The sequence below is a fragment of the Medicago sativa genome, chromosome 4 (genome assembly GCF_051527215.1).
Source record: "Medicago sativa cultivar Bolivia chromosome 4, Bolivia_mono, whole genome shotgun sequence".
NCBI classification, from domain to species: domain Eukaryota; kingdom Viridiplantae; phylum Streptophyta; class Magnoliopsida; order Fabales; family Fabaceae; genus Medicago; species Medicago sativa.
The window spans coordinates 33,940,072-33,992,083 of NC_140752.1; the positions used below are offsets into that span (position 1 = coordinate 33,940,072).

General features: G+C 38.0%; 3 protein-coding genes and 3 pseudogenes across 4 annotated transcripts; 2 read left to right on the forward strand and 4 right to left on the reverse strand.

Annotated features, from left to right (window-relative positions):
* Positions 1-10,978: 10,978 nt before the first annotated feature.
* On the forward strand, positions 10,979-11,889 carry LOC146928922 (uncharacterized; annotated as a pseudogene).
* A 1,061-nt stretch (positions 11,890-12,950) lies between these two features.
* LOC146928923 (uncharacterized) lies at positions 12,951-13,316 on the reverse strand. The gene has a single exon (XM_085707166.1). It carries the CDS (start codon positions 13,314-13,316, stop codon positions 12,951-12,953), a length of 366 nt encoding a protein of 121 aa, XP_085563292.1.
* A 3,499-nt stretch (positions 13,317-16,815) lies between these two features.
* LOC146928924 (uncharacterized) lies at positions 16,816-17,757 on the reverse strand. Its single transcript, XM_085707167.1, has one exon. It carries the CDS (start codon positions 17,755-17,757, stop codon positions 16,816-16,818), a length of 942 nt encoding a protein of 313 aa, XP_085563293.1.
* Positions 17,758-19,993: 2,236 nt separating this feature from the next.
* Positions 19,994-32,137, forward strand: LOC146928925 (CAX-interacting protein 4-like; annotated as a pseudogene). The gene is made up of 2 exons (XR_015005900.1): positions 19,994-20,122; positions 30,965-32,137. The product of XR_015005900.1 is annotated as a CAX-interacting protein 4-like (transcript).
* LOC146928926 (uncharacterized) lies at positions 30,176-30,892 on the reverse strand (annotated as a pseudogene).
* Positions 32,138-34,929: 2,792 nt separating the features above from the next.
* Positions 34,930-35,961, reverse strand: LOC146928927 (zinc finger protein ZAT9-like). Its single transcript, XM_085701084.1, has one exon. The coding sequence runs from the start codon at positions 35,879-35,881 to the stop codon at positions 35,150-35,152; it is 732 nt and encodes a 243-aa protein (XP_085557210.1). The 5' UTR covers positions 35,882-35,961; the 3' UTR covers positions 34,930-35,149.
* Positions 35,962-52,012: the final 16,051 nt, after the last annotated feature.

Below are 52,012 nucleotides of genomic sequence, written 5' to 3' on the forward strand. Positions count from 1 at the left end.
AATACTTGCTTCCAAGTTTGCCCATCCAAAAAAGGCTATCGCCTACATGGACACAGGTGCCCAAGTTACCATGATGAATCCCAGTGTTCTTCCTCCAGAAGCATGGACTACCCATGCTGCATTCTTCATGGCTGCTGATGGAAAAATCTTCAGAACAGACTTGATAACAAAAGAAAAAATAGGTATCAAGTTTTTTCAAGAATGCGTAGTCTGGACTAAAGTAATTGGAAGCAGGCTCCCTAATAAAGACATTGTCATCGGGTTTGATGTTTATTCTGCGGCTGACAGACTTCAGATACTCCCCAGAGGAGTAAAATTCAAAAGGGAATTCAGGCCATACTCCACTACAGTGAAAATGTACTCTCTCTCCAAAGCTCCTGTTGAATATGAAGAAGTAAAGGCCAAGTTGCTCAAACTTTGTGCAAACTCTCATGAAGAATTCCAGCATCCTAACCCTCTATGGAAAAACAAAGACTTCTTTGTGGAACTTCCATTCAAATTAAATGAAGATATAAATCCTACCAAAGCCACCTTGAATACTTTCATAAAGGATGCCCAAATTTTCTCAAAGTTTGATCTCAAGTCAGGATTTTGGCAATTAGGCATTAATCCAAAAGATCGCTACAAAACAGCCTTCTGCATTCCAAATGCTCAGTATCAATGGACCGTTGTACCTTTTGGACTAAAAGTTGCTCCATCCCTTTTCCAAAAGGCCATGATCCGAATTTTTGAACCTATCCTTGACAGTGCTATTGTATACATTGATGATATCCTTCTTTTCTCAAAGGATGAGACAACCCACAAAGCCTTATTAGCCCAATTCCACCAGATAGCTCAAGACCATGGTATCATGTTATCCGAAAAGAAGAGTCAAATAGCCCAATCTGAGATAGACTTCTTAGGGATGCATTTTTCTCAAGGAAAGTACCAACCTCAACCTCACATTGTACAGGAACTCCTCAACTTTCCAGATGAAAATCTCACAATCAAACAGATCCAGCAATTTCTAGGAATTATCAACTATATCAGAGACTTTATACCCAAACTTGCCAAATACACCAGCCAACTATCCTTATTACTCAAGAAAAATCCTCCACCATGGGGTAACAAACAGACTGAAGCAGTCAGAGCTTTGAAAAGGATTGCACAAAACCCTCCTGCTTTAAAAATACCTGGTGAGGGAAAAAGAATTCTTCAAACAGATGCCAGTGATCATTACTGGGGAGCTGTTTTGATAGAAGAAATTAACAACACCAAGTATTACTGTGGCCATGCCAGTGGACAGTTCAAAGAGGCAGAAAAACACTACCATACCACATACAAGGAAGCTTTGGCGGTAAAACTTGGAATACAAAAGTTTGATTTTCATCTCAGAGGCCATCATTTTGAGGTTCATATGGACAACTCCTCTTTTCCTAAAATCCTAGAGTTCAAAAACAAGATGCCACCAGACCCTCAAACCCTTCGCCTCAAAGATTGGTTTTCCAGATATGATTTTACAGTAAAACACATCAAAGGAAAACAAAATCTTATCCCAGATCTTTTATCCAGACCTAACAAGCCAATCCAACTTTTCACCCATAACCATTCCTTCCCTCTGATTATGATGATCAGATCCTTACCATCCGGAGCCACTACCTTCAAAGACTTTCCTCCAGGATTAAATCCATCCTGTCCACTCTCCACAATTCAAGATTATGCCAGAAGAAACATTTTTTATTACATGGCAAAAATCATGAGAACCATTAAAACCATACCAGACCTTTCTCCAGTCCATCCAGACACCCCATTTTATTTACCCTTTTTAATAAATCCAAAGGTCCAATTCACTGAAGATCATTTATGGTATTTATGGTGCACCACATGTCTGTATGTTATGCCGGTCCTCATTCCTACTGAAGCAATGTACCATTATTTGATGGAACCAAACAATCATGGATCATTAATTTGGACAGCCCTTCAATGGTATTCTCCCCTTGAAAAGTGGAGAAAAGAACTTGAAAAGGCCTTGCATGAACTATATAAATTCAAATTCAAAGGAGATTTGTTCAAATTCAAAACAGTTTTCATTTTGCACAAACCATATGAGACAGATCCAAGAACAAATTTCTTGATCAGCAAACCTCAATGTACATTATGGGAAACTGTTAATGATTGTCCATTAGATCCAAGGATAAGTCAGGAATTAAGAAGTTTCATGGGACTTATGAATTTTCATAATCCTAAGAAAACTACAATTGGTACTACTTGCATTAGCCATGGGAATCTCCCTCCACAATTCCAACCAGTTGAATTAGGAGAAAGTTCTACTCCAGCAGCAGAAGATCAGATGGTGATTGATGAATATGAAGCCCAGTGGATTAAAGACCATCCTCATCAGCCAGAAGGTAACTCAAGCAATCCAACGGTAGGCAATCGAGAATATGAAGCACTATTCCCTTGTGAAGAAGAAGATTCTCCAGACCAAAACATGTCACCAAGTCATGAGCCCATCAAAAAGCATTACTAACGTGGCAAGAAGATTAGAAAGCCTACAATTTCGTTCAAAGATTCTATCCGGATTTTTAGGCTTTAATTATAAATATCTACTCTATAATTTCCTTGTCGGCCATTTGTAAAAAGTGTGGGCCACTCTTCTGTATGCCTGTATTTGTTTGCTTGTGTCGGCAGCCGTGTTTTAGCTGTCCTTTAGATAAGAAGGAATCCTTTCTTTTTTGACTCATGACGATGGGGCCCAATGAGCACCCGGTGATCAAATTATTGAGGTTCTCTTCCTTGCTTGGTTCTTCTATAAAAGGACCATTTGTATATCTTAAAGAGGCATCGAAAAATAAATAAAACCTCTTATGTTTTCTATAATCATGTTCTTCTAAATTTCTCTTTCCTTCTGAAAATCTTAGCTAATATATAATGAACTCTATGATCAATGATCCATGCTACGGTCCTCGATACCTGGAGACTTGTAAGTCCACAGGGGTTGGCAGTCTGTCTAAGGGTATGAGGCTCCCGGCTTTTATGCAAATATATATTAAGTCTTTATTCTTTCAAAAAAAAATATATTTAGTCTATATTTGTTTGTTTTCCTTTGTGGTATTTTGGCGATCTAGCTCTACCTTTATTCTTTAATATTCATAGGGTCCACACTCCACAGCACGGAGACCTCGACTTCTTTTTTTTTTGGTCAACATGATAGAGACCTCATCTTTTTATTGTACTATTTTTTTACTATATCGATAAAGAAAGAAAAAACATTTATTTTGTACCCGCATACATATTTTAGGTTAGAGAAATGATATTTTGACAACCATTTTTTGACAACTTTTGGACAACTTTCTCTCTCATACTCACATGATATTGTTATCATCTCTTTTCCTTTTTCTCTTTCCATTGTTTTTGACCAATAAGAAGTGAGAAAAACAAGGTTGTCAACAAAGTTGTCATCAAATGGATGTCAAAATATCATTACTCTTTAGGTTAATACCCATTTACATTTTTTTGGGTGTACACTGATTTCTTCGAATGAAATTTTTGCAGATAAATTGGATTTAACAAATTTAGAATGTATGTGGTACATCCGTTTTGTTTAAGCAAAGTTCACACATGAATCTCCAGCCAAATCTGCAAAATGCAGTCACAAGAAAAAAGGATAAAAAAAAATAAAGCACAAATATTGAAAGTATGAATGAAATAACGATGTATCCAAGAAAACAATAGTACAACACAAAATGTGAGAGAAATTATAGATGGATGGAGCCATAGAAGGTGTATAAATTGTATAAGGTTGATTGGAGATTGTGACTCCCAACAATACAACATCTAACTTGGCCAAAATAAAATTTCCTTTGTCATCTTAATACCTCGCAAAGTCATTGAAATTGCAATTTCAAATTCAGCTAATGGTATCAAAGTTTCAATGAGTAAGCCATCATAATCACCTCCTCATGCATGCTATAGCTCATTAAAAAAGCTAGTGCATCTGGATACACCTCAGTGACCTCACATTACTGCCAAAAAAGATTTAAAAATGGACGGATTACAAGCCTAACAACGCTAAGAAATCCGTTGCACGATGCCTACCGCGCACCAGAATCACAGTCTGCCGCCACATAACAAACCACACCTACAGACAACACCACTCCTCCAACCCCATCTAATACAAGACCACAAAAGGCGATGGGATACTCCATAGAATTAAGGAGAAGAACTAGTAAGGGTAGTTTTTGAGGAGGGAAAAATAGTATTTTCGTTGTTTGTTGATTTCATTAGGGGCAATTTTATCCATTGAAGTCTTTTTTATTTGAGACTAGATTTTTGACCCGTGCGACGCATGGGTCTTATCGACTGTAATAGTACATGATAAGTTCACCCATATTAAATTTATATCCAAGTAATATGGATGTAAGACTGAAAATGAGTCGAACTCTTCTGATCATGACTTGACTCAATAGGAATTGATACTGCTCAAAACTTGATTCAAGTTCGATATGAACATTTTTTTTGTCTCGAGTTTGGTTTGTTTAAAGTTCATGAACAACTTAGTTTGACTCCATAGATTTATTCCGTTAGCACTAACCACATAATTACGTGTTTTCTTTGGGCAAAAACAATGATAATAATATTTTGGGTTAATTAAGTTTTTAGTCCCTATAAATATTCACAGTTTTGTTTTTAGTCCCTACAAAATAAAATCACACTTTTTAGTCCCTGTGACATTTTCCTTAAGCATTTTAGGGACAAAAAATGTTTATGGAATTTTTTTACAGGACTAAAATGCTGATGGAAAAATTTTATAGGGACTAAAAATGTTGATGGAAAATTTTATAGGGACTAAAAAGTGCGATTTTATTTTGTAGGGACTAAAAACAAAATTCTGAATATTTATAGGGACTAAAAACTTAATTAACCCTAATATTTTTTTTTTTTATCTTTTGATTGTTTATATCATGAACAACTCGGTTCAGCTCATTACATCTCGCTTTGAAAAACTTCAAATAACTATATAAATACAATACTTAGATTAAAATTTCATAATATGCACCTTGAAGTATTTGCTCTTACCAAAGCCAATGTGGTCTTCATCCTATACAAACATGAAATTTTCAACGTTCATTTGTCTTTAAAATTTTTGGAAGTTACTTTTTTTTTTTAAACATTTAAAGTAAGTTAAATCCTTACATTTTTTTTTATCAATCAGTTTAAATCCTTACATACATTAATAGTGAACAATATTTTTAACCCACTAATATAACTCGATTTCAATAACAATTAGAAGACGGATAGTTTTCACACTTTCAATTCTCTAAACCATTCGGTTCTAAAAATCAATCCATTCAAGAAAACAATTGTCTTTAAAAATAATGGAAAACAAATTTGTATTACAACTTGGAAATTGAATTGCAAGCCGTTAGAATGATGGAAATCAATGGTTGTCCTAAACATACCCAAAAGGGCAGTTCTAAAAATGCTTAAAATAAATACAAAAAGGAGTTAAATATCATTGTGGGTTACAAAAGCAAAGTAACACCAGTCCTCGTGAGCTTAGCTCAGTTGGTATGGACAGTGCATAATATATGCAAGGTCCGGGGTTCAAACCCCGGTCACCACCAAAAAAAAAAAAGCAAAGTAACACCAGACACCAACAAAGAGTTTTATTTTCTTGGTTGAGCTTGGACTACCTATACAAATATCTTCAAGTTTTATTTTCTTGGTTGAGCTTGGACTACCTATACAAATATCTTCACAATGTTAAACATGATTACAATAAGCAAAGTAACACCAGACACCAACAAAGAGTTTTATTTTCTTGGTTGAGCTTGGACTACCTATACAAATATCTTCAAGTTTTATTTTCTTGGTTGAGCTTGGACTACCTATACAAATATCTTCACAATGTTAAACATGATTACAATACTTTCTAAAACTGAAATTTTGTAGGAACTAGCATCAGAGGTTGGTCTAATAGAATCCATGATTACACCTCGATGTTTCCATGCATGATAAAAAATTGAAGACCTTTTTGCTCCTTAACCTGGTTAGAATCACCAACACAGCCAAAATTGTGCTTAATTTAAGGTCACTTAATGATTTCAAGCTAATTTTTAAAGCTGCAATATAAGGATCAAAGAGCAAAAAAGAAACTTGTACCATAGACTATATGTCAATAAAAAATGAACTCAACAAACGTAGGTAAAATGACTTCCAATGTGATTAACTTATGAGCAAAAAACTGATTTTACTGATTTTGAATAAGCAAGTTTGCAGTAGAATATTATACTGATTTTGAATAAGGATCGAAATTTAATAGCATTTTTGCAGTAGAATATATTAATCCTCAATTCAATCTATCCTATAGTAGGAATAATATTATGAGTAGAGTCTTACATAAGAGAAGAAAGTTAACGCCGGAGGTGGAAGTCTCAATCTAAATAATGAATGTAAAAAACTGATCAATCTACTACAACTTTCAAAGATGCACTGTGCATGAACAAAAGAGAAAGATACACACATGAATTCAAGCCTCACAATAAAGTCGTGTGTTGAAATCAGAAATCACATGAATTTTCAAATCAAGGTTTCTAAAATATAGGTTTTTATATTATTTCAAATCACATGAGTTTTTAAATCAAGGTTTCAAATCAAGTATAAGAAATGAGGAATATAAAAGCTGAAAATAACAATTAATTAACCTTGCAAAATAAAAAGAGTCGTGGTCAACGACGGTGGTGCAACTCCAATGTGGTGGAAAGCGAATGGGTTTTGTAGAGGATGAAGAGATGAAGACAATGATGTTTTTATTTTATTTGGAGAAGGCGGAAAAATGATCGAAATGAATGTAGAAGAAGAAGGGTTTGTGTGTGGAGAAACTCTTCTGTGACACAGGACCAAGAAATTTGGTTTGGTCACACATAGAGTTTTTGCCTTCTCTCTATCTTTACAAATAAACAAATACTTTTCATTTTCTCTCTCTTCTCTCTTCTCTCTTCTCTCTCTTCTTTCTTTGGTTGTGACCAAAGAAAATTTCTTGGTCCTAGACCACCTAAAAATTTCTCGTGTGTGTTACGTGAGTGGAGAGATAGAGTGGTGGTAAGTTTGTATGAGAGAGAAAGTGAAGAGGATACTGATTAGAGAGAAAGCATATAGGAGGGCTTTGAAAATATCATTTGCTCAAAGAATAAAAAAAGTCTACACAAACAATAGATATATACAAACGATACGATGACATAACAGGATAGGAATGAAAAGTTCATCAGTGAGGAGAAATATTAGGGATTGTTGCATTTTAGAGGGAATTTGTTAGGTTAAATTGGTGCGTTGCATTTTAATGGAATTTGTTAGGTTAAATTGTTGCTAACCTAGTGGAGCATTTTAGAGAGAAATTATTAGGTTAAGTTGCTGCAGACCTAATAAAATTAATAAATAAGGATATCAGTCTTGTTTCACAATCAGCAGCAGCCACGTCAGTAATCGCATGTCACGTCAGCACGAAAACGTGATGAGGACCAAAACTCAAATGATTAATTTTCTTTGAAAGGATTAGTTAGTTCAGGGACGAAAACTCAAATTACGTATATTTCCGAGAACAAATTACATATTTAAGCCATTTTTTATAGTAATTGTAACTAGTGTGTTTCTCATTCTTTTTATGGTTCTATTGCATAGACTTCTTTTAAATTTTTTGGATTTAATTTTTGTTTTGATTGATAAATTTAGACGTTTTTATGAGAGTATCAAAGCTCCAAATCAAGTGTCGACGGTGGTGGATTACAAACATCCATAGTTGCTTTTCACTATTTCGTTGCCACATCGCTATCAATCTTCATTCTTTTATCATAATCTTTCTCCACTAGCACCAGTCTCCCTTATCGGAACCCCAACGATAGTTGTTGACTGGAAAGAGCAAACCAAACTCCATTGGCTCTTCAAGTTAACAAATACAAAGAATTAGGATGTGCTTGTTTCTAAGGAAAGATTGTGAGGAAGAGAAAGTTGAGGGAAAGAAGCACTTTCCATTGTTTGGAACTCAATTAAAACGGCTAAAGAAAGAAAGAATTCAGTGGGACCCACACTAGAAACCTTTCCCCTCATAAATGGACGGAAAAGTGGAGAAGCACACATATTTTGTATGAAAAGTCCAAAACACCCTCTTTATTCCTTTTATTCATTTTTGGGTATATAATTCCTTTATTCATTTTACTGTTCACCCGTATTCTCTCTTTTTATTTTTCAATTCATTGCCTCATTTTTTGCCATGTCTCTATGGCGTGCAATTGAATTATATTCACAATCTATAGCCCCACTTTCTTTGTTTAGACACGTTTTTATATTCAAGGATATTTATGTTTGATCGTACCTGATCAGAAGGTGACTACCGGTGCTTTGAATATGATGGTTGCTACGGTGGTAGAATGTGTTGGAATGCTTCCTGGAGCGGATGGGGGGTGTGTACCTGCAGGCACTCCGACGCTCAAGTCAATAGAGATTCAGAGAGTGAGGGTTTGAGAGGAAGAAAGAGTTCTACCTTGGGGACTGCATTGAGTCCCCTATTTATAGAGGTGGAGGGCTGCAGAGCCGTTGTGGTGGCACACCTGGCTCTGGCGGTTACGAAATCGTGGGAAGTGTAACCGCCAGAGAGTTTATTACGGGAACATGCAGAATGTGCAAAGAGATGTTGGAGTTCTTTTGAACCGGTCTCGTTTGCTTTGTGCACCCCCCCTCGCGGGGAGGAGGTATGTTGCAAGCAATCAATGTTGTCAAACGTGGAGTTTGGGCTTTAGAAGATATTGGGCCTAAGTTAATGGGCCAAAGATCTTTTGGGTCGGTCTAGAACAGTAGCCCCCCAAGTCGTTGCTCTTGACTAAGAGTGATGACTTAAGTGCGGGCGTCTGATCATTGGTGACCGACCGCATGAGGATATTTTTTTGTCGAGCATCTTTCTTGTTGGAGGGTAAAGAGAGTCTTGCTCGCCAGACTTGGAGACTTCTTTGATTCAGAGGGTAGTTTGTGAGGGCGGTCCAGAGCGTTAAAAGGGTTAGGCGAGCGGACTCGTGTTTCCCTAGCCCCGTTCGCCTTGTACTTGAATGAATTCGCCAGTTTCGATGAGTCATGCTCGACATCTTGATGTTCGGAACGGAGGATCGGACGGAAAGATTCCATCGCTAGAGAGTTTGGTCGAATGTCATTCCGCAATTAATGCTCCCGTTTCGAGGGAAAAATTGAAGAGACATGACCTTTGACTTCTGTATGACACGTGTAAAGGCTATTGTAGTACTTGAGTACCTATAGTCTGTAGAGTGTTCTCGGTTTGTGTTTCTGAGGTATCGTCATAACCATTGATTCAATCCTGACGTTTCATGAACCGCTACCAAAAATCAGGGCCCTTGGATGAATGGTTTGATCAGATTTGGACCGTAGGAATGCTACAGGGAAGTAGAGTTGTATGTGAAGGGCTGTATTGGATAGAAAGTCGCGACTTTTGAGTGGTTTATGAAACGAGTATAAATAGCCCAAACGTTGTTTGGAATATTACTTTGTTTCATTTTCTCAGAGAGTTAGAAGTTTTCTCCGGAGTTTCTCAAAGGCGAAATATTTCCAGTCTTTCAACTTTCTACTTCAAGTCCAAACCATCCATCGTAACAGGTAATATTCCGATGACTTCATCTCTTTGCTTTTGTGTTTGTAATTTCTTTAGTTTCTGTTCTTTTTTAGAAACTATAGGGATGCATGCCCTTAAGGCAAAAGTGTTTCTGACTCAGTGGTTACCGTCATTGGTTACGATGGTTTCCACCGTGCATCAGAAAGACTTTGAAAATATTTGATGTCTGTTTTCTACTAGTGTTTAGAAGAAACTTTGGCGACAGGCTTAGGCTTCATCCATAAGCTTTAGGGTCTGTTCGCCGGGAGTAGGTCTCCCCGATGTGTGAGTCGAGCCTGTACTTCCTCTTGTTTTCTAGTGGTAGCGTTTTGATCCCTTCCTTGCCGTGACCGACCTGATGGGTGAAGGAAGGGTGGATCTGACTGTTGGATTCACTTTTTCCCTTGCTTTTTCAGGTCTATCATGGCAAACGAGGGAGTTTCCGCGTCCGCTGCTTCGCGGCCCGGAGAGGAGCCCTTAGAAACGGAGTCTGTTTTTGCTACTGATGGAGTGGGTGAAGCCCCCTTTGGTACCATCAGATAAGTGGGAGATTGGGAGCTGGTTCTACCGAGCACGTCTGACAGGGTGTGTTCGGAGTATGAAAACTATGTCTTTCCCATGTATGAAGTTGTTTTCAAGGACATGGGTTTCCGGCTCCCTTTCTCTAACTTCCAGCGGGACGTGCTTCGTTGGACAAAACTATCTCCCACCCAGATCCATCCCAACTCCTACGCCTTTATGCGGGCCTTTGAGTTGTTATGCGATTATCTTCGCATCCCTGCCTCCAAAAATGTCTTCTTCTCCTTCTTCACCGTGCAACGGGGCGCGGATTGGGTTTCTTTTCGTCAGACCCAGAAGATGTTTGAGATTTTTGCCGGAAAGGTTCGTAGTTTCAAAGAACGCTTCTTTCTGGTTCGACCAAAGAGTGTGGCTGCTCTGGATAACCTTTGGGAGGTCGTGAAGGATGATGTTCATGAGCGTCGTCCTTTCTTTCATTTATGCTGGTCTCAGGACCATTTTATCTACGAACCGAGGGATTTTGGTCGTACTGTTGCCAATCTGATTGATGAAGAGAAAAGCCTGCGTCAACAACATTGGGCTTTTATTGAGTCTCTTCCACAGAGGGTTAAGACTGATAGACGGGGGAACCCTTTGATGAGTGCGGATGGGACTTCAGTAACAGAGCCCCGCCTCATCAACACCCATGAGTTGTTGACTTCTGAGGATTTCGAAGCCTGCCTTGGTAGTTTACTTTCTTTCTGTCTTTCTGCTGATTTCCTTATTGCCACACTCTTGTTTTGTTCCCCCAAACTGACAAAATTCCCTTTTCTTTGTGTTGCAGGAAAAATGAAAGATTTGGGGGCTCTCGTGAATGCGGCGAGTAAGAAGATCTCGGCCAAGAAGAAACGGAAAAATGTTCAATCTCTGGAGCATCTTATTGCTGGTTCTGCTCCTGGCTAGTCCTCTGGTTCTTTGGTGGACTTGGAAGGTGAGGAGCCTTCTGAGGAGTAAGTGCAGGATTCTGCGAAGAGGCAGAAGGTGAGGGTGCCCTCTGAGGACCCAATCACGCCGATCAGGGCCATCCCCGTCCGTTCTGAAAAAGGGGACTTCCTCCAGCTTCCCAAAGTGTGGTCCGAGCCAGAGCTGTGCGGCCCCCAGTCGACCCTTTTCTTGGATGACCCTGAGCTGAAAATCATCCAGGACCTAAGTCCAGCTGACCGGAGGTCGCTGCCACCCTTAACAACGCTTCGCTGGAGAGTGAAGTCCAGGTTGATGCTTTGGTGCGGGAGAGGGATGCTTTGACTGCCAAGGTTACTGCTCTTGAGGAGGATAAAAGGAGCAAGAGGTTTGTCGCGGAAGAGCGTGACCGTCAGCTGGCTTCTTTGAAGGAGCAGTTATCTTGGGCTCAGGCTGCTCTTGAGCAAGCAACCGATTCCTCCCGGAAGCTGGCCGAGGAGAAGGTGTCTTTGGAGGAAGCTCTGAAGAAGGCAGACCTCCCTGGAGAGGATGAGGCGAAAAACCTTGGTGTCCTACGGCGTGCTGGTCTTGTGGACAGGATTGGTGAGCTGGAAGGAAGCTTGGTGGACGCCGTCAAGCTTGGTTTCGACTGGGCGGTGGCTCAGCTGAAGGTGGTGAACCTGGGTATCGAGCTGAACGTCGAAGAAATTCATCCCCTCAGTGAAGTGGAAGATGGGGTGATCACTCCTCCCCCCGACCCCGAGGAAGATAATGGGCATGTTGATGAAGCCCAGGCCTGATGAGGCCTTGTAATTAATTTCTTCAACAATTATGCTTGTAATGATATTGTGTGCCCTTCGTGGTTTTAGCACTTTTATAATATAACTGCTTTATTCTCAATTACACTTGTCTAAAATGTATGTTTTACTTTCAAGTATAATGTTTTGAATTTGATTGCTCGTTGTGTGAGACTTTTTGATACTGTTTGAAGTGCTTATTGAGAGCGAATTATCTATCTTGTGTGTTTCACAGACTGCAATAATTCGTATGCTCTTAACTGTTCGACTTGTATTGTTGTTCGCTTTTGAAATGCGAAGCTTTTAAGCCGAGATTCGTTTTGTTGTGGTGGGATGGACTACCCACCGCAGTCATTATTTCGACGAAGTGATTTAATGAATGGAGAGTTTAGCATGCTCGCCTGGATTTTTGCTGCTTTGACTCGATGAAATCAAAGTTTTGCCCCTTTCTTCCCAGTAGCTAGTTACTTTGTGTGAAAAGTTTTACATTTGCGTTGTTTTGCAAGGAAGAGTTTGGGGCAGGAGGTTTCTAACTATTTACGCAGAGTATTAGTTAGAAATATTGCACATCCAAGATATCGTTTATCTGAATGTGTGTCCAAAGTTATGGACGTGTAACAGCGGATGAACGAAAAAACCATTCTAAGTTCAACGCACTGAGGCGTGAATCACCCATCGCGAGCTGGGTTCTACCTAACATGCCAAGCAGTGATGTCGCAGTGGTAAGCGTACATACTGAGGAGTAAGAGAATTTGTTGTGTAAATTTCTCTCATCCTTTTTCTTTTTGGATTTGGAGTGGCACGACTTTCCTCCTCTGTTTATTTGCTCGTTTGAGAGCGAAGAGTTCGTTGTATAGAACTGAGTATGTACACTAGAGTAAATTGGCGTTGTCTGCCATCTAAGTGTAATACTTTTTGAGTTTTTCTGCATTCCAAGTCCTTGGAATTGTGTTTTGGTGGAGATCTTCGAGTCTGTAAGCCCCCGTCCCGGTCTTCATCCGGATCCTGTAGGGGTCGTCCCAGTTGGCGGCGAGTTTCCCTTCTTCAGAATCCTTATGATTTCGTCAGAGGACGAGGTCGCCGACTTCGAATTCTCTTTTTATGACCTTCTTGTTGTGGCGAGCGGCTATCTTCTGTTTCAGCGCTGCCTCATGCAAGGTTGCTCCGATCCTGACTTCGTCAACAAATTCGAGCTCTTCACGTAGATTTGTCGTGTTGGCAGGGAAGTCAGTGTTGGCGTCGGTACGCCATGTAAGTTCGGTTAGCTCAATGGGTAAGACTGCCTCTGTCTCGTACGTGGGTCGAAAAGGTGGCTCGCCAGTCGTGGAATGGGGAGTAGTTCTGTAGGCCCAAATAACCGCATGTAACTCTTCAGCCCACTGAGTTTTGGCCGTGTCTAGCCTTCTTCGTATCCCCCGTAAAATGACCATATTTGCAGCCTAGGCGAGGCCGTTGGCTTGAGGGTGTTCGACGGAGGTGAAGCTTTGTTAGATGTCGATATTCCTTAGGTAGTCCTGGAACCTTTGGTCCGTGAACTGTGTACTATTGTCGGATATGACCAGAGCTGGTACTCCGAACCTTGCTAGGATGTTTCTCTTGAAGAAACGGAGTACGTTTTTAGCTGTGATTTTTGTCAGTGGTTCGGCTTCGATCCACTTTGTTGAGTAGTCGATGGCGACTACGAGGTATTTCAGCTGTCCGGCGGCTTTAGGGAATGGTCCCAGAAGGTCGATGCCCCACCATGCAAAAGGCCAAGGAGAAACCAAAGATGTTAGCTCAGCGGGAGGTGCTAGATGCATGTCCCCATGTCGCTGGCATTTATCGCAGAGGTTTACATAATCTTGGGCGTCTTTTAACATGGTGGGCCAATAGTACCCTGCTCGTAGGACCTTTTTTGCGAGAGCTTTGGCGCCAAGGTGTTGTCCGCATATGCCGTCATGATCATCGGCAAGGACTTCTTGGGTCTCGTTAGGTCCTAAAAACTTGATTAGTGGAATGATGAAGCCTCTTTTGTATAAGGTTCCTTCCACCAAAGTGAATGAGCAGGCCCTTCGCTTCAACCTTGTCTTTTCTTGCGGGTTAGAAGGGAGTTCCCCGTTCTCTATGTATCGAGAGATGGGTCCCCTCCAATCTTCCATTCCGATGATCGCATTGATCTCTTGAGGTAGAGTTCCTTTATCCTGGATGCTTGGTTCACTGAGAACCTCCTGTATTACTGTTTTGTTTACGTTCGCAGTTCGTGTACTTGCGAGTTTTGAAAGAATGTCCGCCCGAGTATTCTGTTCGCGAGGAACGTGAGTTACTTCGACGGTTTCAAACTCTTTCATTTTCTCTAGTACCAACTGGACGTACTTTTGGAGGTGGTCCTCTTTTACCTGGAACTCTCCGGTGACTTGGGAAGCCACTAGTTGTGAGTCGGTAAAGATTTTCACCTTTCTGGCCCCCATGTCTTTGGCGGTTCGCAAGCCAGCCAAGAAGGCCTCATACTCTGCAGTGTTATTGGTAACAGGAATAGATAAAGCGAGGGAGATTTCGACAACGATACCTTTGTTATTTTCTACGATTATCCCGGTTCCGCTTCCCTTGAAGTTGGATGATCCATCTATGAAGACAGTCCATTCCTCAGAGCTATCCTCAGCTGGGAAAGTCATCTCGGCGAGAAAGTCCGCAAACACTTGTGCCTTCAGTGCCTTTCTGGATTCGTAATGTATGTCGAACTCGGATAATTTGAGTGACCATTTCATCATCCGATCGGCTACATCTGGGCGGCCCAAGATTTGTCTGATGGGTTGGTCCGTCCAGACCACCACTGTGTGAGCTAGAAAGAACTGCCTCAGTCTTCGGGCCACTGTGAGGAGTGCGAGAGCTACCTTTTCGATTCTCTGGTACCTCGTCTCTGGACCCAGCAGTGCTTTGCTGGTGAAGTAGACTGGCTTTTGTCCTTCCGTCGTTTCTCTAATGAGCACAGTGCTTACCGCGTCAGAAGAGACGGATAGGTACAAGTACAACGTTTCACCTTGGTCGGGTTGCGAGAGTACGGTTGGTGCTGATAGGGTGTCTTTGAGGTGCCTCAGAGCATTCTCGCATTCCTCTGTCCAATCGAACTTCGTTTCTTTCCTCAAGAATTTGAAGAAGGGAAGTGCATGCTGAGCAGACTTAGCCACGAATCTGGAGAGGGCAGTTAGCATTCCTTTGAGTGTTTGGATGCACTTCTTGGAGTGGGGTGTTGGAAGCTCAGTAAATGCACGACATTTGTCTGGATTCTCCTCGATTCCCCTTTCTGTCAGATAGAAACCAAGGAATTTACCCGCTTGGACTCCAAAGGTGCATTTTTCTAGGTTGAGTCGCATGTTGTACTTCCGAGTTTGCTCGAACACTCTTTTGAGATGGGCGGCATGATCCACCTCTTGTTAGGATTTTACGATCATGTCATCCATGTAAACCTCGAGAATGTCTCCCATAAGTGTCTTGTCATAGACTTTGTTCATCATACGTTGATAAGTAGCCCCCGCATTTCGCAGACCGAAGGGCATTACATTGTAGTAATAGTTCCCTGATTCAGTCATGAAGGTTGTTTTCATTTTATCCTCTTCAGCCATGGGTATCTGGTTGTACCCAGAATAGGCGTCCATGAAGGATAAAAGTTTGTAGCCGGAGGAATTATCTACGAGTTTATCGATGTTAGGAAGAGGATATGCGTCTTTAGGGCAGGCCCTATTAAGATCGGTATAGTCAACACACATACGCCATTTTCCATTAGATTTCTTGACAAGTACAACATTGGAGAGCCAGGTAATGTATTTGGCCTCAGAAATAAAGTTTGCCTTTAGGAGGTCTTTCACAGCTTTTTCAGCAGCCTCTGATTTTTCAGGAAACTATTTTCTATGTCGTTGGGCTACAGCGCTAACTCCGGGATCTACTGTCAGCTGGTGACAAGCGACGCTAGGGTCGATTCCGGGCATGTCGACCACGCTCCATGCGAATAGGTCGGCGTTCTCCCTGAGGCAGGCGATCAGCTGGTTCTTGACAAATTCGGGAAGATCCTTGCCAATTTTGAAATTTTTCGAGGGGTCGCTTCCGAAAGGGACCATCTCGAACTCCCCATCAGGAATAGATCTAAGAAGTTTTGCATTGAGCGGATCCTTTTTCTCCCGTTTTTGTTCCTTCAGGTCTTCCTTGGTGAACCTGGGGTCAAATTCGACCAAGTTGGCTTCCAGAGTGCTCGCAGCAGCTTTCCCCTTGTCTTCAGCAGGTTTGCTGGATTGGGAAACCGAGCTCTGGGATTTGTTGGCTAAAACGAAACATCTTCTTGCAGTTTCGATGTCTCCGTTGAGAGAGGCGATGATGCCCTCCTTCACATGGTACTTCAACTTCAGGTGAGCGGTTGAACATGCAGCCCCAAGTTGGGCAAGCCCGGTTCTCCCTATAATGCAATTGTAGAGAGAAGGGCAGTCGATCACCAAGAATGGGACTTTTATTGTTTTCTTGACCTCCTTTTCGCCGAAGGTGACCAGTAGTTCCACGTACCCCCATGGCTGAGTAGATGAGCCGTTGAAGCCGTAGAGTTCGTCCCCAACGTAGGGAGAAAGGTTTTTCTCCGTTAGTTGAAGAGTTTTAAACAGACTGGTGTACATGATGTCGCACGAGGCCCCTGTGTCAATCAGGACTCGTCGGACGTCTGCATTGGCCATCGATGCTCGCACGAGCAAAGGAATGGCGGAATTTAAAGCCCCACCAGGTAGTTCGGAATCATAGAACTCCAAAGGTGGTCTTCCTCCGCGATAGGAGGGAGCCATGGTATTGACGCTCATGAGCTCCTCGAATTTCCTCTTCATGTTTCCCATGGAAATGATCAGCGCCCCTCCAGTGATGACATTGGCGGTGGGAAACTGTTCCCATGTGTATAAGTAGGGGGTGATTTCAACATTGTTAGGGAAATCTCCGAGATGTTCCACGGACATGGCGATGGTTTTTGCCCGGTTCAGAACTGTCATCGATGAGTTCGACGGTCTTTCTTTCTGCCTCCGAGTTCTTGATGAACTGTTTGAGCCTACCTCTCTGAATGAGTAGCTCAATGGCATCCTTCAGATGGATGCATTCATTGGTGGTGTGGCCGTGGTATTTGTGGAATCGGCAGTACTTCGTCTTATCGATCCCCTTCCTCTCTTGAGATGGAGCCTTTGGTGGCTTGATGCCAACTTTTGTCAGATCAGCTACGGCGATCTCGGCGAGGATTTTCTCCCTTGACATGGCCAAAGGAGTGTACTCGGTGAAGTGACCGTTGTGCCTCTTGCTTTCCCGAGCAGCTTTGCCTTCCTTCTTTTTCTCATGGAAGGGCTTTTTGGAGGATTCAGCAGCAGGCTCCTCCTTTCGGTATTTATTGAGGCGGTCCGCATACAGCTCCTCCTCATAGGCGATGTAGATCTTGGCGATTGCTAGGAACTCGTTGAGAGTCCTTGGGCGATCCAGGCGGACATCCTTTTTGACGTCGGTGTCCTCGCGCAGACCCTTGGCGATGAGGTACAGTTTCATTGTCTCATTGGCACCTCGTACATGGACAGCATCTTTGTTGAACCTCTCGATGTAGTCTCGGAGGGGTTCGCTCCTTCCTTGAACAATGGCTTCTAGGGACGCGACCGTTTTTGGTTGCGTCCTTGAAGCTGTGAAGTGGGTTGTGAACTCGTTGCAGAGGTTGCCCCATGAGTCGATGGAGTTTCTCCTTAAGTTCTTAAACCATGTAACCGCTCCTCGTCTCAGAGTGGTGACGAAGAGCTTACATTTGACGGCGCCTCGCACCGACCTGTAAGTGAGAACCACCTCGATGTTCTCGATGTGCTCGTTTGGATCAATCGTCCCATCGTATGAGTCCATTTGCGGAGGTTTCTCCAGTCCGCGAGGGATATGAGCTTCTTGGATGCGTCGTGTGAACGGACCATAAGCTTTACGGTCGTAACAAGCATCGCGAGTGTCCTCGGACCCGAAGGGAGATCAAGAGTACCTGTTTCGTCTAGGCGGGGATCTTCTCGGAGGAGATCTCCTCGGGGGATATCGTCTGGATGGAGATCGCCTGGGATGAGATCGTCTTGGCGACCTCCTTGATGACCTCCTGGTGTAGCTCGGAGATCTGATGTTGATGGAACGCCGAGGGGATCTAGAACGGGGCCTGTGAGGGCTCGTTCCCCTTCTGCTATATGATGGGGAAGGAGTCCGCCTGGTGGAGACGATGTGACGCGCTTGCTCTAGATCCATCAAGCGCCGGTTCTGTTCCTCGATTAACGACGTATGTCGTTGAACCGTGCGGATCAAGTTACCGACTAGGACACCGGTTGGTGTGGCATCCTCGGGTGTCTTCGTAGGTCGTGGGGGACCTTGTAAAGGCCTTTGTTGGAGAGGAATAATGTGAGTTGGTTCTTCCCTGTTTGTCTCCACAGGTGAAGGTGTAGATGTCATGCCATCCTGTTGAAGGACGTGCACCTCACTTCGTAACTGGGAATGAGCACCGTTGGTAGTCATGGTAGTTTTTTACGAAAAGCTTTGGTTTTTAGTAGTGTAAAAACGGGGGAGCTTATGTCTTTCCCACAGACGGCGCCACTGATCGTACTTGATCAGAAGGTGACTACCGGTGCTTTGAATATGGTGGTTGCTACGGTGGTAGAATGTGTTGGAATGCTTCCTGGAGCGGATGGGGGTGTGTACCTGCAGGCACTCCGACGCTCAAGTTAGTAGAGATTCAGAGAGTGAGGGTTTGAGAGGAAGAAAGAGTTCTACCTTGGGGACTGCATTGAGTCCCCTATTTATAGAGGTGGAGGGCTGCAGAGCCATTGTGGTGGCACACCTGGCTCTGGCGGTTACGAAATCGTGGGAAGTGTAACCGCCAGAGAGTTTATTGTGGGAACGTGCAGAATGTGCAAAGAGACGTTGGAGTTCTTTTGAACCGGTCTCGTTTGCTTCGTGCACCCCCCTCGCGGGGAGGAGGTATGTTGCAAGCAATGTTGCCAAACGTGGAGTTTGGGCTTTAGAAGATATTGGGCCTAAGTTAATGGGCCAAAGGTCTTTTGGGTCGGTCCAGAACAATGTTAATGTATCTTTTATATATCATTCTTTCTTCCAACTTTCCATTCTACTTTCTCTTATACCAAACAATCAAAATAATCCCTTCAATTTCTATTCTCTTTCTTTCCTCATACAATATTTCCTATCTCTTTGTTTCCTTTTACTTTCATTCTTCAACCAAACAAAGCCTTAGAGCAGTTGCTTTCTCATACGAACAACCGGCACAACTCGTGCATTACAACACATCACAGAACTAAAATTTATACCAATCCAAACATATATAAATGAAGGAACATGAAGAATAAAAGCACTGGGAGAATCAAGTGCTAGGAGCCTAGCAATAGCCTCCATTAGGTACCGAATGATCAGGGTTATAAGGTAAATGAGGAGCCACTGAACATCCTACGAACATAATTAATACTCACATCATTTGTGTTTGTTGATGCAAAAGACGAAGCAGTGAAAGCAACGACTGAGGTTTGTTATTCGCCACCGTCAGCAGTGGTGGTTTTTGTTTGACGGTGAACGGAAAATTCATGAAATGGATAGTGAAAGAAAAAAAAAATTAACGAAATTATTTATCAACTCAGCATATTTTGGTTTGTCAGTATATAAAATAAAAAAAAAACAATTATTTTCTTATTGATTACATGTCACATATATTTGATCTAGTTTGTTACACTTTTTAAAAATAAAGAAAAAAATTTGGACATATACTCATATCGTGTTTGTTACATTTTTGTTTTTTAATATGGTAGCAAAAAGTATATTTTAATATGGTAGCAAAAAGTATATTTTGTTTTTTACATTTTTTAATATTTGAATTCACTCCCATCGATTATTTTCTTTTAAACGATAAGAAAAATAAATCAAAAATATACAATTTGTTACATTTTGTTTTAGTATTTGATTTTACTTTTATCTATTTATTACGTGATATCCATATTGAAATTGGAGGTAATTTTGAAAGGAGAAAAACCCAATCAAAAAGAGTTAGAAGGGGATTTTCTTTGTATACAGTATTCTCTCATATCTAATTTTAGTTCCAGAGTCTCTTGAAATAAAGATAAGAAGCTCGCTCCGAAACAAAACAACACTTGGTCGTCGGGTTTTCTTTTCCCTCTCCTCTCCTCTCCTCTCCTGCAGCGCATAGCCGCGATTCTGAGAACCGTTGATTTATTTGGTAACTACAAAATTTTATTGAAATTAAGATTTCCTCATTCGCATTATTTATTTTGTTTTGTTTCACAATTAATTAACTGATAACACTTGTAATTATGTTGAAGCTTCAATAAGTACATAATAACAAATTTTATTTATGATTGTTGTTCAACAAGTTATATATGATGTGTGTTACTCTATGAAGCACGGACACTCCAGATTAGGCATGTGTGCATGACACCGGCACGACACCGCCAACTCTTGTAATTACACTGAATTATGTGATTTTTTCAAATTATTAGCTGTGTCGTCGTGTCTGGTGTGCGTGTCCGTGCTACAAAGGTGTTACTTCTTTACATACAAGATGTGAGTCCATTTGTCTAAGCCATAATGTGGGGAGTCATACATCATAAGCGGTGCTGTCGTTGGTGGAAGGCCACCTCCTGGCACAACAATCTCTTATCTTACATTCCCAGAGGACCTATACTTCTACAACCTAGTTCACCGTCCACCTCCTGGCACAACAATCTCTTACTAATCTTCCTCCCGGGTCCTTACCTTTCAAGGCAACTTCATCTCTTACTTCATTCCTCCTGGGTCCTATTCAGCTCTCAGGCATCCGTTCTAACCGTCGAGTGTTAAATTGAGTTGATCAGGCTCAACTAACATCAACAAGTAAAACATTTACCTGGAACCCAATGGTCCCACTACCTTAGTTGTAATTTAATGACCCAAGGCACGGTCTGAATCGACCTGCTCTGATACCAAATGTAACACCCATACTAAACGTATCTAGAAAGTTTAGCACGTGCATTATTTTTAGTATTGGATACATTAAAAATACAACATAAAAACTTCGAATGAATATTATACATCAATACACGTTCGTATAAAACGATACAAAACCTTTTGTCTAACATAATAACAAATGCATCCTTTAAATCCATATCCATTCCTCAGCGTGTACGAACGAGCACTTGATGAAATATCCATCTGGCAACTAACTTGACGTCCGACCTGTTTATCTGAAACAAAATAGGATTGGGATGAGACATAATGTCTCAGTGAGTTCCACCTAATCCTAGGCTATAGGCAACCTCAAGGGAAACCTACGGTCGCCACGTGTCTACTTTACAACCTGACGGTTGATTATACGTGTGTGGGGACTTGCTTTCTTAGACGGTTGTGCATGCTAGGACCATCATAATTGCATCATACTTGTTATAGGCTTACTATCAAAAGTGTCATGGCGGTCAAGGGGACCTAAGACCACTATGCCAAGATACGGTAAACGCATCGAGGTCTTCATGTAACATGCTCATGACACCAACCTAAGCCGGACGATTAGGGAAACCTAAGTACGTCTTCGGCATCACATTCTCTACTTAGCTTATACCTAACATAATCATATCATAAAACATGCATGAATGTATTCATTGATTCTTTATGTTAGCGTTGAACAATCAAACATATCTTGGTTCATTTTACGGAGAGTCCCGGGTGGAGTAACCCCGAGTACACTCCCATACATGACCGATGTACGTACATCGGACTCCCTCAGTGTCGTGCGATCCCCTTACGGAGCCTTCCCCGTTTCCTAATGGAAACCCCTCGAATCCATACCTTCATGGATTGCAAGAGACACGAACACCTACGGCTTAATTACTCAGTACCATGTGATCCCCTTACGGAGCCTTCCCCGTTTCCTAATGGAAACCCCTTGAATCCATACCTTCATGGATTACAAGAGACATGGCACCTACACATTCATTAATCATAATCTTATGCATACATGAATGGTTAATCTATAACCTCTTGAGTTAATTCCCTTAACTCGGATCCTTAATCGATCCCTTGGGTAATAACATATAAGTTCATGAGCGTAGAAGAATATTCATCGCACTTTATCATACATATCAATTCCTGTTTAACATACTAAATCTCAACTTCTACGTCGAGGTTCTAATTCCATTCCCTTCCTTAGTTAATGCTTGCTACCCATTCGATTCACGTACTAAACTCTTGTATGCCATGCTTATTTATACGTTATGAATACTTGCTTAACTATCAAGAAACATTTTTAAAAGTCCAAGCCTTGGAGTCATGTATTGAGGGGTTTAGTACTGTAAAAGAATGCTCGAAGAAACTGGACCAAAGTGCATTTAAAAAGGACCTGAAGCAAGCAAACAGGGAGCTGGCACCCTGTCACTCGCCACTGCGAGTGCTTTACTCGCCACTGCGAGTAATCCTTACTCGCCACTGCGAGTAATCCTTACTCGCCACTGCGAGTTGTATGCGAGCTGGGGGCGAGTAACACCCCTCCTTCGACTTCCAGCTCGCCACTGCGAGTAGTTTACTCGCCACTGTGAGCTAGGACAGTCCAGACATCCAAAAATAGAGTTTTTGACCCAAAAACCTCAATACAAGTATCCCAATGCATGGCAAGTTGCTAAAGATCATATAGAACCTGTAAAATAGTCTCAAAACAAGTATTCACATGTACATTTATGCATGACACAAAAAGGGGTAACATATACATATAAAAACCCTAGAAAAGTTCATGGTTATCATACAATCATATATCACATAATCCCAAGGGTGGGAGCTATCTAAGGAACTCACCTAATCATAATATGAAATTGATTCCCATGTTTCCAAGCTCAAGCCACAAAATCCCAACTTGTCTCTTTTGCAATCTTAGCCTATACCTTTCCATCTTGTTGTTTTCTTGAACTCTAAGACACCATAATCTTTGTTGGTTCAACAAATCTTCAATTTCCTATCCCATATCAAACTCCTCTTCAAAACCCTAGCTCTTGTTTCTTGCTTTTCTACCAAACCAACCCAACTTTCTTGTACTTATGTTCTCATGAAAAAGCATTGCTTTACTTAAACCAAACTTGAAACCATATCATAAACAACCCAAGCTTCCATTTACCAAAACCCTAGTTTCCATAATCAACATCTTTAAGAACCATATGTGAAGGAAGAGTTCAACCCAAACCCTAATAACTTCTTGTTTGTTAAGTTGCTAACAATCCTGGCTTGGTTCACTTCTAACAACTTGGGAAGATTTGCTTCAAAGGAGAAGAGATGAGATGAACTTCATAGGAGATGGAGAAGAGAAATCAAACCTTCTACAAGTTCAAGAGACCATGAGGGAGCAATATTATTATTTCACTTGCCATGGAGAGTGAAAAGATTTGATGGAGAGGAAGAGGAAAGGGGACGTGAGGGAGAAGAGGAAAGGGAGAGGAAAAAGTTTTCCAACCAAGAGAGAGAAAGAAGATAAGAAAATGGGATATTTTTGGCCAATCCAAAATAAATATCTCCTTTTAATGCACAATTACCAAATTGCCCTTGGCTTAAACGTACTTTATCCGACACTGATACTTTATCCGTATTAGGCTGACATCTCATAATAAATATTCTCCATTAAACTTTCTTTCGAAATATTAATCCTCTGACACACTCGACTGATAATATTCCGATACTGACAGGCGGGATATTACATTCTACCCCCCTTAAAAGAATTTCGTCCTCGAAATTCGAAAACCATCTACCAATTCCTGAGATTAAACTCGTCTTCTTCAGTTTTCAGTTAAACAAAGTCCGCTCATACTCACTCCAACGAGTTCAAGGCATACTTCCCTCATCAAAACGTGTAATTTATTCTCTTCCTTAATCCGCACAATGAACATAACCTCTTTATCAAATCCCAAAACTATCTTAGAACATCATGATTGATTCTTATCTTGCTTCTTATGGATTAATTGTTTCAAGTCTACATCTTAACTACTTAGCTTAACCATCAAATAAGTAACTTATAACCAGCTGAAACACTCAGAATTTGCCTTGTAGTGCTTCCATGCATCTAACTCATGTTATCTTGCATACGTTTTTCCTTGCATACATAATCTTTCTTATCGCTCTTGGCGACTTATTCTTCTTGCTTAGTTTACTTACCTTGATGGTTCCGCACATTTCTTTCAAACTCTTCAGAACTTTTCTATCTTCCTACGATTTTCTCACACCCGAAACCATGGGTAGCTCGTCTATCTTGACATGGGAAAATGAAATCAATTACTCCGATTCTCTAGACAATTAATAACCAAATCTATGGTTTGCTCACTTTAAAACTTTCCGCTAGGTCCATTTGCAATTGCACTGAACACTTTAGCACGAAACCGTGCATCCCGTATGATATGGATATCGCACGAACACGCCATCTCCTCTTTAAAACCTTCTCCTCTTTATACTTGCATACTTCCGAATACCGCCTCTTGTTAGTTAATAACGATACTCAATCTAGTACTTTACTACAAGAAATTTCTAAACTTTGGTACATAGGTTCTTGGAACGAACAGCTACTTGAATAAAGAAAATCTCATTTTGAAACCAAATTTGTAATGGTACCTCAGAACCACAGGACGAGTCTTTAAATTTATTAAAAAGGTTTTTCAACTCGCCCTTAACTTGTCTATATCAAGTTGGTCCTGAAATCCATACGTCTTAAGTGAACTTGCTCACTTATGGCGTACCTTATTGGTTTCATCAATATTTAATATTATATTTTTAAAACAATGTCGTTTCCAAGTTCCTTAATACCAATCTTAACTTTAAGAAAAATTACAATCATATCTCGTCATTACTCTAGCAAGTATCGTTATCATTTAACAAGTTTGGTATAGAAGGGTATGTACTTCATCATGTAATTCTCGTGAACCTTATTCCATCATTATAACTTATGCTCTTCTACATATTCAACAACGACAATTAGACAACCCGACTACTTCCTCTGCGGCAACTCTAATCTTCTCTGTCGTACTTAAGTAAAGATACACTTCTCATCCTTTTACCTTAATCATCACTGACCACATAAACATCCATACTTACTTGCTACACCGAGAATTCCTTGTTTGTCTCATAGTACTTCTTATTAAAACTTATATTACTTTTCCAACATACTTCATGAAGATTCTTACAACCAAAGTTTCATGTTCCATGGTCACGTTTACAACTTTGCCAATTAATTTCCGCGGCGCTACTCTGTTTCCCACCGGTTGGCTTTGACTAGTTCTCTAATCCGTTGAGACGAGCGATCTTCACCCTTCTTTTATCATTGAATAATATCCTCGTGAACTTTTCTCAAACTTTCTATGTTGCAACTATCTCTGCTATCTTGCTCTACCCTTGGCTTGTAAGATCAAACTCAAGATGACCTTTTCTCTTGACATACACATACCTTACTCAACTTATTCTCGGGTAATCTGAATTCATAGTATACATCTTTGATATTACATACTTACTATTTCCATGATTCATCCTTCCAACTTCCCAGGGTAGACTCATCTTGCACTCTTACGTACCTTCCTTATGAATCTAACATTACAACTTGACATTCTTTCATGCTACGTTTTGCTCAATCTTACCGTTGCTTGCTCGTTAGTTTTTCTTTTAAAGAAAATTTCATAAACTAGCATACGGGCCATTGACGTTGATGATTTCCCCATTGTTTGTATATAAAACTATACTGAATCTAGGCCCCAGTCGTTACTCTAAATTCACAGAACGAGTTGACAACACAACCGTGCTTTCAAATCTTAGTTCCGGTGAATTTAGTCTACTCTACCCGAGTCGTAACAACCGGTACCTACAAAATTTCTTTGAATTTCCAAAAGCATCAACTCCAATCACCCATATGCATATTTCTTTCTAAAATCTTGTAAACTTATAATTCAACATCCTAACGAGCCCTTGCAAGTTAATTAAGCAAAACGTAGGTGCGAGAAATACTCATAACTCCACAGAACCCAGAACCTTGTGATTTCTTATAGCTCCGCACCACTTTAATTCGTAATTCATGTCTTCAATTCCGTGACATCCATTCTAAACACCAGAACCTCTAGACTCTTGATCTGAACTCCTTCTCGACCCTTGACACATTAACTTCCAAAGTTACCTTGAATCGAATCAATTCCGTTGATAGTTGCTCCGGCCTTCTTCTTTGAAAATCTTAGGGTGTGATATGCATTCGTCACTTGTTGTCATAAAGGTTTTCATTACTTAAAATATTATTGCGAAAATAACTCTCCAATAGTTACTGCAAACCTTTGAGACGAACTGACCATTTTCGGAAAAACAGAAACTTCGCCCACGTTCGCTATTGGTGAGCTTCTTCAGTTCAACATTCTTTTCAAAAACTACTTTGCATAAAATCCTTATTTCTCAAGTAACCCAATGCATATCATTCATTCCTACCATCGTAAAATGTTCTTTAATATGTGCACGGCAACCATCAACCTATATCGATACAATTCTCGGCACGTCGGAAATTAACGTCTTAGCTCTGACAATCATAAACCTTCGCTTAAATCCTTATCTTCATCTACTATGAGTAGCTTTCCTAGTTACGTCGACGCTTATTGTACCTTCCGTATACTAGAACCTTGTCCACCCTGATCTCTCAAATCCATCAACTCATCTACATAACGCTATCCCTGCGAGCCTACTAATTCCGTCAACAACATCGACTTCTTCCTGTACAATAAATCTGTTCCACAACAGCTCTTACTAAAACTTCAGATCATACATAAACATTTCCAACTCTTACTTACGGGTATGCGAAGTATCTCCCGCATCTTACTCAATACTTCCAGAACGTTCCTTCTTAACCTTATCTTACATTCCCAGAGGACCTATACTTCTACAACCTAGTTCACCGTCCACCTCCTGGAACAACAATCTCTTACTAATCTTCCTCCCGGGTCCTTACCTTTCAAGGCAACTTCATCTCTTACTTCATTCCTCCTAGGTCCTATTCAGCTCTCAAGCATCCGTTCTAACCGTCGAGTGTTAAATTGAGTTGATCAGGCTCAACTAACATCAACAAGTAAAACATTTACCTGGAACCCAATGGTCCCACTACCTTAGTTGTAATTTAATGACCCAAGGCACGGTCTGAATCGACCTGCTCTGATACCAAATGTAACACCCATACTAAACGTATCTAGAAAGTTTAGCACGTGCATTATTTTTAGTATTGGATACATTAAAAATACAACATAAAAACTTCGAATGAATATTATACATCAATACACGTTCGTATAAAACGATACAAAACCTTTTGTCTAACATAATAACAAATGCATCCTTTAAATCCATATCCATTCCTCAGCGTGTACGAACGAGCACTTGATGAAATATCCATCTGGCAACTAACTTGACGTCCGACCTGTTTATCTGAAACAAAATAGGATTGGGATGAGACATAATGTCTCAGTGAGTTCCACCTAATCCTAGGCTATAGGCAACCTCAAGGGAAACCTACGGTCGCCACGTGTCTACTTTACAACCTGACGGTTGATTATACGTGTGTGGGGACTTGCTTTCTTAGACGGTTGTGCATGCTAGGACCATCATAATTGCATCATACTTGTTATAGGCTTACTATCAAAAGTGTCATGGCGGTCAAGGGGACCTAAGACCACTATGCCAAGATACGGTAAACGCATCGAGGTCTTCATGTAACATGCTCATGACACCAACCTAAGCCGGACGATTAGGGAAACCTAAGTACGTCTTCGGCATCACATTCTCTACTTAGCTTATACCTAACATAATCATATCATAAAACATGCATGAATGTATTCATTGATTCTTTATGTTAGCGTTGAACAATCAAACATATCTTGGTTCATTTTACGGAGAGTCCCGGGTGGAGTAACCCCGAGTACACTCCCATACATGACCGATGTACGTACATCGGACTCCCTCAGTGTCGTGCGATCCCCTTACGGAGCCTTCCCCGTTTCCTAATGGAAACCCCTCGAATCCATACCTTCATGGATTGCAAGAGACACGAACACCTACGGCTTAATTACTCAGTACCATGTGATCCCCTTACGGAGCCTTCCCCGTTTCCTAATGGAAACCCCTTGAATCCATACCTTCATGGATTACAAGAGACATGGCACCTACACATTCATTAATCATAATCTTATGCATACATGAATGGTTAATCTATAACCTCTTGAGTTAATTCCCTTAACTCGGATCCTTAATCGATCCCTTGGGTAATAACATATAAGTTCATGAGCGTAGAAGAATATTCATCGCACTTTATCATACATATCAATTCCTGTTTAACATACTAAATCTCAACTTCTACGTCGAGGTTCTAATTCCATTCCCTTCCTTAGTTAATGCTTGCTACCCATTCGATTCACGTACTAAACTCTTGTATGCCATGCTTATTTATACGTTATGAATACTTGCTTAACTATCAAGAAACATTTTTAAAAGTCCAAGCCTTGGAGTCATGTATTGAGGGGTTTAGTACTGTAAAAGAATGCTCGAAGAAACTGGACCAAAGTGCATTTAAAAAGGACCTGAAGCAAGCAAACAGGGAGCTGGCACCCTGTCACTCGCCACTGCGAGTGCTTTGCTCGCCACTGCGAGTAATCCTTACTCGCCACTGCGAGTAATCCTTACTCGCCACTGCGAGTTGTATGCGAGCTGGGGGCGAGTAACACCCCTCCTTCGACTTCCAGCTCGCCACTGCGAGTAGTTTACTCGCCACTGCGAGCTAGGACAGTCCAGACATCCAAAAATAGAGTTTTTGACCCAAAAACCTCAATACAAGTATCCCAATGCATGGCAAGTTGCTAAAGATCATATAGAACCTGTAAAATAGTCTCAAAACAAGTATTCACATGTACATTTATGCATGACACAAAAAGGGGTAACATATACATATAAAAACCCTAGAAAAGTTCATGGTTATCATACAATCATATATCACATAATCCCAAGGGTGGGAGCTATCTAAGGAACTCACCTAATCATAATATGAAATTGATTCCCATGTTTCCAAGCTCAAGCCACAAAATCCCAACTTGTCTCTTTTGCAATCTTAGCCTATACCTTTCCATCTTGTTGTTTTCTTGAACTCTAAGACACCATAATCTTTGTTGGTTCAACAAATCTTCAATTTCCTATCCCATATCAAACTCCTCTTCAAAACCCTAGCTCTTGTTTCTTGCTTTTCTACCAAACCAACCCAACTTTCTTGTACTTATGTTCTCATGAAAAAGCATTGCTTTACTTGAACCAAACTTGAAACCATATCATAAACAACCCAAGCTTCCATTTACCAAAACCCTAGTTTCCATAATCAACATCTTTGAGAACCATATGTGAAGGAAGAGTTCAACCCAAACCCTAATAACTTCTTGTTTGTTAAGTTGCTAACAATCCTGGCTTGGTTCACTTCTAACAACTTGGGAAGATTTGCTTCAAAGGAGAAGAGATGAGATGAACTTCATAGGAGATGGAGAAGAGAAATCAAACCTTCTACAAGTTCAAGAGACCATGAGGGAGCAATATTATTATTTCACTTGCCATGGAGAGTGAAAAGATTTGATGGAGAGGAAGAGGAAAGGGGACGTGAGGGAGAAGAGGAAAGGGAGAGGAAAAAGTTTTCCAACCAAGAGAGAGAAAGAAGATAAGAAAATGGGATATTTTTGGCCAATCCAAAATAAATATCTCCTTTTAATGCACAATTACCAAATTGCCCTTGGCTTAAACGTACTTTATCCGACACTGATACTTTATCCGTATTAGGCTGACATCTCATAATAAATATTCTCCATTAAACTTTCTTTCGAAATATTAATCCTCTGACACACTCGACTGATAATATTCCGATACTGACAGGCGGGATATTACAATAGCGGCGTTATAGCACAATTGCGTTACAAAATTTGAACAGACCATTATTTTCCACGATCTGCGAATAATAACACTGAACAACATGAATGAACATGCAAAGAAGATAGAAACTACTAGCACAGACTCTGGAATGATAATCAAAACAAAGATCCCCCTTACACAAATATAAAACCACCCTGTCAAATTGTTAAAACTTGAAATGATTGAAATCAAATATTGTTCATAACATTCAGAACAGAACGCAGTTAAAAAATGTGTTCAGAATCACAAATCAAGTCTGTAAATTCCTGTCTATACAATTGCTTTGTGAGAATTAGAGGATCATCACTGGGGACTTGAAATTTCAATACGGGTGTGGCACACTTCGAAATTCATTAGCACTGGAAAAGTGTGCCCTCTTGTGTCCGCCGAGTGCTTGAGCAGACTTGAACACTGTTGCAATATGGGCACGGAAAAGGTTTCTGATCTGTTAAATCACCATTGTTTTCACTTTCGAAGTATGCTTTGTGCCCAGGTCGGAACATTTTTCCCCATCTCTCACTTGAACCTGGCTTGAGAGTCTGCTTGAGCAAGCAAGTGACCTCTATGCTTTCGCCGTCTTTTGTCTTTATTTTTCGTTCCTTGATCCTTTCCCTTTTTGCGCATCTTTCTAAAACCCCATACCATCATAATACCTGGATCTCTTTACAGATCTTTTGTATCAGCCGCTGCATTAAGTTTGTGGCGGCAATTGGATCTCTTTGCGGGTTGGGTTTTTCGTGTAGGACACATATTCATTTGCTCTGTTTGAGTTTGCAGAGAAGGCAGAGATGCTTTGTTTCATTGATAGGAAATTCTGTATTGTTGTTTTTTCGGGATGGCAAGTCTGTGGGGAAGCAGATTGATTTCGACATGGGTTAAATCGGCCGAATTGTCTACAGCTTGATTATTAGTTTCAGACTTTGGAGGAATCGGCAATTTGACCCATGTAGTTGCCCCACTTAATGGGATTTTGCTAGGTTGTTGTTGTTGTTGTTGTATTATGGTTGTGTGAATTTTAGGTTAAGATCATATACTTCATTCTACACATAATGATATTTTACCGGGTTGTGTTTTTGTTCCTGATAGTTGTCTATTTATTTTTTCTTCCCAGGTTCTGGAATTACATTGAAATCTTAAGATGCCGGCTACAGCAGGTAGGGTTCGCATGCCTGCGAACAATAGGGTTCACAGTAGTGCAGCCCCCCAAACCCATGGCGTATGGCAGAGTGCCATTGGCTATGACCCTTATGCACCCAATAAGGATGACAAGGATACTTCGCAAAGTCAGCCAAATGCAGACCCTGATGCAGATAATGCATATGCCAGCTTCCAAGGGTTTCTACAGCTCGCTAAGAAAACCAATGCTGACGTGGATGTGTCCCGTGGAGCTTGCAAGAAGTGCGGCCGTGTTGGGCACCTCAAGTTTCAATGCAAGAACACTGTGAAAATCAAAGATGACAAGGAGGAGAAGGATCTTGAAGCAATGCGGTCACTGGGGTTTGTTGGAATGGATAAGTTGAAGGGATAGGCTGACGTGGATAAGAGAAGCAATGTTGAGAGCTCAGAAGAGGAGGAAGAGGATAGTGAGAGTTCAGATTCTGAGATTGATTCAGAGATTGAGAGAGCTATTGCTAAAGGGGGAAGTTAGTGAGAAGAGAGGTTCTTATAGAAAGAAGGATGACTAAGATGATGACGAGTCAGACAAAGATGCTGACCGAAAGAGGAAAAAGAGAGGTAGAGAAAAGAGAAGGAGTGTTTAAGACTAACAGGGAAGCTAGTGATTCAGATGGTTCCGGTGAAAGGAGGAGGAGGGAGCACAGGAGAAGCATGAGGGACGAGTCTCCAGATGATAGTGATGAATATAGACACAAGAAAAGGAAGAGTAGGAAAGAGAAGAGGAGAAGGAGAAGTCGTCTTTCAGATTCTGATTCTGAAACATCTGAGGATTCTACTTCGCGGCACAAGCGAAATAGCAAGAGAACTTCATCATCAACTGACAGTGATTCGGGTGATGGATATAATGGTTCAAGTAAGGGTAGGGATATCAAAAAATCAGAAAAGAGGAGGAGACGCCACCATGGAGATGATGATTAGAGGAGCAATGGAGTAGTCAATCGTATGTCCTTTGATGTTTCTAAAATTTTATCATATGTCCTTTGATGATTGTAAATTTTTATGTACCATACATCTATATGCTTGTTCAAATATTCAGTTGAGCTTCAGAATATAGTTATCAGTATGACTTGATATAATTGATTTTTCTACACTTATTTATGATTGGATATATGGATGGTTGTTTAGCTGTTGAATGAACTTTATATTTTGTGTTATTTTGTATCCTTTAAGAGCTTAATTAGATGTGGGAGTTGTTTGCGTTTGGTATGTTTGCTTCTTAAATTTGGGTAAATATGACGATCGCGTCCTTCTTCATCAGAGCCTCCAGGGCTCTCAGCAGTCACCCTTTCTGCTCAAACTTTCTACTTCATCAGATGCTTCAATGTAATAATTGTTGTGATTGCATAAGATCTTTTAAAAGTGCTAAATATTTGCAAGGGTTAATACTACTACCCTACAGATCAAACGACGCCATAATATACATGTACTATATTAAGCTAATTTATTTTGTTTTGACAATTAATTGCAGATCAAAGTTTTGCAACTGCGGTCTCTATTTCAGTTATTTCTATTGCATATCAAAGTAAGTTCACACTATTCCGAAAGGTGAATATTTGTTTCATTCATGTCTTCTATCTTGCATATATCTGCTATGATATTTAGTCAGCACAAGTTTATATATTAACTTGGTCATGCTTATTGTAATAACAATCGTTTTGATTGCTTAAAGGGACCAATAGTATATACGCCGCCGATATAGTATCCTACGCGTTCAACCCTAGGGTAGAAGACTGATAGGGTTGTTATATATTTGTTCTGGATTTCTTATTGCTTGCTTTGTGGTTGACATGTTAACTTACGTGTTAATCTGAAATAAAAATGGAAGTTCCCAAGCTTCATAAATAGATGGATAAAAGGGTGAATAATGATATGAGAAGAGTTAGAAATGAATTTGTGACAGACTATCAATTTTGTGGAGTTTTCTTGTGTCCAATATCTGTATAAAAGAATAGGAAAGTATTTAGAGACAATATTTATCCACGCACATAATAGTGTGACAACGTTAGATAATATTAATAATCATTTTGGTCCTTTAAAGATAAGGGATTGGTCAAATTTGTTCCTGGATGACACAGATTACTCAAGCGGTCCCTAAAAGATGACTCCATCAGTCAAATTGGTCTTATGGTTAAAAAGCTTGAGTTAACAATCACAGAGATGCGCATGTGGTGCTTTTGGATCATTTAGGATTCACATGTGGCAAGATTTTACACATTTCGCCAAGTAAGGCGTTGTTTCTCCTAAAAATAAAAAATCTCATAATTCCTTCTCTCCCCATTTACTTATCTTCGATAATAAAAAATGAAACCATTACTTAATCTTGATATTCCCTTTCTATCTCATTTCCTTCTTTAATCAAAGAATGACACTCTTATCTACTAAAAGTTGAGTTAGGCAAGAACAGAGATTGGTATATGACACATCATGGAGATGAAATTAAAAGTAACACATTTTGATTTCAATAAAAAAAAAAAAAAGTGGAACCAAAGAGAACGGAGTAAAATATGCAGTTCCATTCTCCGATCTGTGATTGACAACACTAGAAGTATGTTTAAGAACCAATAGAACATGCACAAATAAATTTATAAATTTGCTGTTCCTATATGACTTCATTCAGCCTTCTCAACCGCTTGGGTTTTGCCTTTTTCCCCGTTTTATTATTCGAACTAGTTGCCACCTCTACAGTTTTGTCCGCTTCTTTTTTTTTCAGTCACCTGGGGCCCATTAGAGGGTGCTACACTTTTGCACAATCCCAAATGCTGGTTTTTTATTTATGGAATCTTAGTGGCATATCTTAACTTTTGGCAATAGATCTGATACCTCTTTTGTATGATCATGATTTCTTAGGTATTTCTCTTACATCTAGCCTTTTTGCCAGCAATGGCTTCTAACAAACTATTAGATTAACTCAAAGGAGTTATCAAATTTTGAAAAAGGGATAATTCATCAAAGCGCAATTTCTCAACTAGAAAACCATACCAGAGCATATGCATAGCAGCTTGGCACTGAACCTTTCCTATGGTTCAACCCAAAATTTGAACAAAAGTTTTCTTCGTAGGTCCAAAGAAATTTGAAGATATTTTTGTATCAAAATAATGACATAGATAACACTTGTAATTATGTTGAAGCTTCAATGAGTATATAATAACAAATTTTATTTATGATTGTTGTTCAGCAAGTTATATATGATGTGTGTTACTTTTTATATAAAAGATGTGAGTCCATTTGTCTAAGCCATAGTGTGGGAAGTCATACGCCATAAGCAGTGTTGTTGTTGGTGGAAGGCCAAAAGCCGCCATGAAGCACAGATACTCTTGGATTAAGCGTGCCACGGTGTCGGATACGAATCGTGTGACCGACATATATGATTACATTGAATTGTGTCATTTTCTCAAATTATTGTCGGTGTCGATGTGTCTGTGCCTGAGTATGTGCTTCATAGCCGCCATATAAACACACATTGTAGCCTAGGGTGCTGCCATGGTGGGCATCCCTTCACAAATTGTCTATGGCGGTTGTAAAAAAATCTGCCATGCCATTCTGTTATTGTGGTGCCATGGCTTCCATTTAACATCATTGCTTACAAGCTTTGTGAAATTTAGAGAGCTCTAATGTCCGATTAGTGAAGCCAGTCATCCTAGGCTTTGTACATTTTCGAAAACAGGGTAGGAGCTGATGAAGTTTGATCTAAATCCATACATGTGCAAACAAAAGAAAATATGATTATTTAGTTTATTTTGTTCTTTATGGAGATATGGAGAAATAGTTGGGCTAAACATGAGTGTTGTTAAATAGCGGCTATAGCTGCGCTGTATTGTGTCTGTAGTGTGTTCCTCGGTACGCTATTTAGTACAAAATGCTGTCAAATAGTGATTATGGCTGTGCTATAGCACTGTTGCGTTACGAAATTTGAACAAACCATTATTTTCCCGATCTGTGATTAATAACACTGAACAACATGAATTAACAGACAAAAAAGATAGAAACTACTAGCATAAACTCTGAAATGATAATAAAAAAGATCCCTCTTACATAAATATAAACCCAAATGATTGAAATCAATTATTGTTTAGAACATTCAGAACTGAACACAGTTAAAAACTGTGTACAGAATCACAAATCAATACGGGTGTGGCACACTTTGAAATTCCTTAGCACTGGAAGAGTGTACCCTCTTGTGTCCACCGAGTGCCTGAGCAGACTTGAACACTTTGTTGCAATTTGAGCAGTGAAAAGGTTTCTGATCTATTAAATCACCATCATTGTCTCTTTTGCAGTATACTCTGTGCCCACCAAGAGCCTGATAAGATCGGAACATTTTTCCGCACCTCTCACAGTTGAACCTGGCTTCAGAGTCTGCTTGTGCAAGCGAGTCACCTGTACTGCTTTCGCCATCGTTTTCCCTCATTTTTTGTTTCTTGATCCCTTCCCTTTTCTGCGCATCTTTGTAAAATCCCCATAACATCAGAACACCTGGATCTCTTGACATATCTTCTGTATCAGCCGCAGCATTAACTTCTCGGCCGCAATTGGATCTCTTGCGGGTTGGGTTTTTCGGGTTGGACACAGATTCATTTTCTCTGTTTGAGCTTGCAGAGGAGGCAGTGAAGTTTTGTTTCAAGGATAGGAAATTCTGTGTTTGTTGTATTTCGGGAAGGCAAGTCTGTGAGGAAGCAAATTGATTTCGACGATGGGTTGAATCGGCCGAATTGTCTACAGCTTGAGTATTAGTTTCAAGCTTTGGAGCAATCGGCAAATGAACCATGTGAGATCTCATGTGGCCTCCAAGGGCTTTCCCACCGGAGAACCACTTCCCACAAATCCCACAGGCTTTCCCATCGCTCTTCTCCATAGTTGCAGAAACTCTAATGTAAAATGAAAATACTTCCTCGCTTCTTTGTTTTGGATGAGGAGTGTTTGCGGAATTCAGGATTTTATAGAGGGTAAAGTTACAAGCCTTCCTTATAAGAGAATCCACTTTAAGTGTTCAACCGGTTGCCCGTCAAAGATTAGTCGATGCTAAACGGGGTGGATACTTTGTATCTATAACATGGTAATAAAGGAAAAAGGCTTCCTTATACAAAAGGAACAAAATAAGAAAAAGCCGTAATAAATGTAAAAATTGATGGCATGTTATCACTGTATTCAACATTTTAGTTTTTTTTTTTTGCTTTACTCTTAATTTTCAACTTAATGAGGTTATTAAAAGAAAATATTATTAAATTATTTAAGAATCCGATTTTGCATTTATATTTCTTTTCTTTCTGAAAGTATAAAATAAAGAAAATACAAAGAATTAGATAGAGATATTGCAATCTTTTTCTGGACAATTGGCATTTCGCAGGTTGCTAAAAAATGCAACAAATTGGCCATTTCATGTCACTATATTTGATCTGCTTTTTTAACTCTGTTTTATTATGCTTATATTGATACTACACATATTCATTAATTTACTTGATAAAAATTTGTGTTTGTTAAATTGCAGGCATTTAAATGAGTTGGAGAAAGACATGGTTTTTGATAGAAAACTATGGCGGTCGTTTGATTCATGTAGCCGGCCCCACTTAGTGCGATAAGGCTTAGTTGTTGTAAGTTGCAGACATTTGCACTACACAGTAGTTTAGTTATAAGGAGCTTCAGATTTCAAGGACAAAATGGAAATAAACAAACAGCATTTGATATATACGTATTAAACCAGAAATTTGTTGTATATAACTCAGATTATGCATGTTTATATTTTTCCATTGATTCCATGATGAATATTTCTAAAATAGGTGGTAACCTTCATTTTCTTCCATGTAAAATTGTTCATATTTTTTATCATGCATTCCATATTGTTTGCACTGTGTCTTTGATCATGTCTTAACGAATGCATGTGTAAACTAATAATCTTGATCAAGAGTCATTAATGTCTAATTGCATCAAAGACAAAAGTAATTGCTCCAGGTTTGGAGTTGAGACTTGGGAGCACATTCTATTGCATACTATGCCCATACATCACCTTAGAAGAAGAAAATGAAAAATTTGTTCTGATTATTCCCTAACAATTTGTTCTCGATGATTAGTCTGAACGGTTCAAACGACCTAGACCTTGGGTTTACCTTAGACTGCCTACACAAGATTCTAATTATGGTGGGTTTTTTTTGGTTACAATATTTTTTTTTTGGTTACATAATTATGGTGGGTTTGAAAGGGAAAAAAGAATATTTGACAAAAAAAAAATCATTGTAGAATAAAGAAGAACACATTAATAACTTGCAAATATTTTTATTATTTAATTAGTCCTTAAAATTGTGTTTTGCAACAAGTATTAAATTGGTCAATATACTTTATATTTTTGGCTTTTTGTAAAATAAATTGAAAAACAATTGAGAATGTTTTGATCATAAAATAAAGAGTAATACATTAATAACTTATTCTTTTTAAAAAAATAATACATTAATAACTTACAAATGTTTTTTGCTCCATTCGGTGCTAAATGTAAAAGAATATTTTTTTTTCTTCAGATTTATTGAATAAATGATGTATTTAGTTTAATTTTTCAATGAACTGAAAAAAGATTCTTCTCTTATTTTTAGAATCGAAGGAAGTATTAATTAACCCCTTTAAAAAGCATTAAATGTGTTGATATTTACTTTTTTTTTTGCTTTCTACAAAATAAAAGTTATTGAATAAATGATGTATTTAGTTTATATTATAGTCTAAGTACATTAATTTTTCAATGAACTGAAAAAAGATTCTTCTCTTATTTTTAGAATCGAAGGAAGTATTAATTAACCCCTTTAAAAAGCATTAAATGTGTTGATATTTACTTTTTTTTTTTTTTTGCTTTCTATAAAATAAAAGGAAAAACAATGGAGAGTATTGTTATCGATATTATGGTTGAAAGCAAAAAGAAATAAAGAATAATATATTAATAACATACAAAAAAAATTCAATTAATTAATCCCTTTAAATTTTGCTTTTCAACGAGCATTAAATTTATCTTTCAAAAAAAAAACGAGCATTAAATTTCTTAATATTTATTTAATATTTTTTGCTTTTTAAAAGAAAAAAAACAATGAAAGTGTTGTTGTTGTCGTTATTTTTTATTACTATCATAGTTTATCAAATAAATAAATAAAGAATATATATTATAAACTTACGAATATTTTTTATTAATTAATCCTATTAAAAAAAAATTCAATAAACATCTAATTTGTTGATCTTTAATTAATATTTTAAGCTCTGTGTAAACTAAACATAAAATCAATGGAAAATATTATAATTTTTGTGTTGTCGTTGTTATTATTATTATTATGTTTAAAAAAATTAGAAATAAAGAGTAATACATTAATAACTTATAAATATTTTTTTTATTTAAGTAATCCCTTTCAACAAATTCAAAAAGCACATTAAATTTGTTAATTTTTTTTTTTTGGATAAACCAGGAGAAAGGACATGCATCAAAAGGAAACATTGACATCCGAATTAGGTTGGAACCCCGGGGAACCTCCATCTTATGCCTCGAAACTCAAAATTTTATTAAAAATAGGGGGAAAATGAAAGTATATACAAAGAGGAAGGACTAGGTCAAAACCCTCATAAACAAAAGGCAAGAAATAAAAACAACAGACTAGGGAAATCTGTAATTAGGCAGACCATCAGACCATATCCATCCCGAAAGAAATTGAAACCCAACTCAGACGGTAAAACAGATGGATCATAGGTTCCGCGATAAAGAATAACAAAGGTTTATGAGACAAAAATAAATTCCTTAAAGTAACTCTAGTGTCGGAGTTACCTATACCTCAGACATTCCAGAAAAATATATTCATAGGGGAGGCGACGAAGCAACACCCATGGGGTGGGTATGGTAAGGCAGATTCCCATCGAATTCGTGCTTCTTCAACATCTGTTTTTGCTTTTTAGATAAGACCGGAACAAATGGAGTTTCTGCTGAGCGCTTATCATAGTCTTTGATCCTCTGTCAGAGATCCAAGTCTTGTTGAATATGTGGGTTACTGATAGGCCAAACCGCAAGTGCACGGTCTATCGAAGTAGTAGTAAAAGAGAGTATCATTCCGCTAGGGAGTTGTTCAATTTAACTAACCTTTAGAGAATGATTAGAGGAGAAGAAAAATTATAAAATAGGAGGTTCAGCTGGTTGAAAGTAAATAACAATAATAAAAAGAGCCTTGGGATCATTGGTTCGTCATAATAACAAGTCCTTCACTAGCCAAGACCTTAACTTCTAATTTCATGTTTTACACCTAATTTCTAAAGACCGGTTTCCCTTTAGCCCCTCACCTTTCCGACCAAGTCCAGTGAGAGTTTACCCCTAGCAACCAAGCCTATTTCGCTGACTTGATTACTAGAAGAAGCTTATAAGGATTGAAACTACACATGTCTCAAGAATTGCAAAGACTATTTCACTGCCTTTGCAATTCTTGTCTAAATTCACTTGTTCCAATATCAAAGCTCCGCTTTCTCATTATGAATTGACATTTGAGATGATGGATTAACAATTATCAAACCCTCCACTTTCGTTTCCACCGTTTGATAATGGTTAATTCATGTTTAAACGGTGAATTTAGATTAGAAATTAAGGTTACATGAAATTAGGGTTAAAGCTTGGTTCGATTAGGAATATGTCATTAGACTTATCCAACAATCCCAAGACAAGAGAAATCTACTCACTCATGTTCATCGTAGACATGGGGAAGAAGAGAGAAAGCATAAAATAAATTGCAAGAAAGTAAAGAAATAAAAAGATGAACTTTATTAAGAAAACAATTGTCACTATTGAATTCCAAGAAATAAAGATGAATATTTGCGATGGGAGCTACTCTATTTATAGCTTACATTCGACTTAAAATCTAAGCAATTACAAGGGCTTTTCGGTAAAACTAAAACAGAGTAACTTGGGCCCTAAGCAAAAGCAGCAAAAATATCTTCTAGGAGGTGGCACGGTCGTGCCACATGTTGGCACGGGCCGTGCCAAGCTTCTGACTTGGGGGAATATATTTTTGTTCCCGAATCTTTCGTATTTTCGCTCCAAATCAGCTCCAGACTCCTTTCTTTTGCTCCAAGACTCCTTCCATCCAATATTCATTCCTGAAATATAAAAATAGGCAATTGAAGTAAAATAGCTCAAAAAGGAAACAATATTAAAATAAAATAAAACCAAATCTAAATAAAACGAAACTAAATAATATATAAAAATAGACTAAATATTGACTCATCAGTTACTATGTTGCATGACAGCTGCATGTGCATTCAAGGAGCTGACAATTCCATTTGAGGTTGGACATGTGGTTAAACCGGTCCCGACCTCTTGCACCATGGCCGAAACATCATCATCAAGGGCCGTATTGAAACTTTGAGGAAGGTCTACTGAAGCTATTGTTGTGTTTGTAATAGTATGTGTCACACCCTATTTCCCAATGATAATTATTAAATAATATGAATAAATTTAATAATTAGGATGTTACAAAACTTCACATGATATCACATAATAGCATAAATTTTTCTTTTAAATAATAATTTCAACAACAGAAAACAATTCTCCGATCCCATTAACAAAAATTTCTCTTTTCATTCAACTTCGAAATAGAAATAACTATAGTTCTCAAGAGTTAAACTCAAAGATAAATAAATTCATCGTCAACCTCAACCCTGGTGTTACATATCAGAGCTCATATTCGACTACATGTCTAATCATCACTAAAATAAAATTGACAGAAGATAAGTCCCGTCGCAACCTTCTAAGCGTCCCGCAACTAGATCTCCTCGTCCTAAGTATATGTACCCCACGGGTACAGACACCATAAATACAACAACAAGAAAGGGGTGAGAAATCCAGCCATAACAAATTATAAGGAAACATTCACAATATTGAAATATCATAAGAACAATATTCCAACATTACAAGATCATCAACATCTATTATTCTTTATCAACATGTCGCATATCACACCATCACATTACACTTCACATTTAAAAATATCAAGAACAAGTACGTCATTTAAATGCATATGGACTCATCCTAAGACCTATATGAATGTGGTACCACACCTATCATCACCGAGTTGCCAAAGATATATTACTGGACTTTTCATCACCAATTCATCACCATTTTTCCTAGACTCAATTCTAGTATGCATGCATGGGGACCGACGCGTCAAGTAAATACGCATCAACACATCATCAATACATCATTCATTAATGCACAACTCTCCCTAATATGCAAAACACCACAACATAAACAAGAACATCACCATAATTAAACATCAATTATAAATATTCTCACCATTTCATCACCATACTCTCTAAACATCACCATATATAACCATCACTGCTTACATCACCAAATATTATTAAACATTACAACATCACCATCGTAATTACTTTAAACCTCTTTATTTTCTTCATCAACTAAAATACATGTTACCATTATCGTCCTTGTGCTCCTTAAACATCTTCAAGTTCATCACCCATATAAACAAACAACACCTATTCTTATTTCTATGATCTTTAACTCCCTCACTCCCATCTTTTATTAGAAATAAACTTCACCATTCTCATCATCATTATGATATAAACATCATCAGTTCTTCTCATATCGTAATATAGACATCATCACTCTTGGCATCTTTATGATATAGACTTCATCAACTTTCATCGCACGTATTTATAAGTTTACACAACATTACTCATCATCACTCTTCATTACAGTCCTAAGACTCCTCAACATTTTGTTTCTCTCAAGACATTTATATCACCACATTATCCCTTCATTAATCCAACCCTTACGCGCAACGCATTTCTACTTCATTATCCCTCTATTTTATTTTATATCCATCTCACAGACATACTCTATTCTCTCATCTAGTCTAGGATCTATATATACTTTATTATGATATCATACCATATTCCTCATTCGTAGTCTTAAGTTGTTTACTTATTCGTTATCATAACATCTCCTCCCTTTACAACTAGGTTCTACCTCACCATCGTCATTAACTCCTTCATACTTATTCTTCTCATTAACGCGACTTTACATCTTACTACTTCGTCCACACATTCATCGTCATCTATACGTCAACCATTCTCCTAATCTGAATCTCGTTCTAATCTAAAGTTATTATCGCACCTTATCATTACTTTCGACTTCATAAACTTCCCTCGCCGAGGCTTCATTATAATTCAAGTTTTTATTCTCTCGATACCGATCATTATTATTATCGTCAAACATTATAACTATTACCTCTTATCTGCTTTCCTATTCATCTTAATTTCTCTATTCTAATCGATTCCCATCTTATTCATCTCTATCATCATTCCTATTATCTTTCATTACTTAATTCACAACTCTCTATTCTTCCTTATATTTCGTCTACGGTCCCCTAATTCGACTACACTATATTCTTTATTTGTTTTTACACTTCATACGTTCTTATATAACATTCACCTTAAGTTATTTGATTACCATGACTCTCTCACTCTTCAATTAACAATACTCCTAAGCTCATCGTTGGTTTATGGAGATTAAGTTTGACTTCATCAGTTACTCGAAAAACACCTACTTCATATCCTCGCTCATCATCGTCTTTTTCACTTCTTTATATCTTTCCTATTTTATACTCTCGTTAGCGACTTTCCACATTATAATTTTTAAATACCATAAGGGATTACCCTCGTCATTGTGACTCCGCCATGAACATCCTATCTATATCCCTTCTACTTCCCCTTCTACTACTTAAACTACTTCATCGTTTTAGGCTCATCTCTAATTCTACAGACCTATATTAGCTTAGTCATCTATCTTAAACGTCACCCTTGTCCCCCCCCCCCCCCCCCATCATTGTATTCCACTCCCTATTGCTAAACCATCTTTACCATCATTAGGTTCTCATAGGTTACTATCTTCGGTTCATATTTAGACTTGTTTTTATCTTGAAACAACCGCTTTCTTTTATGCTCGAACACATTCCCTCATCTAGATATGTAGCCTAGGGATCCATACTTTTACTTTAAACACTAATGGATTTCTTAAAGTTACTATTGCTTTTATAGGAGTTGAAGAGTCCACTAGAAGAATTGTGCTGAAATTTCATTAACAACGCATCATGACTCAGACGTGGTGGTTAAATCATAACTCAAGTTCTAGAGGTAATAATGGACTCAAACCAATGGGTAATTAAATCTAACACACACATCTACAACTTTCATGAATACTCCCAAACCTACTTCGGAACATAAAGTGGCAGAAAAAATTGATTTTCCTATGTTTGGGGAAAAGAACGACCCTGATGACCCCTATGTAGTATTTTCATCTTATCTTGAGTTATAGATACTTAAATAGAGTCCCTCCAAAGGCTAGTGAAATTTAACATCTATATCTACAACTTTCATGAATACATAAGAACCTAATTATGAACAGAAAAGACCCGGTTTTTATTTTTGTTGTTCGGTTACAGAAATCTAAAAGAGCACGACATTGTTGACCACTGTGTAGTGTTTTGATCATATATAGAGTTATAGACGTTGGAATGAGGTCAAACCAACGCCCAATTAAAGCTAACATTCATAGCTACAACTTTCATGAAGACACCAAAATTAAATTCGGAACGGAAAAGACCTAGTTTTTATTTTTATTTTCGGTTACGAAAATCACAGATTTTTTTGCGATTTCGCCTTACCTTTCCTAACTCTGTTTTCGACCATAAACTCTCTAAACTCGACCCTAATCTTAACTCCATGATTACCCTATCATTCAAACACTAATAATTTGTTAACCTACTAGATTATCTACTCTTTTTAAGACTAAGAACTCAATTCAAAAAACCTAAACTAGTTTTCCTTGATTCTCATCTTTCAACTTCATCTTTCAATTCGTTCGTCATCATTCTCTCATCAAAATTAACATCATAACAACAACAACATGTCTCCCATCATAGATTAAGATACCCTAAAGTGTAAAGATTCTCCCCCTTACCTCGATTCCCTCAAAATTCCAGTTTTTGCTTGATTCTGTCGCAACTAGGGTTTCTCCTTTTCTCCTCCCATCTTTTCTATTTTCCACGTTCAGCAAAAGTGTCTCTTTTAACTCCTAATGTTTCTATTTATAATTAGGTTAATCACTTGTTATAATGTTCTTCTCCTCTGTTCACTATTCTTTTACTCCCACCCCCCCCCCCCCCCCCCCCCCACTTATTTGAAACTTATATTCTACACCTCCGACACTATTTTATTTTGTTTTGATTCCTCTCTTTATTTAATTTAAATTCGCATACTAGTTATCAATCCTCATCAATATTCTATCTTCTTAACAACAAAATAACATTCAAGCTAAATTAGCATCAATAATAATATTAACCAACACTTCACCTATTAAAATTCATGGAATTAATTAAAAAATAAAATTGGGGTGTTACAACTCTCCCCTACTTAAAGAATTTTCGCCCTCGAAAATTACTCGTAGGTAACTGCTCTGGATAAAACCTCCTCCTCTTATTCTACCCTGATACACCTATTCCTTACTCCTCCTAACTATCCTCTTATGAACCATCCACAACTAAACAAGTATTAACATAATCAGGCTTCGACAGTGTCTACACACATGTCGCCTGTGGGGACATAACACAAAAATATAACCTAGGTCGGATGGACAGACCTGCTCTGATACCAACTATGTAACACCCTATTTCCCGACGATAATTATTAAATAATATGAATAAATTTAATAATTAGGATGTTACTAGCATAAATTTTTCTTTTAAATAATAATTTCAACAACAGAAAACAATTCTCCGATCTCATTAATAAAAATTTCTCTTTTCATTCAACTTCGAAATAGAAATAACTATAGTTCTCAAGAGTTAAACTCAAAGATAAATAAAATCATCGTCAATCCCAACCCTGGTGTTACATATCAGAGCTTATATTCGACTACATGTCTAATCATCACTAAAATAAAATTGACAGAAGATAAGTCCCGTCGCAACCTTCTAAGCGTCCCACAACTAGATCTCCTCGTCTTAAGTATCTGTACCCCACGGGTACAGACACCATAAATACAACAACAAGAAATGGGTGACAAATCCAGCCATAACAAATTATAAGGAAACATTCACAATATTGAAATATCATAAGAACAATATTCCACCATTACAAGATCATCAACATCTATTATTCTTTCTCAACATGTCGTATATCACACCATCACATTACACTTCACATTTAAAAATATCAAGAACAAGTACGTCATTTAAATGCATATGGACTCATCCTAAGACCTATATGAATGTGGTACCACACCTATCATCACCGAGTTGCCAGAGATATGTTACTAGACTTTTCATCACCAAATTGCCAGAGATATATTACTGGACTTTTCATCACCAATTCATCACCATTTTTCCTAGACTCAATTCTAGTATGCATGCATGGGGACCGACTCGTCTAGTAAATACGCATCAACACATCATCAATACATCATTCATTAATGAACAACTCTCCCTAATATGCAAAACACCACAACATAAACAAGAACATCACCATAATTAAACATCACCATTTTCTTCACCAATTATAAATATTCTCACCATTTCATCACCATACTCTCTAAACATCACCATATATAACCATCACCACTTACATCACCAAATATTATTAAACATTACAACATCACCATCGTAATTACTTTAAACCTCTTTATTTTCTTCATCAACTAAAATACACGTTACAATTATCGTCCTTATGCTCCTTAAACATCTCCAAGTTCATCACCCATATAAACAAACAACACCTATTCTTATTTCTATGATCTTTAACTCCCTCACTCCCATCTTTTATTAGAAATAAACTTCACCAATCTCGTCATCATTATGATATAAACATCATCGGTTCTTCTCATATCGTAATATAGTCATCATCACTCTTGGCATCTTTATGATATAGACTTCATCAACTTTCATCGCACGTATTTATAAGTTTACACAATAGTACTCATCATCACTCTTCATTACAGTCCTAAGACTCCTCAACATTTTGTTTCTCTCAAGACATTTATATCACCACATTATCCCTTCATTAATCCAACCCTTACGCGCGACGCATTTCTACGTCATTATCCCTCTATTTTATTTTATATCCATCTCACAGACATACTCTATTCTCTCATCTATTCTAGGATCTATATATACTTTTTTATGATATCATACCATATTCCTCATTCGTAGTCTTAAGTTGTTTACTTATTCGTTATGATAACATCTCCTCCCTTTACAACTAGGTTCTACCTCACCATCGTCATTAACTCCTTCATAATTATTCTTCTCATTAACGCGACTTTACATCTTACTACTTCGTCCTCACATTCATCGTCATCTATACGTCAACCACTCTCCTAATCTGAATCTCGTTCTAATCTAAAGTTATTATCGCACCTTATCATTACTTTCGACTTCATAAACTTCCCTCGCCGAGGCTTCATTATAATTCAAGTTTTTATTCTCTCGATACCGATCATTATTATTATCGTCAAACATTATAACTATTACCTCTTATCCGCTTTCCTATTCATCTTAATTTCTCTCTTCTAATCGATTCCCATCTTATTCATCTCTATCATCATTCCTATTATCTTTCATTACTTAATTCACAACTCTCTATTCTTCCTTATATTTCATCTACGATCCCCTAATTCGACTACACTATATTCTTTATTTGTTTTTACACTTCATACGTTCTTATATAACATTCACCATAAGTTATTTGATTACCATGACTCTCTCACTCTTCAATTAACAATACTCCTAAGCTCATCGTTGGTTTATGGAGATTAAGTTTGACTTCGTCAGTTACTCGAAAAGCACCTACTTCATATTCTCGCTCATCATCATCTTTTTCACTTCTTTATACTCATATCCAAAATTCATATGAGTATTCTTTTGATGATTCATATTAAAGTCCCTTGTCCATTCAAAAAGTCTCAAAATGCTTGGCTTCAGATGGATAGTTCCCATTGCCTAGACTGTCAGCATATCGGTTTCGGAGGAAAAGAATAACTCATAATAACCCCTACCTAAGGATAGCAAGGACCAAGGACATGCGGTCTTCGATAATTTTTGAAGCTTCAGCTGAATTTTATTCGAAGAATAGAACTTGTCGCCCTTGCTCAATACCAGTCTCCCTCGGAGATTCCTCTTACATAACTCAACTCCCTACTCATATGACACTTGAGAGATACGTATACTGACTGCCTCTCCTCTAATAGACAGTTGCGGAAGGTCTTCATTTGATACATAAGTATGTGAAGCTGTCAGGACCTGGTCAAAGGATTGTGCAGGTGAAAATGTCTTCACCAATTGTGAGGGTTACACCCTTGCGCTATGTGACAGTGTCGTCGGTGCCGCATGTTCCGACTGCCAATCAAATTCCAGGGCACCGACTGAAGAAAGAAAGGTCAGAACCAATACCAGAAACAGATGTTGAAAACAAATAGAAGGGTTTGTGTGATTGGGAAATAGTGGGAAACATCAAACCCTAGAAGAGTTTTGTAATGGTGTTTGTTCCTGAACTGTTCAAAAGGAAACGCGATTGAAACAACTAGAAGCTAAACACGATTGCGAAAAGCAAGTTTCAGCAAATTGCATTCAGCAAATCGCAAATCGCATTTCTCTGTTTTCAGTCAAAAAAAGAATTTTTTTTCCCATTAAATTTGTTAATATTTACTTTATATAGTTTTCTTCTTTTAAAAAAAATGAAAAATGGAATTTTTTTTGTTACTATGGTTATTAAAAGAATAATTTGTTTAAATAAAAATGTAAAGTGTAATATCCCAAACTGCTTTTAGGATTGCCGACCGACCCCACAAACCAACACGAGTCTTTTCAGCGTGTTTTATCCTCACTTGCACGCTTTCCGGAAAACTTCCCAGAAGGTCACCCTTCCTAAACTGGCTCCAAGTCAAGCACGCTTATCCACTGAAGCAATATGGAATGCTACAAGTGGTATCATACTAGATCTCTCCGAATACGATGTGGTTCGAGGACGAACCAAGCTGAAGTTAGTGGGCATGTAACGCCTCCGCTTGATGGGCATGTAACGCTCGAGGCTGATGAGGTCGGGGAGTGGTCCGGCTCCTAGAAGCTTCTAGGCAAAATTGAATCACATCGGAATGAGAGAGATCCTGAAGCCGTGTAGGTATGAGACTGCATGGTTGAAGAAGGCTTATAAGAATTGTTTTGGTACTACCTATATCAACAAGATGCATCTTCTTTTCGGCAACCCAAACCATAAGAACTTCATAGTTAAGCGTGCTTTACTTGGAGCAATTTTTGGATGGGTGACATTCTAGGAAGTTTTCCGAAAAGCGTGTGAATGGGGACAAAATACGCTGAAAAGACTCGTGTTGGTTTGTGGGGTTAGTCGATAATCTTAAAAGCAGTATGGGATGTTAAAAAGATGCTTTAAGTTGGAATCAATTATAAATACCTTGAATTTCAACATGACTTTGAATGCAATGCTTTATCAAAATTTGATTCGACATGTTCATTAAAACATGTTAATTAAATAAAAATAATATTCAAAGATAAAGTTTTGAAGAATGTAATATTCACAACATGAATCAATGGGAAATGATAACGAATTAGGAGAGTATGACAATGTAAATAGTTGTATATAAATAATAGATACTCTATTATTTTAGGCTTTTGAATCTAGAAAGACAATTACTTTTTGTACCTTGTCCATGTTATAACCCTTAACAAACACCTTATTATTTCATGGCTGAATGCATATTTGATTATTGTGCTGTTGTGTATTTCATAATGTAACTGTTATATATGATGTATGCATTGTCTAAATTGAGAGAAATACTAACCACCAAGTACATATAATTGTAAGGATAGTGATTCTAAAACACAACATAAGCTTTAAACATATGTCACTTCAATCACATGAATAACTTACTAAGGGAATCCCATCTAGTCGTACCTTCATAATACATCGTTTCTAATAAATCCTCAATTACTTCAATTAATAACTTAAAATATTTAGCCCTTACTACCACACTTCCTAGCACATAAGTCCATCCAAACCTAGCTAATTAAAATTTACTAGCTTAAAGTTCAATCGTCTTAGGATCACCAATTAAACCTTAGTCAATTCCTTCAAACCATTCAAAGTATTCACGTTGTTCTATCAATGTTTATCAACTTTAATTTGAAGCTCACATAGTTCTCATTTATCAAATCTTAATTTTCTTATCTTCTTGTAAAATTCTCTTTAACTTCATACTTTAGAATATGGTGGGAGGTCCATGGAAATGGCTTTTTGCTTGGGAAACAAGATTTAGTTTTGGAATGTTGTGCCGAATTGGATAACTTCTTTTTGTAAAATAATGTTTCTTACAGGCAAGGATTCTTACAGACTTCTATCTCATGTGGATAGAGGTGAATGAACACAACTTAGTTCCTTTATCTTGAATAAAGTGGTTCCTTTTAAGGTTTGTTTGTTTACTTGGATGTTATGGAATAATCATCATCCAACTAAGCACAATTTGGACTATTTGGAAAGCTCGCAAAAATTGTGTTTTTGCTTGGAAAGATATTAACTCCAAAGTAAAAAGATTCTATTATGACTTATGCAATGGCTATCTAATGTGATACAATATCATAGGGTTTGTAATGTACCCATTTCATAATTTGTTTTATTGTTGAAGGAGTTGTGTGGCATCTTTTAGGGGGGTTAACTTTTTTTCTTCTCTTATGGAGTATTTGCACTTTGTTTTGTCATACTTGTGCATACTTAATACTGGATAAGAACTATTGATATATGTTTTTTTAGCTTAAAAAACATTTTTTCATATTTTGCCAACACTTAACATAATATATACTCCCTCCGATCCTTATTATAAGAAAAAGTTGACTTTTTAGATTCATAGAATAATTAATGTATCTTTATTGTAAATTTAGACTAGATACATCACTTGCACAATGAACCAAAAAAATTAATTGTTTCTTATAATAAGGACCGGAGGGAGTATATATGTTGTTTTTGGATTTCCAAACTATTGTATTTAGATTTCCAAATTCTTTTTTTTTGGTACAATAGATTTCCAAATTCTATTATCTACCGAAGTTGTTACTAGGTTGAGTCACGACTAGGTCGCTCTCTTTAAGACGTTTCGTGGCACTGCCCAAAATTGTGCAAGCCAGACTATCAACCACACCGCCTCCAAGATAAAACAAGCCCAGCTACAACTGTGCGGTTAACTACTACACTGTAGAAAACCGTTCGAGAATTACACCCTCAAATATGGTACTAAGATCACTTTTTAATACTGAAACCACTTTAATATGGTACTGTTACCACTCTATTATGGTACTGAGACCACTCAAATATGGTGTTACCACCATTCTAACCTTTAAGTTCTCCAAACTATCAATATGGTGCTACGACCACTCAAATATGGTGATACCACCATTTCTCCTCAAATAGAAAAATATTGAAATAATTTTTATATACCGTTAAGATCATTGTTAATTCCGACGGGACATTGTTATTCCAAATAAGGACTATGATCTTAAAAGTACTCTTTATTCCGAAGGGACGTATATTATCGAAGGGACTATGTTTTTAAGACCATTCTTAATTCCGAAGGGACATTAAACCGAAAAAGGGACTATGATCTTAAGAACACTCTTAATTTCGAAGGGACAGAAAAAGGAGATGAAGAGAAGAAAGACTCGTCAACACAAGGGAGAAGAGAGAAAGCGTTCCCGACAACTCAATGAAACTCTTTGGTGTGATTTTTGAACTAGGTGAACTCTCCTTTTATAGGGAGAGTTTGTAACTAATTTGGAGAAACTTAAGAATTAAGTAACTTAAAAATTAAGCAACCCACAGATCAGCTCAAGTAACAGATTAATCGGATAAGTTCAAAAAGAAACAAATCCACTAACGAATGAAAGATATGAAATTCAGTTGGATTCTCAATCTTATCACAACGAACATAAACTAAAATTATGGGGAGTGATATCCATGAATTAAAAATAATAATTACTATTATTTTCATCATTATCGGGTATTTAAAATTAAATACCGCAATTTAAACACTACTAATGTGTGTGTTCTATTTTATGTGGGACCTCCACACTCTATTTTTTCAATTCACACAACACTAGATCAAAGTTTAATAACTTGGTGCTTAATCTTCCAACCTTCCAATTTCTTTCCATCTTCACACCAAATGTTCCAACAATATATATATATATATATATATATATATATATATATATATATATATATATATATATATATATATATATATATATAACAAATTCGTGCAGGAATACGGGTATTTGCCTAATTTATATTGAAAATAAAAACCAACAAAAAATTCTATATGACTCATGTAAAAAAAATAAAGAATTCTATATGTGTAATTATTTAATGATGAACAATGTACATTGAATTTTTCGACATCAAGAATTAATAGGGCTTGATGCTTTGTATTGAAGTTTAAATATATTTTTTGGTCAAGTATATTCTAGTAACCAGAATTTCACCTCTTATGAAATAATTAATGGATGTGGATATTTTTCGGTAAAAATAAAATAAAATCCACCTCTCTTAGTTCTTCCATGAGAAACACGGTTACTTCATGGTGCACAGCAAAAACTCCCCATTAGGTAAAATAAAAAAGGAAAATGATATATTGAGGGAAAAAAATCAAGCGAAATCATTCCGAACTCATGGATTACGGCTTTCAAGTATTTTGATTGGTATACCATTTACCCCACCCCCCTTTATTCCGGCCAGCAAAAACTTTTATTGGTTGAGATCAATTCGCTATGCAATCATGAGACAATTGCTCGCGATGCATAGCACTGGTTGAATAATCATGATTACAAACTTAAGGATTCTATTGTTGATCAGGTTGCAAATTAATAGATACTCATAACATAATTTTCTATGGTATCCTGGCATAAAA

Coding starts and splice junctions, on each gene's coding strand:
- LOC146928924 (XM_085707167.1), bottom strand. CDS start 17,757: ATGGACTCATACGATGGGACGATTGATCCAAACGAGCACATCGAGAAC.
- LOC146928923 (XM_085707166.1), bottom strand. CDS start 13,316: ATGGTCATTTTACGGGGGATACGAAGAAGGCTAGACACGGCCAAAACT.
- LOC146928927 (XM_085701084.1), bottom strand. CDS start 35,881: ATGGAGAAGAGCGATGGGAAAGCCTGTGGGATTTGTGGGAAGTGGTTC.